The 71,426-nt window shown below is 41.2% G+C and overlaps 6 protein-coding genes across 6 annotated transcripts; 3 read left to right on the plus strand and 3 right to left on the minus strand.

The window, feature by feature from the left end:
• Positions 1-3,509: 3,509 nt before the first annotated feature.
• Positions 3,510-4,442, plus strand: LOC115525544 (olfactory receptor 4B1-like). The gene has a single exon (XM_030332779.1). The coding sequence runs from the start codon at positions 3,513-3,515 to the stop codon at positions 4,440-4,442; it is 930 nt and encodes a 309-aa protein (XP_030188639.1). The 5' UTR covers positions 3,510-3,512.
• A 17,391-nt stretch (positions 4,443-21,833) lies between these two features.
• LOC115525483 (olfactory receptor 140) lies at positions 21,834-22,742 on the plus strand. Its single transcript, XM_030332689.1, has one exon. The coding sequence runs from the start codon at positions 21,834-21,836 to the stop codon at positions 22,740-22,742; it is 909 nt and encodes a 302-aa protein (XP_030188549.1).
• Positions 22,743-33,095: 10,353 nt separating this feature from the next.
• Positions 33,096-34,004, plus strand: LOC115525197 (olfactory receptor 4C3). Its single transcript, XM_030332255.1, has one exon. The coding sequence runs from the start codon at positions 33,096-33,098 to the stop codon at positions 34,002-34,004; it is 909 nt and encodes a 302-aa protein (XP_030188115.1).
• Positions 34,005-41,021: 7,017 nt separating this feature from the next.
• LOC115525196 (olfactory receptor 4C45-like) lies at positions 41,022-41,951 on the minus strand. The gene has a single exon (XM_030332254.1). The coding sequence runs from the start codon at positions 41,949-41,951 to the stop codon at positions 41,022-41,024; it is 930 nt and encodes a 309-aa protein (XP_030188114.1).
• A 13,530-nt stretch (positions 41,952-55,481) lies between these two features.
• Positions 55,482-56,411, minus strand: LOC115525579 (olfactory receptor 4C45-like). The gene has a single exon (XM_030332815.1). It carries the CDS (start codon positions 56,409-56,411, stop codon positions 55,482-55,484), a length of 930 nt encoding a protein of 309 aa, XP_030188675.1.
• A 9,442-nt stretch (positions 56,412-65,853) lies between these two features.
• LOC115525383 (olfactory receptor 4C5-like) lies at positions 65,854-66,846 on the minus strand. The gene has a single exon (XM_030332558.1). It carries the CDS (start codon positions 66,781-66,783, stop codon positions 65,854-65,856), a length of 930 nt encoding a protein of 309 aa, XP_030188418.1. The 5' UTR covers positions 66,784-66,846.
• Between the last annotated feature and the right edge of the window lie 4,580 nt (positions 66,847-71,426).

Consider the following 71,426-nt stretch of genomic DNA (forward strand, 5'->3'; position numbering starts at 1 on the left):
TGGGAGTGTGTGCTTGGGATGGAAGTTTCACTAGGTCATCTGAGATCAGTCACATTGGCACATCAAGCTCTTTCTTACATTGAATTCTGGGCATTGTCTGCATTCTATTCTTCTGTGGTCCAGAATCCAGGAGGTCACGTGATGTAGAGTCTGCATGCTCTTATGCTGATTTAGGCTTTTACATGTTCATCACATTTTCTTTCCATGTGTCTTGGTAAGGCAGTATTGTGGGAGAGAGGAGGTATTTCTTATCAGCTCTGTGGGAGAGATGGTGGGAATGGCTGGTGGCAGGGAGCAGAGAGAGGAATTAATGCAGAAAAGACAGAAATGACTGAAATGAAAAGGTGGTTTTCAGAGAGAAAGACTATCAAGTATTTTATCTCCTTGGGATAACACCTGGAAAAACTTGACCTAACATGATTTTTTTCTTGCCTCTAGTGATCTCTCAGATTGGTCCCATTATATTTTCCTTAGTTTCAGGAATGGATAAGAAAACAAACAGTTAAGTTCATGCCTAGATAAAAGGTATATGTTTGTGTAGGCCAACAAAAATACACCTTAGACCTCTCATGAAAGAACATATTTAATTTTATTTTTCTTTTTTTTAATTTTTTTAAATTTTTTAATTTTTTAATTTTTTTCAATATATGAAGTTTATTGTCAAATTGGTTTCCATACAACACCCAGTGCTCATCCCAAAAGGTGCCCTCCTCAATACCCATCACCCAAACTCCCCTCCCTCCCACCTCCCATCAACCCTCAGTTTAGAACATATTTAATTTTAACTCTTCACTTCTGTGTTATGTACTTAGAAATTGTATAGGGCAGTGATTGTAGACCTCTGGATCTATGGTGAGGCTACTTGGATTGGAATCCTGACTCCACCACTGTGGAGCTTCTGGCCAGGTAATTCATTTCTCTTTGATTCTGTTTTCTCCTATGTATAAAAGGGGGTGATATTAACCCCCAAATCATGGGTTTATTGTGAGAGTCAAATCCATAATGTATCTAGAACATTTGTAAAGTATATGGCACAAGTACTATTGTAGAGCTCAACATCATTATTAATGAAAAATGCAGTTAATAAAAAAGATTTAAGAATATTAAACAGATATATTTGATTATTATGATGGTATATTTCTTAGTAGAACATACAGTCCCCAAAGCTGTAATTATAAAGCAACCTGTTAATGTCTATAAAAGAAGTATGATAACAAACCATAGGAGCACAAAGGAGAGAATATATTATTCCTGGTGGAGTGATAGTCTTTGTGCAGTTAGAAAGAAGGAACACTAAACACAGAGAAGGGAGAAAGGCACCTTGGAATAGGAAATAGGTGTGTAACAGTCATTTGGGAATGACATGGGTGCAAAAATAGGCAATGACCAGTTCAAGCAGGACCTGGACTTTATGCTAAGAATGTTATAATTTAGGCTGTGGGCAATAGGGAGATATTGGCAGATTTTGGGTAGAGAAGTAACATGACCAGATTTACACTGAAGGATAATCACCAAAGTATTTTCCAACGCTCAGGGACAAGAAGGTGCAGATGGGTTGGAGTATTAAATGCAAGCTTTGTTCAACACACCAGACCGGGACTGAGTTGGAAGGTGGGTCGTGTTGGAAGGACAAGGAGAGGGCATATCTGGAAAAGGAGGCTCTGTTGCGAGAATAAGCAGGGTGGGCTATGGGACAGGGAGAGAACCTGAAAGAGGCGAGTTGAAGTTTAGGGGGTAAGAGGATGATTGCTGAGGTGGCTCAGTGTGTGAAAATCTTTAAAAGTGAATCGTAGGAGTTCAGGTTTTCCTCCAGCTATTCCCACACAGGGGAGGATCCGAGGAAAGAAAGATCTAGGAGACAGTTTTCTGGCTGCAGTGTGTGGGAGGGATGGCAAGAGCATCTGGAGATGAAGAGGTATTGGTAATCTGGGCATCTGCTGAGAGAGTATGAGAAGGGGTGGCGGGAAGAATGGAGAGAAAGGGCACACGGGGGGATGGTTTAATGAGAAATTAAAGGGGTGTGATGATGACTGGTGTGGGCATGAGGGAAGGCATGGGTCAAATATCTCAGAGCTATAGCCTGGGCATCTTGGACAGTTTTATGAGCATTTGATTATTAGTGAGTCTTAAAATCTTTCCATATGTATACTGATATTTTTACTTATTCTTTTGTGAATCTCTACCTTTTGCCCATTTTCTATTGCGATACAGGTATATTTCTTAGAGAAGTTCATTTTCATGTTGGGTTATTAAGCCTACAATTTTTATTGCTCTAGAACATGAATTGCTTTATTATTTTAAGGTTCAATGATTTTTATTTAGTTTTAAACTTCAACATGTATGCTTATATGAGGAATTCTGACACACAGTACTGTGTTCTGATCTGTCCATATCACTGACTTTTGTTTTCTCTGTGGATTCTGGCACTTGATGTCCAGGTGTGTTTTTAGTTCTTAAGTATATTTCTTAAAAATTTCAGTATGAAATCAGGGTTATGGGGGAAAAGAGTGGAGATTAAATTTAGAACAGAGAATCAAGGTATCGTGATTTTTCACCCATGTTTTTCATGGGTCGTATGTGGTGGAAAAAATTCCTAACATGGCACCTTAATCTAGAGACTATTTTAAATCACATGACATTGTTAGCTTGAGGCGAATATCAGATCTGTATTTATTCTGTATAGTCTAGTGTGTTTATACATATATTAGAGGTGCTCGGTAATTATCTGTGCCAGGGGAGTAGCTCATAGAGACATCTTAACTCTTGTAAACTTTGCTGCTAACTATCAACACGGAGCCAGAATAGGCAGGCTGGCTAGCCATAACAATGCTCCCAGAGGGCAATCTCTTTGAATTCAGGATATCTCAGTAGTTTGAGCAGTGGGGAAATAGGTGTGAAAGTCATATGAAATGATGGAGACAAACTAGTAAGTTGAATTCTGTCCAGGATTTGAGCATTTGTCATACAACAGTCATCGAAGCTGAAGACTGGCAGAAGATTCTGACCTCTGAATGAAGGACAGTATACTCAGGACCTTCTGGAAAGGGAAGAATTATCTACGGGAAGATGTTTCTCAAGGCAGAAATTAAGGAAACAAGGAATTCAGGAGTAGAAGTGTCTCATGAGGATTCCCCAACAGAAGAGAGCTATTCAAATGCAATGAAGATAATAAAGGCTATGAAGTTGGATGGCTCCCCAAATTCAGAATCTCTTGTAGCGAACTAGATAGAATACTTGGCTGAAGTCTGAAAGCCTGGCTCTGAGGCCCAGAATTCACCGCTTTCTGTGTGATCCTGGGTAAATAACCATCTCCCTGAGCCATAATTTTCTAATATACGAGCTGTCATTAGATTGCCTATATTTAATGCTGAATGAGTACATATGGGCTAAATGAATGGGCAAAGTGGTTTATACTGTCTAACGTGCTATAAATGAGGTGAACTGATTGCAATCAGTGTCTGTTTTATTGCAGGTCTCTCATTACCTGTGCCCAGAACACCTGATTAGATTCCATGGCGAGTACAAATAACGTGACCGAGTTAATTATCGTCGGTCTTTTCCAGGATCCAGAAGTGCAGAGAGCATGCTTTGTGATGTTTCTTCCTGTGTACCTGGCGACAGTGGTGGGCAATGGTCTCATTGTTCTGACAGTCAATGTCAGTAAGAGTCTGCGTTCCCCCATGTACTTCTTCCTTAGCTACTTGTCCCTGGTGGAGATCACTTACTCCTCCACTGTTGTCCCTAAATTCATCACAGACTTACTTGCCAAGATTAAAACCATCTCCCTGGAGGGCTGTGTGGCTCAGATATTCTTCTTCCACTTCTTTGGAGTTACTGAGATCTTCCTGCTGACGGTAATGGCCTATGACCGCTTTGTGGCCATTTGCAAACCTCTTCGCTACACCACCATCATGAGCCAGTTTGTGTGTCGCCTTCTGGTGGCTGTTTCCTGGCTCGGGGGCATAATTCACTCCATGGTCCAGATCCTTGTTACTGTCCAACTGCCGTTCTGTGGTCCCAATGTGATTGACCACTACTTCTGTGACCTCCATCCCTTATTCAAGCTTGCCTGCACTGACACTTCTGTGGAGGGGGTTATTGTGTTGGCCAACAGTGGATTAATCTCCGTCTTCTCCTTCCTCATCTTGGTGTCCTCCTATATTGTCATCCTGTACAACCTGAGGAACCATTCTGCAGAGGGGAGGCGCAAAGCCCTCTCCACCTGTGCCTCTCACATCACAGTGGTCCTCTTGTTCTTTGGACCTGCCATCTTCCTCTACATGCGACCCTCCTCCACCTTCACTGAGGACAAACTGGTGGCCGTGTTCTACACAGTTGTCACCCCCATGCTGAACCCCATCATCTACACACTCAGAAATGCAGAGGTGAAAAATGCCATGAGGAAGCTGTGGGAGAAGACAGTGAACTCAGAAGTGGGATAAAAATGAAAAAATGAAAAAAAATTCTTAAGAACAGGACTATATATGCATTCTGTTTTTGGTCAAATGTAAATAATAGAACAAAAGTTAACTTATTCATATATATTTTTTTGTGGTAGATAAATGAGCCCCTTATACTCCATGTTATCAGTTGTAGCTCTTTCATTGCTGTCTGTATTTCGGAGAATTTTCAAATTGAGTTGCATCTCTTCTCCTGTTGTCCATAGTGCAAAGTGCACAGATTTCAGGAGGGATCATCTAGACTGGAATTTCCATTTGGAATTCCCACCCCATCATCTTCTGCCTGTACAACCTTGGGTTCATGCATTTTGCCTTTTGGTGTTAGCATATGGTGTGTGGAAAGCCTGTGGACTTGGAGAATGAAGTTTATGTTTTGCTTTCCTACTGATGTGGTCTTGTGGGAGTCACAGGAAAGCATTTTTACTTCATTTGGTGTCCCTACCCCATTAATTTAATTCCAATGCCTAGAATTCCATAATAGGAGCTTTATTTCATGACAGTAGGGCATTGCTAGAATGGCAGTATCTCTTGGAGGTGAACTACAAATGCTTATATTTGTCATATCTTCTTGATGGATTGATTCCTTTATCCCTATACAATCTTTTGTCCTTTGTTACCATTTTTGGTTTTTTTTATTTTTTTATTTTTTATTTTTTATTTTTTTAATTTTTTTTTCAGCGTTTATTTATTTTTGGGACAGAGAGAGACAGAGCATGAACGGGGGAGGAGCAGAGAGAGAGGGAGACACAGAATCGGAAACAGGCTCCAGGCTCTGAGCCATCAGCCCAGAGCCTGACGCGGGGCTCGAACTCCCGGACAGCGAGATCGTGACCTGGCTGAAGTCGGACGCTTAACCGACTGCGCCACCCAGGCGCCCCTGTTACCATTTTTGGATTAAAATCTTTTCTGTCTGATATAAGTATAGCTACCCCTGCTTTCTTTTGTTTTGGAATTTCTTTTCTGTTGATTTACTTTGAGCCCATATTTGCCCCTAAATCCGAAATGTGTCTCCTGTAGGCATAGTTGGGTCTTCTTTTTTCTTATTCTAATCAGTCACTATGTCCTTTTTGATTGAATTTAATCCATTAACATTTAGAGTGAATTATTGATATAATTTATAGTTTATCTTGTTAATTGCTTTCGGTCTGTTTTGAATTTCCATTGTTTCTTCTGTTTCTGCCTACCTTTTTTTTTTTTATATGTTTATTTATTTTGAGAGAGAGAGAGAGAGAGAGAGAGAGAGAGAGAGAGAGAGAATGAGAGGGGGAAAGGGCAGAGAGAGGGGAGAGAGAGAAGGGGCTTGATGTCACAAACTGAGATCAGGACTGGAGCCAAAATCAAGAGTCAGATTCTTAAACGACTGAACCAACTAGGTGCCCCCGCTTCTGCCTACCTTTGTAAAAGGTAATTTTCTGTGGTGGTATGCCTTTGAGAATCGACTCTGCGTTTCTGCTTTGTTGTTACTATGAGGCTTACATAAAATATCTTAGAGATAAAACAATCTATTTCAAGTTGATAGCAACTTCAATTGCATATAAGATATCCACCCTTTACTCCTCTATTTTGTGTTTTTGATATCACAATTTACTTCTTTTTATATTGTGTATTCATTAACAAATTACTGTATATATTGTTATTTTAATACTCTTTCCTTCAACTGTTATAGTTAAGTGATTTTCACACCATTGTATTATAGAATTAGCTTTTGAAATCTGACCTTATATTTCACCTTACTATTGTGTTGTATAATTTGGTATGTTTTTGTGTCACTAATTTATATCTGTTCATTTCAGCTTGATAGTTCCTTTGAACATTTCTTGCAAGGCAAGTATTTGGGAAATATTTTGGAAAAGTCTGCCTTTATTTGTGAATGACAACTTTGTCAGATGGAATATCCTTTGTTTTTGTTTTTTTTTTTTAAATTTGAATATTTGAATGTGTCCTGTTGCATTCTCCTGGTCTGTAGGGTTTCTTTGGAGAAATCTGCTGGTGGCTTAATGGACATTCCTTTGTAGGTTATAATGTTTTTCTTCCTCTGGCTGCTTTTAGGATTCTCTTTATCTTTGGTTTGATGTTTTCATATAATGTGTCTTAGAGAAACTCTTTTTACATTGAATTAATAGGGGTGATCTGTTAGCTTCTTGTACTTGGATATTCAGGTGTCCCCAGGTTGGAGAAGTCACTTTTCTGTCTACAAAATATTCAGAAAATAAAGTTAAGAATCAAGGCAACAAGCTAGGTTCATTCATTTAATCTTTATGAGGCATGCTGTGGAATTATTTTCAAAAAGAAGAGCTTACTTATTTTGTACTAGATGGCTACTCCCCTTATACTTTAGCCTCTGTGCTGTTACAGGACACCCACAGTGATCCCTTGGTTTTGAAATAGATGTAGTAGCAGACCGAGGATTCAGGGATCAAATAAAAACTCATATTAACATCTGAGTTCCAAGCCCTGAACAAGGTGCAATATAGGTCATAAACCTGTGGGTAATCTAATCCTTGGTGACAAAGTGCCGGAGCCAAGATCTCAAGTCACCAAGGAGTGTCTGGCATGAGCTTCTTTCCCCGGCAGCCCAGTTTGGCCGACTCTGGAAACATCCTCTCCCCGCCTGGGCTTCTGAGCTCTGCTCAGGCTGTCTGCGCAGAAACTACATCCCAGGGAGTTGGAGAACTGAGTTGGACCACGTTATTGTTCATTTTCTCGCTGCTGTATCGTTTTAGATCTTGCTCCTCAGGTTTGCTCTGCTTGTGTTATGAACAGGAATCTCCTCTCTCTGCGTGACCCCCACTCCCATTCTGGAAGCCGGCCATGGGTGGGCAGCAGGGGAGGAGCTGGTGGGTGAGAGGAGAGTGATGCAGGTGTTGGGAGGAAGCCCTGGAGCCTGGTCTAGTCCAAGCTCCGCCCAAAGGGCCGTGTGATTCTGGGTCCAGATTCCTCTTCTGTGGAAGGAGGATTCCACGAGCTTCCTTCCGAATCAAACAGCTGATGGTGGCTCAGTGAGGGAGCTAGCAGGAGAGGCCCGACTTGATGCCTCTGGTGAGGGCTATTGTTGGAGGAAAAGTGGGAGAAAAGGATGCTGAAAAAGGCTGGTCAGAGCAATATTATTTGTCAGAATCCACAGAAGGAGGAGTTCCATGGCAGAAAGGTATAATGAGAACTCATGAGGTGGGGCAGATATATTGTGGAGATTTAAAAAGTGTTCACTGAAGTTGTTTATCGGGGCCACTGTGTTTAGTATTTCTTTTTCTTGTTTTAAAGTTTCTTTATTTATTTTTGAAAGAGAGAGAACAAGTGGGGGAGGAGCAGAGAGAGGGGGAGAGAATCCCAAGCAGGCTTCATGTTGTCAGCACAGAGCCCAACGTGGGGCTCAAACTCACAAACCGTGAGATTGTGACCTGAGCCAAAGCCAAGAGTTGGACACTTAACTGACTGAGCCACCCAGGCACCCCCCTGTTTAGAATTTCTTAACCATAAAGCCTGGAAAGGTGTGGTTACTTGATGTTTGAGAACACATACTTATCTTTCAGAGTCCCTTCCTTGGCCCTGCCAGTTAAAGAGTCAGAATTAAAGTCACCCTGCAGGTGACATGTTACTGCACTGTGAATGGTTTACTGGTCTGATGACCTCTTTATGCAATTACCTCTCGAATGTTTTCCATTTTGATTCAGAGTTTCATTTTTTTAAGTTTTTTTATTTAAATCCCAGGCAGTTAACATAGTGTTAAATTGGTTTCAGGTGTACAATGTCGTGATGCAACACTTTGATACATCAACCAGTGCTCTTCACCAATGCCCTCCTTAATCCCCTTCGCCTATTTTGCCCATCCCTCCACCCACCTCCCCTCTGGTAAACATCAGTGTATTCTCTACAGTTAAGAGTCTGTTCCTTGGTTTGTCTCTCTCTCTTTTTTCCCTTTGCTCGTTTGTTTTATTTCTTAAACTACACATATGAGTGAAATAATATGGCATTTGTCTCTGAGTGACTTATTTTGCTTAGGATTATACTCTCCAGCCCCACTCACATCATTGCAAATAGCAAGACTTTGTTGTTCTTTATGGTTGAGTAATATTCCATTGTATAATATCCCACATCTTCTTATCCATTCATCAATCGATGGATAACTTGGACCGTTTATATAATTTGGCTGTGGTAGATAATGCTGGTATAAATATTGGGGTGCATGTATCCCTTTGAATTAGTATTCGTATGTCCTTTGGGTAAATACTTAGTGTAGTTGCTGGATCGTTGGGTAGTTCTATTTTTTTTTTTTTTTTGTCTCAGACTTCTCACCTTTTATTTTTGATTTTTTAATTTAATTTTATATTTTTTAAAATTTACATCCAAATTAGTTAGCATATAGTGCAACAATGATTTCAGGAGTAGATTCCTTAATTCCCCTTACCCATTTAGCCCATCCCCCTCCCACAACCCCTCCAGTAACCCTCTGTTTGCTCTCCATATTTATAAGTCTCTTATGTTTTGTCCCCCTCCCTGTTTTTGTATTCTTTTTGTTTCCCTTCCCTTATGTTCATCTGTTTTGTCTCTTAAGGTCCTTATATGAGTGAAGTCATTATGACTTTTGTCTTTCTCTGACTGACTAATTTCACTTAGCATAATACCTTCCAGTTCCACCCACGTCATTGCAAATAGCAAGATTTCATTTTTGATTGCCGAGTAATACTCCATTGTATATATATATACCACACTTTCTTTATCCATTCATTCATTGATGGACATTTGGGTTCTTTCCATACTTTGGCTATTGTTGATAGTGCTGCTATAAACATGGGGGTGGGTAGTTCTATTTTTAACCTTTTTGAGGAACCTCTGTACTATTTTCCAGAGTGGCTATGCCATGAAGTTAATAATTATAAATGGCCCATTATTGTTAGTATTTTTTGCTCCTGTTTATGAAATACTGTCTTAGGTCAAGGTCAGGAAGATATTAATGGATATTTTATTTCAAATGTGTAATGTGCCTTTTTCATTTAAATCCTTATTCCACTTAAAATTGATTGTTAGGGATTATGTGACGAAAGGCTTCAATTTTATTTATTTTTTCTTATATGGAACACCAAGTGTTCTATCATCATATCTATATCAAATTTCTATATTCATATGAATCTGTTTGGGGCCAATCCTATACTCTCTTAATTATTGTAGTTTACGTCTAGATATATGGTAGGGCACGTTTCTCAATTTTTTTTTTTTAAAGAATATCTTGTCTGTTTTGAGTCCTTTTATCTTCTAGACAGTTTTAAATCTAAATTGTTAAATTCCACAAAATAACTTACTGGGATTTTGTTTGTATTGTTCTATAGATCATGTTGGGAAGAACTTACGCTGTATGGGATCATGTCATTATTTTCACTGGTATGAGATAAGCCTGATTTGGTTATGTGTTACTGTAAACCAAGTCCTCTGAAAAATATAAAGATACAGAGTTCTGTGACTGACAAGTGACTTATGAAACTTTTATTCCCAGGGAAACTGTTAAGGGAGTAGAGGAAGCAGAACAGAGGAGTAAAATATAAATAGAATTCAGGTGAATTCTAGCAGAGGGTCACTTCAGACTGATTTTGCAGAACTCTGGAGTGTAAGTTATGCCTAGAGTTTGATTAGAAGCAAGTGAGTGGAGTTTTGATATCCAGACTATTAATATATATTTTTAAGTTTATTTATTTATTTTGAGAAGGGGAGAGAGAGAGGGAGAAAGAGAGAGGAAGAGAGAGAGAGCACACATGCAGGCAGGGAAGGGGCAGAGAGAGAGAGAGAGAGAGAGAGAGAGAGAGAGAGAGAGAATCCCAAGCAGGCTTTCCATTGTCGGCACAGAGCCCGACACAGGGCTCGAACTGTGAGACTATGACCCGAACCAAAATCAAGAATCATATGCTCAACCAACTGAGCCACCCAGGCACCCCGATACTCCCAGATTCTTTAGACATTAGCTAAGGGCTTCTCTGGGTTTGGGTTGGGTATAAATTCCCAGACACTTTAATACAGGGAAAATGGACTCTAGTAGCCCAAGGGCAGCATGTGCTAGCTGTTGACAGTAAAGACAAATGAAGTTCATGGGTTAAAAAAAAAAAAAAAAAAAGAGAAAGCGATATGGACAGGGATATGGGCAGACCTTTACATTCTTTGTCATGCTCTCCTTTATTTTGGTGCTCTTTATTTTTATTATTGTTTTTAACTTTGGTGGTTTTTAAAGTGTTAGAGACCACCGGCTCCTTTGATTAAACTTATTCTAGGAAACATGGTTTTGTTGCTATTGTAAATAGGGTCCTTAAGAATTGCATCTTCTAGGCACCTGGGGGGTGGGGGGGTTAGTCGCTAAGCGTCTGACTCTTGATTTCAGCTCAGGTTATGATCTCATGGTTTGTGAGATAGAAGACCGAGTTGGGTTCTGAGCTGACAGCGTGAAGCCTGCTTGGCATTCTCTCACTCCTTCTCTCTGCCCCTTTCCCACTCACTCTTTCTCTCTCAAAATAAATAAAAAACGTTAAAAAAATCTTTAAAAAAAGAATTGCATCTTCCAAATTATGTCATATAGAAATGCGATGATTTTTTTGTTTTTAATACCAAAACTTTATTATTGCTAATGATTTTTCTGTAAACACTTTAGGGTTTTCTAGTAGACAATAACATCATATGGGAACGCTACTGGTGTTCTATCTTCCTCTCTATTTTTTGGAAAACATCTCTGGGTAAGAATTATAGCACAATGTCAGATATAAACAGTGATGATAAGATTCTTGTTTTTAATTTTAAAGGGACTATTTCTAAATTTCCCCATTACGAATGATGCTTGATATAGATATGGACCATATGTGGCTTCCACGTAGTGTAATGTTTTCAAGATTCATTTACATTGTAGCTTGTATCATTACTTCATTTCTTTCTATGGACCAATAATACAGGGTTACTGGAGGAGTTGTGGGTGGAGTTGGTGTTCCCTTGGCTACCCCGGTTCTAGGGTATGAGGTATATGGTAGGTAGGCAGTTAAAACTTCACAGCCCTATCTTACAGCAAAACAACTGCCTCATTCCTCACCAAGCTTTTCCCTGGCGATCATTGGGTTTTTACTAAGTTCCAGGGTTCTGCAAAACCAGTTTTTACCATCTCATTAGTTGTTCCTGGTGGTAGGGGGATTGAGCCCTAGAGTTCCCTGCTCTGCTATTTTCAGTGATACTACTCTTGTAATCATCATAATTCTCTAATTCAATATTATCTCCATTTTACCAGTGTGTACGCTGAGGCACAGAGAGGTTAAGTTACTGGCTCAAGATCATAGAACTATAGGGGCACTTGGGTTGCTCAGCTGGGTAAGTGTCTGACTCTTGTTTTCAGCTCAGGTCATGATATCACAGTCATGAGATCAAGCCCCATGTCAGCTCTCACATTGTGCATGGAGCCTACTTAAGAGTCTCTCTATCCCTCTCCCTTTGCCCCTCTCCTGCTCTTGTGTGTTGGTTCTCTCTCTCTCTCAAAAAAAAAAAAAGATCATAAAGCCATAAATAGTGGAGTCTGGGTCTAGAGGATGAAATTTCTATACTAATGCTAGTAGTTTCTTGATAAATATTTATGACTACAATATAGCAGGATATGGACATTAAACTTTTTGTGTGATAATGATTTTGACTCTGGTTTTTATTTGATCATGAAGGTCTACTGAGATTCAGAAGCTTCTTGAGTAGAGTAATATACAAATTTTGAAGGGAAAAGGGGAAGAAAAAAGGCCAAAAAATGAGGAGGTATGATTCAGACAATGTAATGTGTTTATCAGATCATTTAATTTTTTTCTCTTGGGCACACAGACTACATTTCCTAGCCCCCTTACATCCATGTGGGGTCTTATAAATAATGGGTAGAAGATGTATCCCTGTTTAGGCTTGATTCATAAAATGTCCTCAGTGATCCTTAATCTCTGTGTGGTCATTGGCTAGGTGGGTGTAGATGACCTAGAAGATGGTCCTGAAGTTTCAGGAGACTGGAGGCATCACAAAATGGGAATGGGCCTGTATGCGGGGTTCATGGCTTGGTGGAGAGTTGCATGTGAGACATTCCTGATTGGGCCAATCTGTATTGGATTCAGTGTGAATGACTTTTACTGGGATTATGCCACTGAGATTTGGGGCTGTTCTGTGTTATTAAAGCATTACTAACCCGTGCTAATTAATACAGAGAACTAATAGATAGGGTTCCTAATGAATTTATTCAAGAAGATGAGGGATGGAAGAGGTAGGGATGGGGCCCCTACAGGGGGGCTGGATGAATGGACCATTCTCAGGAGCACATTCTCAGGGGCCAGCCGTCCTGGGTAGAGCCCTTGCCATGCTGTACCTCAACCTCAGGATTGCACTGATCGCCATCCTTCTAACATTGTGGATACCTCCCCACAATGCCCCCAGCCACCTGGAGCCCAGAGGATGTACTCTGCCCACAAATACTGCGTTAGGGGTGGAAGAACATCACGACTTGACTTGGGGGGGGGGGGGTTTCTGAACTTAGGAAACTTGAGATCCCTAAGCTGGGTGAGTGGTTAGTGGAGCAGCTGCACATTATAGAATAAATGAATGTAAAATGCTGCTAATCACATCTGCTCTGTCTTCTACACGGCATTCTGATGAACGGAGATGGTAATGGATGAGAAAGTCCTCTGTAAAATGGAATGCACGAATAAGAGCAACCACAATTCTTCCTATTAACGGTCTTCAACTCTAGGCTGCCCCTGAGTTATGTTGTTGGATTACTGAGAAAGCTTCCTGATCCCACATCATATTCTCAAAATGAATTGTTACATCTCCTAGCTTGACTATGCCATGAGGTAAGGAGATATGTTGTGTGTGTGTGTGTGTTTTCTATTTAATTTTCCTGAATCCTAAGTCCCGCCATGCATAGTGTTCAGCTCAGTGGTGTTGGTTCTCTTGGATGGAAGAACGGACAGATGGAGAAGGCCAGAGAGGTGAAGTGGTTTGACAAGCCTGTAGATTTTTTGAGCTGGATCCTACCTCTTGATTTCCATCATTTCCCACCACCCGTCCCTTTCATCGACTTCTCTGAGCTGCTATTTTCTTTCTGTGAAAATGATGCACTAGATCTATATAAACTTTTCATCCTCCTTACCAGATTTTATATTTCATGATTTCAAGAAAAATTTAATGGGTTTCCTAGAGTTTCCTTCTCACAGTTCTCTTATGCACCCTCTGGGTGATGAATGACCAGTGGGAGGAGGAAATAGACAAACGCATGAAGCAGGTGACACCATGCGCTAGCACACTAGAGTTTAGATCCAAACCTCACAGAGCTTCATTTAAGAGTTGGGATGCCGAAAACACTGTGGAGGGATGGGGGCCACTGGGTGCTGTGGGGGAAGGTTAGGGTAGGTGAAGGGAAAACTTTAGATTTTTGGAATCGCACTAAAAAAAAAATGACACCTGAGTCTTTCAGCGTACTAAGAACAATGGCAGAATCCATCTTAGGCTTTTTAAGAAAAACATTTTCCTAATCATTTGATTTTTATAAGGCAAGGTTCTGAGTCTCTGGAGAGGAGGCGATTTAGGCAGAGGAGAGAATGAAGTGGCTTTACTTAGTAATGTAAATGAATACAGAACAATAAAAGGGTGACTCTCATGAGTGAAGAGTTGTAGCGATGCTGAGTTTTGCTCTCTCCAGTGGGCTTGGGACAGACATCTGGGGCTCTGAGTAGGGGGGAGGAGAAGACCTGGCAAATGGATGGACCTGAGTGGAAGCAGGACCCCAGGAGATGGAGGCAAGATGGTCCAGAGACTCCCTGGCAGGCATTTGTGAGTTGGTGGCCGCTGGGAGCGTGGGTACCTGCTATTACAATTTAGGATTTTCCTTATAGCTGTAATTCCTTTATGACATCCTCAGTTTCTGTAATTCAGCCAAGTGTCAGGATGCAGAAGAGAAGGAAGGGAGGCACTGCAGTGGCACAGGAGTGGTGATGAGGTGGCTAGATGCACGTGGTTAGGGAATAGTGACCTTGGCAATGATAATGATGGTGGCAATAACAGTAGTAGTGATACCAATACCTACACAGCACATGCTTGCATACTACGTGCCAGGCATTGTTCTAAGCATTTATAAGTGAACTCATTTTATCCTCGTCTTGGCCTTATGAGGTAGGCACTCTTTTTTTCCATCTTTCCTGAGAGATTATTGACACATGACATATGTAAGTTTAAGGTGTACCACGTACAGTATGTGATGATTTGATATATGTATATGTTGAGAAGTGATTACCCCAATAAGATTAATTAACACCTCCATGCCCTCACATAATTACCATTTTTTTGGTGTGTGTATGGTGATAACACTTAAGATTTACTCTCTTGGCAACTTTGAAGTATATAATACAGTACTGTTAATCATAGTCACCGTGCTGTACATTGCATGCCCAGCTGGACACTATTATTAGCTCCATTTTACAGAAGAGAAAACTGAGGTAGAGAAGACTTAGGGTTAAGTAATTTTCCCAAAGGGAAAAACCTGAGGCAGAGAACTTGAGAGGAGTGACTTCCTGCTGGCACCCAAGATAGTGTGGTAACCTATTTGTCCTTGGTTACCTGTGGTAGCCAAGTATGTCCTTGGAAGGCTTGAAAATCTGGATCCAGAGTTTCAACGTTTGTGACAAACTTTGTCCACTTCTCTGTATTTCCCCACCTTGGCTCTGGGCCATGTCAGTAGACCTGGTTAGCCTCTGAGACAGGGTCTCACAGGACTATGGTGTTTAAACTCCTGGTCCAGTGCCAGCTACTTCCAGCTGGCTGGGAGTAGAGAGTTGGTTTCTTTCAGGAGCCAACTCTCCAGCTCAGACACTCAGGGAAGTCAGCTGCAACTTGTTCCAGTTTTCAGGGCAAGAAGGACGATAGGATTTAAGTGTTCCCAATATGGTTGGGACGTAGAGTTTTTGATTTCATCCAAAAGACCTGACATCAGGGCATTAGAGGATCATCTAGGGGATGGAGCAGCCATCTCACCCTGTCACCCTCCTCCCCACTCTGACCCCAGAGAGCCATCAGGGACTTAGGACCCACTGTAGGTGAGTTCAGTGCTATGGTGGTTGCAAAATGTGGCATGTCGGGATCTGCTCTTACAGGTGGAATCCAAAATTTCAACAGGCATTTCAGAAATTTTAAATCCTTAAAAATTTTTAATTTTAAAGGACATTGCTGACCTTTTTCTAGAGGAAAGGTCCAAGCAAAATAATAAATTGTACATTATTCAAGTACTTCACCTTGGCTGTACAAGTAAGTTTTCTCAGTGTTGATTTATTTTCTGATAAATTCAAATTTTCTATTGTTTTCTATGTAAAGAGACAATGAAATAACCCACTTGATTTTTGGTAATGCTCCTAATTTCATCCTTCTGTTTTCTGAATTTGGATGAAACTTTCCAAAATCCTACTTATTCTTGGTATTTGGGTCTGAATTGAGAACAAAAGCCTTACAAATAATAACAACTTATGTTTTTTCCCTGGAGCTTTATAGTGTCCACAGTCTGTTCATTTACTTTCTTATCTGACTTCTCAACACCCTTCAGATGAAGTATTGACATCACTGTTTTAGAAATGAAGAAACTGAGGCTCAACGTGGCTGAGTGGAGGAGCTGAGACCTCCACGGTTTGTTTGATGGCAATTTCAGACTCTCAGGATCCAGTAGCGTTAAGAACATGCCATCAGACCCAGACCCAGAATGTCTCAATCTTGTGTCATGAGTCCCCCACCCATTTAGAATTGCAATAAATTTTTTTTTAAATATAATTTATTGTCAAATTGGCTTCCATAGAACACCCAGTGCTCATCCCAACAAGTGCCCTCCTCAATGCCCATCACCCATTTTCCCCTCTCGCGATAAATTTATTTTACGCGATTTCTTCACCTGTCTTCTGCCAACCCTTTTTATTCATAAGGCTATAAGACTGATAACATGGAGTGTTCTCAAGCTCTTTCCTAGAAGACTCAGCTTCTTTTTAATAAAAAATATATTTTCAGTCACCCTTATCCGTGAGGATCAATGGGTTTGCCTGGCAATTGTACGGCACTTTCTTCTGAGATTCTGCAGCCTTCTGCAAAAGTAACTCTTTTGATTTCATGTGACTTTCTCTGCTCACAAATCTCACAATTATGGTTGGGGAATGGAAGCATCAGCACTGGCCAGTGTGTTGAAATTTACAAGCCCTATGGGGTGCCTGGGTGGCGCAGTCGGTTAAGCGTCCGACTTCAGCCAGGTCACGATCTCACGGTCCGTGAGTTCGAGCCCCGCGTCAGGCTCTGGGCTGATGGCTCAGAGCCTGGAGCCTGTTTCCGATTCTGTGTCTCCCTCTCTCTCTGCCCCTCCACCGTTCATGCTCTGTCTCTCTCTGTCCCGAAATTTACAAGCCCTAATCAATAATTTAGATGTCAGGACTGGAGCTTAGATATCTAGAAGGACATTGCTGAACTTGAAATACAGGGATCCAAGGTCAGGAAGGCTGGGCTGGGGTGGGGAAAGTCATGGAGCAGAGGCATATCAGTGGCGGGGCAGGATGGGGTGGATGGTGGGGTGGCCTGAGCGCTACCAGCAAGGGGCCATGAGGTCGTGGGTGGCAAGGGGCCCAGGTGAACGTTAAGCTTATCTGCGCAGTGTGAGACTGACAGTGTGTGGTGTGAGGGAACTGTAGGTAGCATTGTGACAACTGAGGGTGGTTTCCACCCCAAATTACATTCAAGTTAGTGTGGGGCTCTTCTTCATGTTCGTAGAATTCCTTGGGCAAATTTATCTGGATACCATACACTCTGTGAGAATGGGGACCATGCTTGCTTCATTTGCTTCCTCAGCCACCAGCCTAATATACCTGACGTAACACTTCTTGATTGAATGAATGAGTGCGTGGACCCTTAAGCCTGCTGTGAATCCAGGGACCTGAGGATGTACTCCAAATTTATATGGCTCACAAATAATTTGAATGTAAGAGTTCCTTCATGGGATAGTAGCTCGTCTTTGAAGGTGCATGCAGAATGTTTAGACTCCTTTCAGACTTGTCACTGCTGAGATAACTAATCTTGGAGATGCACAGGCCAGAATCAGTGGGTTGGTGGGCAGGACCTTAAAGGAGTGATCTGGACCACAGAGGTCCCTGAGTAGCATTTCTGTGGGGATAGCTGGGGAAAAAGTGAACATGGATTTTATTCTTCTAGATAACACACAGAAGAGGAAATGAAGTGTAAAGAGGTTAAAAACCAGCTCGAGTTCACATCATTAGGAAGTGTCAGATTATGGGGAGGTTGTAAAGGGAGAGCAGCGGCTCACAGATGGCAAGGGAAAAGTTACGTTTGCTAACAGGCTCAGCCAGTTACAGCTGACAGCACTGTTCCTCACCTCCAGCTCTCCTCACTTGACAGGGGAGAATACTACGGCTCAGGAAGATGATGTGAATTTCCAAAAGTCTCACAGTTACCTTATGGAAGAGTCAGCACTAGAACCCAGACTTCCCGACTCCTGTTGTGCTACTTAGGAGAGAAAGCAGCTAGAAACTCTCAGGAGGTTTGACTAATGTTCATAGAATGGTGCAATGAACAGTGTGTAGGTTTGAGGTCAGGCCTGGCTGTGGTCAAATTCTATTTTCTACCACCCACAGCCCTAGGATAGTATGTAGGAAAAGAAAATTCACTGACATTTAATTTTATGTGCTCACATTCTGTTCTACCACTTATAGCCCTGGGATAGTATGTAGAAGAAAATTCATTGATACTTAATTTTATCATCTATGAAGTTATTTTTCTGCCTCATGTAATGATGAAACAGTATGGTACATAATAAAGCACTGAGTTTTACATTCAAAGGGACCAATTATATGAACATAAAATTTTCTCTACCAGTTCCAACAACTTCTTTGACAAGAACCCTCAAGAGCTGGCATCTAAGAGACTGAGATTGAGAAACACTGATCGTCCACAAGTGACTTCTCAGTTCCCTCTAAATTACTCTTTATAGCTTTAACAATTTCTGAAAGGGAGAAGTATATTGGATAGTAAAACATGGGAAGTTGTTCAACATTAGCCGTGGTCAAACAAATATAAATTTTAAAAAGTCAGATAAAATTTAGCCAAAAATAAATCCTGATATCCATTACTAGCTAGGGTGAAAGAGGTAACCTCCATTTTGGTGTTAGTTATGTAAATTGGGGACTGTCTTTTTGGTGAGAGATATCAAAAGTCTTTATAATATCTATACCTCACTGTTTAGTATATACATCTGAGAAATTATCCTAGGGACCTTGAGATGACTTAGTGCATGATTAAGTTTTCTGTGGTATTAGAAAAAAAAATGGACTTGTTATTAGATACATCTACTTGACAGAATAATAGGCAATCATTAAAAACAGTGCATTATAATGATATGGGAAATATTTAAGTTATATTGATCAGGATAATATATAAACATATGGTGTGATATGTGTTATGGTGTGATAATATATAAACATCTATAGATGGAAGAAAGGATAAAAGAAAAATACATTAGAAAGTTAGTAAGTTTTTCTTTTTGGATGGTAATACTCAATAATTTTTTGTCCTCCTTTAAATATTTTCTAAACTCTGTCTCATCACCATAGGTTATGTTTGTAATTACTTTCCCCTCCTTTTCCTAAGAAGATCTGCTGATACCCAGCTTAGGCAAAACCCTGGAGCTAGCAACTTTGTCTTTCCTTCTGTTCCTTTTGTCTGCTCTGCATCTGAGTAATCTGGGTTTTGAAGGACACAATGGTATAGGAGAGAAGGACAGACTGGGGAGTTAGAAGACTCCCACAGACTGGGATCTGTTTTCAGTCTCCCACAACCTAACTTCTGTGAGTTGGGTTTGCTCTTTAATACCTCTAGGTGAAAATGTTAGCATCTGAAAGTCAAAGACCTTTGCACCAGCTTATATAAAAAACCCCATCCTTAATAGCTTTTTAGCAAGAAAAAAGGTACTCTATAGTTCATAAATGGATAAAATTCCTTATTTGGCTTTTGAACTCAGGTCACTTAGGATTGTGGGAATTTTCCAAATCAGAGAAGAGATTATGAAACATTTTTTTTTTCCCCTGCAGGAACTTTCTTTAATCCTATCTAGGCATTCAACATACGCATCATTCAGAGCAGCAGAAGGAGGACCAGATGATGCAGAAGGATGGACCAGATGATATGTTATAAGAATACTATTGGTTCTGTCAATTTACCATGTTAGAATGTAAGTAATTCTGATAAGAAGCTATCGCCTCCTTAGATCCAGGTATTGTAAGTTTCCTATATTATTTGGTTTTATTTTTTTATTCATTCAACACATAGTCATTGACTACTGTTCTAGGTCTGGCAATAATGACAATAAACACAAAGAATCTTCTTTCAAGATACTCTAAGTGTAGGGTGGGAAGGTGGAGGGAGACCAATACAACATAGTGTGTGCAAAGAGCTAGGGTAGAGATGCAATCTGGGTGCTGTAGGAATACAGTGAAAGTCCTTATAATCTAGCCTGGGTTGGGGGAAGAGGCCATCTTCCTTGTGGAGATAATAGCTGAGCCTATTTTCGGAGGATGTATGGGAGTAAGCCAGGAAAATTGGGAAAGATTGGAGGAATAGCATGTGGATGACAATGAGGTGTTAGTGAGCATGACTTGATCAGGGGATTGAGAGTAGTTTCATAGGTTAAAGCACATGGTAGTGGACAGGGATGGATAACATGGTAGGGCAGTAAGATCCAGGGACTTGTAATGAGACTAAAATGCTTAGATTTTTATCTTGAAGGTAAAAAGGAGTCATTGGAGGATATGATTGAATGATTGAATTTTATGTGCAATACTAGATGCAGTGTGGATGATTGAGCAGGTGTCTGCATGAGATATGAGGCAGGAGAGAGGGATGACCTTGTTGGAGCAACCATCAGATTATTTTGCTAATTGATCTCAGTCTAGTGTTGAGAACTATGGTTGGGGCATGATAGGTCCTCAAAATGTTTCTGGAATAAATAAATGAATGAATGAATGAATGAATGAATGAATGAATAGATGAATGTCAAGGTGTTGCAGACTCTGAGTCTGGAGTTCTCTCTTGTCCAGCAAGAGAGCAGATGTAGAATTGAGAGAGAGGCTAATGTCGCGGAGTGGACAAGAACCCCGAGTAAGGGTCCTTGCTCTGTTTTTATTAGTGTCAGAAGGCTTACACACGTGATGGATGTGCAGAAAAAGACAATGAATCCGTGAACATTAACTCGTGTGTTAGAGAAAGGAGGTTTCGAAGATACCTGGTGTTAGGGATGTGGGTCAATACAAAACAAAATCCTGGCTCTGGGCAGATGGCTGTTTAAAGCAGGCACTAAGCACTGCCTATGGTTATCTTATCTTGCCTCAGGGATAAGACAGATAGAGCATGCTACCTCAGGGTCAACAAGGCACCTTTCTTTTGCTAATTAGCTCCCCTCTGGGCAGCTTCTCCCTGCTGTGGTCTATAGCCCTGTTTACCTGTTTACCTATATTGGTCCTTCCCTCCTGTGACAGCAGCTTTCTGCTTCTGTGCTATGTTGGCGGTGCTTCCGCCCAGTTTTCCTAATCTTGGATGCTTTCATCTCGTGGCTTCCTAATCCTATGCCTTTGTTCTAAACTGGGGGTGCTTTCGCCCTGTTTACCTAATCTTGGATGCTTTCATCCTAAACCTTGTTAACCCATGGGTGCAAGCTCAGGAAATTCCTAAACTTATTCCCCCCAGTAAAGAACAAGACTTGATAAGGTGTGGTGACTGATTTTGCAATTATGAGGTGGACTAGTGAAGGGAGAAGTCAAGGATGACTCACTCCCGTGTTTGTAGCGGGTGGCGGAGGAAATGCGGAAGGGGGAGCAAGAGCTGAGTTGGGCTTGAGATGAGGAAGTCAGTGCCCATGTGCATTGAGGAGTATAAATGGGAGTTGGAAGTGTAGCTCCAAAAAAGCAACTGTAAAAAAAAAAAAAAAAATTAGAGGAATTATTTTCCCAGAAGTGGTTATTTTCAGTGAACTAAAATTTATATTATCCTTTTATCACAAAAAAACTTCCATGAAGATATTTTCAGTCAGAAAACAGAATTCATACTTATCGGTTAAAATGCAAGAGAGGTAATATTTCAGGAGTTGTTTATTTTATCTGCTATTTAACTTTGTACTCTGTCAAAATTATTAATTAGAAATGCAGAAAATGATTTTCATTATTAACAGGTTCGTTCTTTGGGATTCAGGATTTGGGATAATGCTATTCCACAAACACTGATTTCCCCCAACTTGAAAACATTTCTTGAAAGAGGTAGTAATACATTTTTCTTGGGAAATCTCTTTTCACCCAAGTCCTTGCTCATGGATTCATGGATAGTCCACGAAACATCACGGAATTTTTCATGCTGGGACTCTCGCAAAACTCTGAAGTGCAGAGAGTTTTGTTTGTGTTCTTTTTGATTGTCTACCTTGTCTCTGTTGGGGGCAACCTACTTATCATGATCACCATTATCTTCAGTCCCACCTTGGGCTCCCCTATGTACTTTTTCCTCTCATGTTTGTCCTTTATTGATACTTGCTATTCCTCATGTATGACCCCCAAACTCATTGCAGACTCCTTGTATGAGGGGAGAACCATCTCTTTTGAGGGCTGTCTGATTCAATTCTTTGTTGCCCATTTACTGGGAGGAACTGAAATCATTCTGCTCACGGTCATGGCCTATGACCGCTACGTGGCCATCTGCAAGCCTCTGCACTACACGACCACCATGACCAAGCATCTCTGTGCCCTGCTGGTGGGGGTGGCTTGGCTGGGGGGCTTCCTGCATTCACTGGTTCAGCTCCTCCTGGTCCTTCAGCTGCCCTTCTGTGGGCCTAACGTGATCAATCACTTTGTCTGCGACTTGTACCCCTTGCTGGAGCTCGCCTGCACCGACACATATGTCATTGGCGTCCTGGTGGTGGCCAACAGTGGTGTGATCTGCCTGTTGAACTTCCTCATGCTGGCTGCCTCCTACGTTGTCATCCTGCGTTCCTTGAGGTGCCACGGTGCCGAGGGGAGGCGCAAAGCCCTCTCCACCTGTGGGGCCCACTTCACTGTTGTTGCCCTGTTCTTTGTGCCTTGTATATTTATTTACATGCGGCCATCGTCTACTTTGTCCATGGACAAAATAGTGGCTGTGTTTTATTGTATTTTGACACCCATGTTCAACCCCCTGATTTATACACTGAGAAACGCAGAGGTGAAAAATGCCATGAAAAACCTGTGGAAAAAATGAGCAATTGTGGATAGAAGATACAGGTACCGTAAGGAAAGAAATAACGAGTCATTCTCAGTAAAAGTTCATATTTTCATGATGAGAGCTGAGAGACTATTAAAAATTTCCAGAATAAAACTGATTTGAATGTTTGAAATTATGTCTAGTCTATCCATGTCCTGTGATACTGGCCAGACAAATTATTATACACAACTTCAATTTCTTTTAAACAGTTTACACTGCATTGCAGAACATGGAAACACCAACTCTCCCTCACCTTTGTCTGAGATGGAGCCTTCATCAGCCTGGGCTAGTAAGAGTCTGTGATGAGTAGGACCCCTTGTTAGAGTGAAAAGTATGACCCCTGGTCCTCCAACTCTGCACATCAGAACATTGATCAGAGTAGTTACTGATGGTTCACCTATGCCTGATTCTATCTACAATTTTTTTTTGAAATTTTACTGAAATGGAGTTTAATGTGATTTTATTCCATTTAAAAACATTCTGCCGTTTTTAAAAATATTTATTTTGAGAGAGAGAGAGAGAGAGAGTTAGAACTTGAGTGGGGGAAGGGCAGAGAGAGAGGGAGACAGAAAATCCCAAGCAGGCTCTGTGCTCAAACCCATGAACCATGAGATCATGACCTGACCTGAAATCAAGAGTTGGACGCTTAACCAACTGAGCCACCCATGTTCCCCCTCCCATTTTGATACACTTACAAAATTGCCAGGAGTCCACAGCAGAAAAAAGGTCAAGACCAGCTTTATCTGGCATGTTCCAGACAGAGGCTGCTCCACTGGGTGGGTCCTGGACAGAAGACCACAAGGCACAGACTGACTCTGGGGGACACTGGGAGGGGCTGAGCAGTCTTCAGTTGCCCCTGAGATGGACATTGTCCTCACAGTCTAATCTATATTCTCTATCTGCCGTGTGGATTCTTAGACAGTGGTCCAAATCTTTTATGCCATAAGTAGTTTTGAAGCGGCATCTTGGATAGCAGCAGTTGAATGTCCTTTCTCTGAGAGTCCCTGTTTGCTTCTTTGGCTCTGAGGGAAGAGCCAAAGCAGGGGCCTTCTGGGCATCATTGGGGTCCATGAAGGGATGAGTTGGTTTTGGAACAATACCAGAAATAATCTATAGCTTGGGACTATGAGAATGCAGCAAATACAATTAGGAATTACTGAATTCAAATCCTGGAAGTGCACAGAATAGGTTTATACTAAAATGAACGTAACTATAGTATGTTGTGAAATTATGCAATAAATATCTAAATGTTGTGTACATGTGACCACACACACACACACATGCGCACGCACAAATAATTGAGCATTGGTTTGGTGCATCAGCTTAGAAGTAGGATCTCATATTCTCATAAGAAGTTGACATGGTTTTATTTTTAAAAATGAAGAAAATGTATTCACAGGGGCTGATTTACTTAGCCAAGAGTGAGCTGGAATTTAAATCCGTATCATTCTGCTTTCAAGTATGATCTTGCCAAAATGCACAGTGCTTTACTATCTACTGATCTTCCTCTGCATGTTTTATTTTGTGTTTCCTGCTTGTGAGTTTCTTGTTATCAACGTCCTTATTGTCAATCTCTGATATGAACTTACCCAGATTTATTTAAAATCTGAAGTCACTATCCAGTATATCATCCGGGAGGCTTTGATTCTCTCTAATACACACGGTAAAGTGCTTTCTCCTGGTCACTCGTTACTGTGGGATGGCTTTGCTTTCCATTTGTATGTCTTAGAACTTGAACCTTTTGGGTCCTCTGGTCAGGTGACCCCCATATTCTGTTTGAGGGCTGCATTTTATTGATAACTTATTGCCACCTACATTGGGTACATGTGGGAAGAGCTCCAAGAGAACCTCTTCTCTTGTTGGTCAGACAAGTGGGCTAGAGAGTGAAGGGGTGGATACTTTCCTTTTCTTTTTCCGTCTTCTTCTTTTTTGTTTTTTTTTTGTCTTCTGTTTTTTACTCTTCTAGACCCCAGACAATCCAATGGCAGAGAAGCAGTAACAAGGGTAATAATGGTGGTGTGACAGGTGCCTTAAACTCTCAGGGAGTGAAACTTTTTATTTGGCCATTGAAGCTGTGATCTCAGGTGCCCGGAACAAAGCCTTTTTATTCTCTCTGTCCTCCTGAATCTTGGCCATTGACACAGACTCCGTTGTGGGAAGTATGTAGCACAGAGGAAAAAAAAAAAAAAAAAAACTAAAGCCAAATTTCCAGGGCCAAAGGCACCAGGGAGATCAAGGAGAGGAAGGGCCCAAGATAGTCCTCTCATTAAGTTGTGTATGAATTCCAGGGCTCTCCGCCTTGAAGCTGCAAACTCGTGGATCTGAACTCAAGCAGCATACCAAGGTCTTTGAGACCAGCATTACAGGACAGACCACTACTCGAGTCCCAGACTGGCCACTGGGTGGCGTATATGTGGGACAGAGCTGAAGAACACTGCAACGGATTTGGTAACTGAACTGACATTGGAACCACAGCCCACAGAAGATGGGTTAGAAATTGGGACCTGAAACTAGCAAGGTTAACTGCCTGCTAAAATTAAAAAATCCAACATTCTCAATTTAAAAAAGATAGAGTATCATTACATGATATTCAAAATATCCAGGATACAAGCTGAATTTGCCCAGTATATGGAGAAGCAGAAATCTCAACCTGCCAAGGGAAAAATACGACCAGCAGAGGCAATGATACAGATGTTGGAATTTTCAAAGACTTTAACCATTATAATCATGACCTATAAGTAAGGGCAGGCATACTGGAAACAGATGGAAAGATAGAAAGTGTCAGCAAAGAAATGGATATTATAAAAAAGAATGAAATTGAAAATGGAGAACCAAAAGATTCAGTGGCCAGAATAAAACAAATCTCTGGCTGGGCTCAGTGGCACAGAAGAAATATAAAAGAAAGGTGAACTTGAAGGAAATTGACAGAAATTATCTAGTCTGAACCACAGAGAGAAAAAAAAAGATAAAAAATATTGGATAGAGTCTCAGGGCTTGTGAGACAATACCAAAATGTCTAACATCCATATTATTAGAGTCTCAGAAAAAGAGGAGAGACAATATGGTTTAGAAATACATTTAAAAAAATTTGGTGACATATATAAACTGATAGGTTCAGGAAGCTCAGCAAGTCTGAAACTGGACGACCTTAAAGAAAACCACCTGAGGGATGCCTGGGTGGCTTAGTCGGCTAAGCCGACTAACACAGCTTAGAAGTAGGATCTCATATTCTCTCATATTCTCATAAGAAGTTGAGCTTGTGTTCATGAGTTTGAGTCCCGCGTCGGGCTCTATGCTGACAGCTCAGAGCCTAGAGCCTACTTCGGATTCTGTGTCTCCCTCTCTCTCTCTGCCCCTCCCCCGCGTATTCTCTCTCTCTCTCTCTCTCTCTCTCTCTCTCTGAAAAATATTAAAACAAAATGAAATCCACCTGAGACACATCATAATCAAACAAAAAACCAAGACAAAGAAAATCTTTACATTATAAAGTGGAATACCTATGTAACCGTGAAGCAGTTCAGAAGTAGATTTTTAACTCTCCAGGATCCCTCATGTCTCTTTCCAATCCTACCTCTTTCTCTCCCTTGAAGGTCAACACTAATGTGACTTTTATGATAAAACTTCTTTTTTTTTAAAAATTTTTAAATGTTTATTTATTTTTGAGACAGAGACAGAGCATGAATGGGGGACGGTCAGAGAGAGAGGGAGACACGGAATCCGAAGCAGGCTCCAGGCTCTGAGCTGTCAGCACAGAGCCTGACGTGGGGCCCGAACTCACGGACCATGAGATCATGACCTGAGCCGAAGTCGGACGCTTAACCGACTGAGCCACCCAGGCGCCCCTTCTTTGCTTTTCTTTATACTTTTTACATTTACCACCTATGTACCCGTCTCTAGATTGGCCTATTTGACATTTTAAATCAATGCAATCATACTGAATATAATCTTTTGTGTCTAAATTCTTTGGCTCACCATTGTGTTTGTGAGACTCATGTTCTTATATCTGCCATTCACCTACTTTCATTCTGTTAGTCCATTGTATAAATATAGCAACCTTTTTTTATACATTCTGTTAATTATGGACATTTGAGTTGTTAACACTTTTATGCTGTTATCAATAGGTCTCTTGACATTCTTGGTGATGTATCTTCCGGCGTACGGCTACATAACTTTCTCTTGGGTTTATACCTAGGAATAGGGCTTCTGGGTCATAGGTTATGTGTATATGTATGTTTATCCAATGTATACTTTGGAAAACTATTATACATGTTCACCAGCAGCATACGAGAGATACTGTTCCTCCATATTGACAACAAACACTCAGTATTGACTGTCCTTTTAATTTTAGGCACGTAGGGGAAGGATTGCAGTGGTATTTTATTGTGCTTCTGTGTCCTATTTGTCAGGTGATAAAAGAGGGGAACGCTACTCCCTAAGATGTTTACTGACCACTGGATGGCTTCTTTGCAGAAGTGCTGTTCCAGTCTCATGTGCTTGCTTTTATCTTATTGATTTGTAAGAGGTCTTTATATGTTCCACATCAGTCCTAGTTCTCTGAGAAGCAGAAGCTAAGACAGAGTCGATGTGCAAGAGATTTACTGGGTGAAACACTGGTGAGGGAAAGTGGGAGGGGCCGTCCAGAATGATGCAGCTCCCGCTGCTGTGAAAGAGAGCAGAGGAAAGGAAGGAAAGAAGTTCATGGACTGCAGTGTAGCTCTAAGAGACAAGACCCAAGGAGTTCTTGACTTAAAACAAGAGTAGAGATTGGAAGCTGGGGAAGGGAGTTTTGAAGAAAGTGAGGTTTTATTAAAAATGTTTTTAATGTTTATTTTTGAGAGAGAGAGACAGAGGTTGAGCAGGGGAGGGGAAGAGAGAGAGAGAGAGACACAGAATCTGAAGCAGGCCCCAGGCTCTGAGCTGTCAGCACAGAGCCCAACGCGGGGCTTGAACCCACGAACCCTGAGATCATGACCTGAGCTGAAGTTGGACACTTAACCGACTGAGCCACCCAGGTGCCCCTTGTTTTATTTATTTAAAGTTTATTTATTTATTTTGAGAGAGGGAGAGAGTGTGTGTGCATGTGTGGCCCCCCCCCCCCCCCCCCGCCACGAACAGGGGGAGAGAGGGAGAGATAATCCCAAGCAGCCTCCACACTGTCAGCAATGAGCTTGTTGCAGGGCTCAAACTCATGAATCACGAGATCATGACCTGAGCTGAGATCAAGGGTCAGATACTTAACCCACTGAGCCACCCGGGGGGCCCCAAAGGTGAAGGTTTTAAATGGTCCTTGAGGAGAACTGGAAAAATGTGTCGATTACAGAAATAGAGTAGGCTCCCTGGGTGATGTTGATAAGCCTTTCGAAGGTGGTGACATGGATTTACAGTGGACTAAATTCTCTCTGGTTTGTGACTCTTGATAGAAACTTTCAGGAAACTGGTTGGGGGAAGGCTTAGAATAGGATTCATTCAGCCCTGGGCAATTGCTGAGCACATGCCAAGCAGGCAAGGGTGCTGGGAAGGTAAACGTTTACAAAATGTTATGGAGGAAAACTTGCCCCACACGTCAGTTACGTATTCTACACGTGCATCTCTGTCAGTATTTATCAGCGTTAAAAATATATAAAATGAACCCAACAGTTCCATTTATTTGATTTTGATTTGGTGATTCTATTTGTTTACGCCCCTGCTTTGTTTGGGAGGAGGCTTCTGCTCCATGTAAATAGAAGTTCCATGCTGCCAAGGACTGTGTCTGTCTCACTCACCAGGGTACTCCTGACATTTAGCAAAGTACTATCTTTTATTAAGAGGGCCTGGAAAAAAATCCTTATTGAATGATTGAAATGGCAGAGGTACAATTCTGGTTCACGTCATTTTGGTCTTTTGGCACACCACGCAGGAGAGGAATGGATGAAGGACAGTGATACTCTTCTCTCAGCTTTAAGGGAGGAGATGAAAGGCCCCCCTTCTGAGCACAGAAGATGCTCAGTAAATGCCGTTGATTCTTGTTGGTGTTGTTCAGCCAGCAATTTCTCTAAAGACGCTGACCCTCCAGTGTCAGTTCCTGAAATATCCTAACTCCCCTTTCCTCCTGACAATTTATAGTCTCTCTGTTCAGACGCTTGAAAGATACTGGGCACTTGTAAGAGGCACAATAGAAGCCACTTCCTTGTGAGACCGAAATTGTAGTCAGGGGACTAATTAAATGATGGTGTCAACGTTGTTCTGACCTGTGAACGAGGCACAAACTCCAGTGAGTGATCCCCATGAGGGAGAATTAGTCTCCCCTAGAGAGGCAGAAAGCACATGGCACTGACTGTCCCTGTGCTGTCACTCCCAATTCCCTTATAAAAACCCTGTCCAGTGGAAGGAAAAAGCTTTTCTCGGAGACTGTGCTGGTGAATATCCTTAGCAGAAAGCAGAGCTAATGAACCGGTTACTCTGTCTAAAGAAGGCAGACAATGGAAAGTGGTGGTTGCATTGGAAAGGGCATAGGCTGGGGTGAGGTGTGACCTGGGTTCCAGCCACACCTCTGTCACGGGTCACCCATGTGACCTTGGCTCAGTGCATCTATATCTAAGATCTCTCTGAGTCTGAACTCCACCGTCTTTAATTTTTTTTTTTTTTTCAATGTTTATTTATTTTTGGGACAGAGAGAGACAGAGCATGAACGGGGGAGGGGCAGAGAGAGAGGGAGACACAGAATCAGAAACAGGCTCCAGGCTCTGAGCCATCAGCCCAGAGCCCGACGCGGGGCTCGAACTCACAGACCGCGAGATCGTGACCTGGCTGAAGTCGGACGCTTAACCGACTGCGCCACCCAGGCGCCCCTCCACCGTCTTTAAAATAGAGAACTGGAAATGATGATTTTAAGTCCCATCAGGTTCTTAAGCAGACAAAAGGGAAATGGATGACAAAACAACTCCCAGCTTCTTGTAAATGAATGACCATCATTTGTGTTTTCACTTCGTACTATTCTAAGAAACCTTCAGGGGTGCCTGGGTGGCTCAGTTGGTTGAGTGTCTGACTTTGGCCCAGGTCATGATGTCACAGCTTGTGAGTTCAAGCCCCGCATCTGGCTCTATGCTGTCAGCTCAGAGCCCGCTTCGGATCCTCTGCCTTTCCCCCTGCCCCACCCCCCGCGTCTCAAAAATAAATAAACAACAACAACAAAAGAAACCTTCAGCTCAGATGAGTTTCGGTAATTGATAGCACTTGCTTTGTCTGTGCTTTGCCTCAGTGTATAAAACATTCTAATCTCATCCAGCAGTTTAATCACATGAAACAGTGAAATTTGGGATGATACATTGGAGCTGATCTGGATGATTCTTTAAGAACTCTTCCAGATCCACCTTTCTGTGATGTTAGGAGGTAAAAACAAAGCACAACACAACACCTGGAGACCTGTTGTTGTCCTCAGATCCAGTCAATGTAAGTTTTCTGTAATCTGTTTTTGAAAACTAAAGAAAAATGCAACTCAAAACTGTGGTGGGATAATTTTACTAAAATTCTCATTACTTTCCACACAATAATTTTGTTTCTCATGGATAACTCAAACAGGAGACTTTTTTTTTCTAGCTAGCTTTTTAACAAAGAATTTATTTTGTATTCCCACAAATTGCAGAGATGAATCAGCTTAACATTTTTATTTTTGGGCTGAATTCTGTGCTATTCATACCAATTTGCATTTTCTCTATTGTGTTCTGTATGGGGATCAGTATTAGCTCATTGTTTAAATATTTATAATATTATAATTTTGAATATAATTAGCTATATTCAATACAACTAATTTAGTTTTGAACGTATCCACCTAGGTCCTTGGGTATTTAAGCCACGTAATGAGTTTGTTGTCCATGGTGTTAATGATGGTGATTTTAGAGATGCCATTTTTGAATGTATATTGCATCCAGGCTCTGTACAAACACCCGGCGTGCCCTGTTATCATTTACTGCTCTCTGCAACCTCAAGGTATAGCAGTTCTTTTGTTTTCATTTTATTTTTATCTATTTATTAAATTTTTAAAATGTTTATTTATTTATTTTTTTAACGTTTTATTTATTTTTGAGACAGGGAGAGACAGAGCATGAACAGGGGAGGGTCAGAGAGAGGGAGACACAGAATCTGAAACAGGCTCCAGGCTCGGAGCTGTCAGCACAGAGCCCGACGCGGGGCTCGAACTCACAGACCGCGAGATCACAACCTGAGCCGAAGTCGGCCGCTCAACCGACTGAGCCATCCAGGCGCCCCTAAAATGTTTATTTTTAAGAGAGAGAGAGAGAGCGAGCGAGCGCCTGAGTGGAGGAGGGGCAGAGAGAGAGGGAGACAGTGAATCCAAAGCAAACTCCAGGCTCTGAGCTGTCAGCACAGAGCCTGACGCGGGCTTCGAACCCGCAAACTGTGAGATCATCACCTGAGCCAAAGTTGGACACTTAACTGACTGAGCTACCCAGGCGCTCCCATTTTCATTTTATAAATAAGAAGATTGAGGCTTTGAGAAGTTGTTCACAGAGGAAGGCAGAGGAAGGATTCACACCCAGATAAGCCTCCGTGACAGTGTAGTGCGGTGAAGCCCACAGCATCTGTATAGCAAGACTGCCTGGGTGCAAGTCCCAGCTCGGCCACTTCCTAGCTGAGCATGCTTCTGTGGGTTGCTCGTATGTGTTTCACTTTCTTCCTCTGCAAAAGGGGGATGAAAACAGCAGTCTACTTCAAGGGGATAATGTGAGGATTAAACGAGCTGATATACGTAAAGCACTTAGGAACGTGCTTGGCAAAAACTGCATGCGACCCAGGGATTTGCTCTTATCACCCCTGTCTGTGTTCTTGGCCATCACGTTTTACTCTGAAAAGGTCCCCATTTGACTTGTCACTTACAGAAGCAACTTTGCCTTCTTGAACTAAAACTGGGAGAGAGAAAAGGAGGGGGCAGCTTCCAGATCAACCCAGGAATCTACTCCCCAGTATTTCTTATATCTCGTATATCTGGGTGTCTCTTCCTCTGACACTTAAACGTTCTCCCTTAATTCTTATCATACTGAACATCAGGTTTCCAGCAAGTTGGAAGATTTAGCTACTTTAAGGAGGCCTATGTTTCCAGGAGAGTAATAGATTGCTGGTGGGTAGGCTTAGTGTCAGTTTTTTGTTTAAAATTTTTTATAAATGTTTATTTTTGAGAGAGAGAGAGAGAGAGAGAGAGAGAGAATAAGTGGGGGGTGAGGGGCAGAGAGAGAGGGAGACACAGAATCCGAAGCAGGCTCCAGGATCTGAGCTGTCAGCACAGAGCCCTATGCGGGGCTCAAACCCACGAACCATGAGATCATGACCTAAGGCAAAGTTGGACGCTTAACTGACTGAGCCACCCAGGTGCCCCAGGTTTTTGTTTAAAACCAGGGTAGGCATAGGCATTTTCTTACTATCACTAAGAGAAGAAAGGGTGAGTAGGAATATTCTACCTTGTAGCTGGTTAAGAGGGAGCATCTGTTCTTCCTGCCCCTGGAGCTTCCTTTAATGAATAGGCAGATACTCATTACTTAATAGAATCTTCCACAGATGCTCAACAAACTTTTACTTTAAAGGAAGTCCTTCCTACAGATGCGGAAGGACTAGTAGCTTTTAACTAGAAGGATTTCACTGAGCCCAGGGAAAACAAAACCAGAAGCATATAAAATGTGTAAAGCAAGGGGGCAAGAGTAATTGAAGTTTGGCCTCCTGGACATGATGCTGCCCACAGCACGGGTTCTGAGTGGGAGGGGGTGAGCCGGGAAAGAACCAGGAAGTCGGGGAGGTCTTCAGCTGCAGCCTATCAGCTTGTCTCAGATTTGCTTCTGTTTTACATCGGTTTGTGTTGCCATCAGAAACACTGACAGAAAGTGTAGCAAGCTTCATTGAAAAGTTCAAGAAGAAAGACTGAATTCAAAGGATGTGGACTAAACACGCAGAGTTTTCAGGAGATCCTAAATGTTCATGGTTTTCTCAGGTGCCATTGCATCTATGTGGAACCATCCTGAAAATTGTCAGAGGCATACTCTAGTGGAAAATCAAGGTCTGCCAAATGTTCAGTTTTAGCAGTAATGAAACTAATATTTAGTTGTTTTCATGTAAGAACTTAGAAATCTACTGCCCAGTGATGCAAAAGTCAACAATAGACATATGCTCATATTTTGTGGGTAACAAAGTGAATTGATACAAAAATATTGGAATGGAAAGAGTTAAGAGGGACAAAGGGAAGCGAGTGTGTCTGAAGAAAATCTGGCAGCACCTTCCCCCACCCTGTAATTAGTTCTCTTATGGTTGTGTTTTTCTCTTGACTTTATAGGCAATACCGTACCTGCATTCTCATTGTCCTTGGGCTATATGGAAATGCCACACAATATCACAGAGTTTTTCATGCTGGGACTCTCACAGAAGCCAGAGATACAGAGAGTCCTCTTTGTGGTTTTTTTGATCATCTATGTGGTCACCGTGTGTGACAACATGCTCATTGTGGTCACCATTACCTCCAGTCCCACCCTGGCTTCCCCCATGTATTTTTTCTTGGCCAATCTGTCCTTTATTGATACCTGTTATTCTTCCTCTATGGCCCCTAAACTCATTGCGGACTCCTTGTGTGAGGGGAGAGCCATCTCTTTTGAGGGTTGCATGGCTCAGCTCTTTGGGGCCCATTTCTTGGGAGGTGTTGAGATTATTCTGCTCACGGTCATGGCCTATGACCGCTACGTGGCCATCTGCGAGCCTCTGCACTACACGACCACCATGACCAAGCATCTCTGTGCCCTGCTGGTGGGGGTGGCTTGGCTGGGAGGCTTCCTGCATTCACTGGTTCAGCTCCTCCTGGTCCTTCAGCTGCCCTTCTGTGGGCCTAACGTGATCAATCACTTTGTCTGCGACCTGTACCCCTTGCTGGAGCTTGCCTGCACCGACACATATGTCACTGGCGTCCTGGTGGTGGCCAACAGTGGTGTGATCTGCCTGTTGAACTTCCTCATGCTGGCTGCCTCCTACGTTGTCATCCTGCGTTCCTTGAGGTGCCACGGTGCCGAGGGGAGGCGCAAAGCCCTCTCCACCTGTGGGGCCCACTTCACTGTTGTTGCCCTGTTCTTTGTGCCTTGTATATTTACTTATATGCGGCCATCGTCTACTTTGTCCGTGGACAAAAACATGGCAGTATTTTATGGTATTCTGACGCCTATGCTGAATCCACTCATTTACACCCTGAGAAATGAAGACGTAAAAAATGCCATGAGAAAGCTCTTCATTCAGTAAGAAACTACATGTATGTAATGAGTGGTAAAGCAGGAAGTAGAAATGACTTTATTTCTGTAAGTGTAACAAACCAAAACTCGTTCTGACTACTGAATATCACCTTATTCCGTTATGTCTATCTGTTCATCTTCATAGGCTTTTAGGGTTTAGTCTTTTTACCTGAATTACATAGTTTGGTTATAAAACAACGGTGTAAGACGTATGTGGCATGAATCATTATTATCCCTGTTTTAGAAATGAAGAAACTTTGTCTCTTGATGTGATTGGTTAATCAAGGTTATCTGGCTGTGAAGTACCTAAGCCAATACCCCAAATCGGTTGTTTTTGGTCCATCATTCAGCTCTTTCACTAGTGATCCATGGTTTATCATTCCAGTCTGTGTGATAACGGAGCTGTAGAAATGTGAGGCAAAATACAACGTAAGGCAAATAACTTCTTGCTTAGCTGTGGCTAGCAGTCTGTACGCATCCAGGCAGGCTTCTCTTCCTTCTTATCACCCTGTATGACATCCCTGGCATAGCTGCTGTTCTAGAAGACCTTTGCTCTGGAGACAGATCAACCTGAGTTTCTGTCCTATTTCCCGTGCTTACTTGTGCACGACCTTGAGAAAGTGACGAAACATCTAGCAGCCTCTGATGCCTGTCTTTAAAATAAAGATACAGACAATACATATCTAAAGTGTTACTGTGAGAATTAAATTAGAAAATCGATGTCAAATTCAGAATCCAGTTTCTGGCACATATTCCCACAACGTTTTATTTTATATGTTCCTCAACCTTTCCCTAATCTTCCATACAGAGGCTGCCTTCCTTCACTTTTCCATCTCTACTAGGTGTGAAAATAATGCTGTGCTTAGAGTAGATGACTTTGTTTTTGGCCAGTGATTATTCTTCCTAACTCCCTGCTTCAGATTCCAAGGGATGCTGGGGTTCTGGAATCTGAAATGTACATCCGTGTTTGCTCTGTTCTTTTCCTGGTTTTATGAACTCTGGCGAGACCCTTTCTCAGGCTTCATTCTTTAAGAGTGTAGGCTCTCATAATTTCCAAAAAGCTTTTGCTTCACAGTATGTAATTCACCATGTTGCAACATACCCACTTTTTATGCTTGTACCAAAAAAGAAACTAGAAGTTAATATGAAAGTTTGTCTACTACAAGTATTCACAGTTAGTATCCAAGAACTGATTGAGGAGCTCATTAGGAAATAGTTACTGCTTTACCCTCAAACCTCTATGTCTCACAAAAATAACAGTTGCCGAGTTCTTAGGGAAAATAAATGTTGCCTTCTTTCATTTTGTCACATTCTGATAGTCTAGTTAAAAAATTACGTATAATGAGGGGTGCCTGGGTGGCTCAGGCCCGGCTTCGGCTCAGGTCATGATTTCGTGGTTTGTGGGTTTGAGCCCCGCATTGGGTTCTGTGCTGACAGCACAAAGCTCAGAGCCTGTTTCAGATTCTGTGTCTCCCTCTCTCTCTGCCCCTCTCCTGCTCATGCTCTGTCTCTCTCTGTCTCTCAACAATAAATAAATGTTAAAAAAAAATTTAAAAACTAGGTATAACGAGACCTTGAATTTTATACCTATTCATTTCTGCTGTTAAGATAATAAAAGTATGATTGAGCCTGTATTCCAATTAGCTAATAAATATGAAACCATGGTGAGGGTCACTAAAAACAGCCTATTGTTTTCTCGAATTTGCCACAATTTTATCTAAAGGAGACTTTCTAGAAAAGCATACTTACTTCAGTTGAAATTTGATAAGCACCTTTTAGTACACTTACCAACTAGCATAATGAACTGATCCAAGTGCTCCCCCCACTTTTTTTAAATCCCTTGTTTTTATTGCCTGAGTCATGATTAATAATGGCCCAACCAACTTACAAGTGCTGCTTATTTTTGAAAACATTTCAACTTGCTAGAATAAATACATGAGTAAATATCACCAGAAGTTTTCTATATGATTTCAAAATTATTACTAATCTTGTTCACAAAGGTAGCGGTGTCTCCATCTTGGAGTCTATGATAAAACCTCTTTCTCCCCAAATACATATTTATTTTAAAATTCAGAATGTAGGAAAACAAAGGTGAACAATACACACATGTGCACACACACACACACACACACACACGTGCATGTGTAAATCCACCTATAAGACATTACCCAGTGAGAGTTGCCATCAGTGTTTTGCTAGATATCCTGGTTATCAGCTTTTCCTTCTCCTCCACCTCCTCCCTCCATTCTTCTATTAACTTGGTTAAGCCTCTGCCATCCTAAAGGGTACCCTCTGGGGCTAAATGATTTCTTTGTTCACTTATAAGGCATCTTAAACTTTTTGGATCCTTGGTTTCCATGAACAAGAATAAGCATTTTAATCCTTAGTGTATGCCCTTGTCAAAGTACCATGTGCGTGAAGACCACAGCACCTGACAGGTTGATAGGCATCTAATAAATGATGGTGCCCCCACCAACGGGCAGCAGAAGAAGAAAGGCTGAAGCTAGCTAGCATAAGCTTCCAAATTTTAAGTACTGTTGAAAATATCCATGTGGCGTCAAAACAGAACTGCATGTGAGATTTTATTCCACAGCTTATTGTTAGTACTGGCAAGCTACTTAAAAAAGTAGTATTTTGGGGGCGCCTGGGTGGCTCAGTCGATTGAGTGTCCGACTTTGGCTCAGGTCGTGATCTCAGAGTCTGTGAGTTCGAGCCCTGCAGTGGGCTCTGTGCTGATGGCTCAGAGCCTGGAGCCTGCTTCGGATTCTGTGTCTCCCTCTCTCTCTGCCCCTTCCCTGCTCATGTTCTGTCTCTCTCTGTCTCAAAAATAAATAAAAACATTAAGAAAAAAAAGTAGTATTTTGGGGCCCTTGGGTGGCTCAGTTGGTTGAGCGTTCACTCTTGATTTTGGCTCCAACCCTTTGTTTCCTAATTCATGAAACAGGGAAATCAGGTCATGATCTCGTGGTTTGTGAGTTCAAGCCCTGCCACGGAGCCTGCTTGGGATTCTTTTTCACTCTCTCTCTCTCTCAAAATAGACAAAATAAAAATAACAATCATAATAAAAAGTAAAAAGTAACAGGTAAAATTAATTAAAAAATAGTTTGTCACCTCTTGAACTTTCTTCCCTCAGTGAAGTTTTTCCTTTTTAATAGATGACAGCAGGATGAGTACATATTCATATCAAACATATTTACTATTTTTTATCTATTAGAGGAAAGTACTACTATATAAGGCACAAGCCACTCCTTTATGTACAGACTATTGCAGATGGAGGAAAAAATAATTGCAAAGAAATTTCCTGTTTTGTGGGAATCAAAACACTCATGCGGTTACAAATTATTGACCAGTGCTTAGCTGGTTCTTTGTGGACTCGTACATTTTCAGCCTGGTCTATCTATGAAGGCAAGTCCACTTTCAAATGAGTTCAAACAATGGAGGCCAAATGGTTTCAAGAAGAAAATTCCAAATATTAGAATAAAAATTTTAGTTTGTTGTCTGGTTATGTTAAAGAGATACAAAATGGGCTTGGTAACACACAGAGGCTGTGGGTCAGACAGGCTTAGATATGAATTCTGATTCAAGCAAATTTTATTTTTTTTTAATTTATTTTTTGTTTTTTAATTATTTTTAATGTTTTATTTTTGAGACAGAGAGAGACAGAGCGTGAGCAGGGGAGGGGCAGAGAAAGAGCGAGACACAGAATCCGAAGCAGGCTCCAGGCTCTGAGCTGTCAGCACAGAGCCCGATGTGGGGCTCGAAGTCACAAACCGCGAGATCATGACCTGAGCCGAAGTCTGACGCTCAACCGACTGAGCCACCCAGGCGCCCCGGATTCAAGCAAATTTTAGCTAATTGATCTTGAGCTATATAATTACCCTCTCCAACCCATTGCTTCCTAATTCATGAAACAGGGAAATCATTGCCGTTACTGGGCTAGAATGAGAATTGAATAACAAAATGTGAATACAAAACACTTTGCACCTAGTAAGCAGTCAAAATGGAAAAAGCTGTCACAATTATATGCTAGAATTGTTTTATTGCTGTTCACACCATCCTGTGGGTAGGATCACCATTGTGTTCAAATTATGAATTGTTTCAAACGGAGGGAAGTCCCACAATTTGAGGGCTAAAATAAATTGACGAAAGAAAGAATGGCAGAAATTTGTTGCCTCCAAAACATAAAATGAGTCCTTAGGTCAGGATGTTATTCACAGAAGGTGCTCAACAAACATAAGCTGTCATCACCATCATCCTCATGAGAATCGTCCTCCTTATTTTTACTTGTTCCTATTCCATCCCATCTTTCTTGGGAATGACAGCTAGATCTTTAAAAGAGAAGTTTGACATTTTAAACATACCTATTTCTTGCATATATTTACAAGTTGGTCACTCACAGGAAACTATGGCAAAACATCTGTTTTGTATAATTTACTATTGAAGAATAACTGAAATACAATGTTATATTAGTTTCAGGTATACAACAGGGATTCAACAGTTCTGTACATTACTCAGTGCTCACCACAGTAAGCGTGGTCATCATCTGTCACCATACAACAGTATTGCAATATTATTGATTATATTCCTATGCTGTACTTTTCATCCCCTTGACTTATTTATAACTGGAGCTTTGTACCTTTTATCCCCTGTACCTATATCACCCTTCCCCCACCCATCTCCCTTCTGGAACCTACCACTTTGTTTTCTTAAGAGGCTGCTTGTTTCTGGGCCCTTGGGTGGCTCAGTTGGTTAAGCGTCTGACTCTTGATTTCGGCTCTGGTCATGATCTCACAGTTTGTGGGTTTGAGCCCCACATCAGGCTCTGCAGTGACAGTGAGAAGCCTGCTTGGGATTCCTTGTCTCCCTCTCTTTCTGCCCCTCTCTCACTCACGCATGCTCTCTCTCAAAAATAAATAAATTTTTAAAAAAGAGTCTGCTTGTTTGTTTTGGAAAAACATTTTTTAAAGGCCTGCATATAGAGTGAGATCTGACCTGATATAAAGTTCTGAGAACATGAGAAATGTCAGCATCACACGATATTCGAATCCCTGATTGTGAAATCACCTTCTGAGGTCAAGTTTCTGAGCTCTTCCTTGGGCATCGCAAGCTCTGTACAGAGATAGGTCTGTTGGTCACTGCCGCTGGGCTCTCCCCTCTCTGTTTTTCAGAGCACAGGGTCCCTCATTAGTGAGAGCATTTGAAGTAAGTTCTGCTCAGACATCTCACAATCGCTCCAACCGGCTCCCCTATTTGTAACCGCAGAGATGTTTAAGGGCATTTTTATTCCAGAATAGGGAGTCGGTGGTGGGCTAGCTTCTAGTGTCCAGAGATCCTCACAGGTCCCATTAGTTACCTTGCTGGGATGGTAACTCACCATTATGCTGTCCCTACTCATAAGTGGATGCCATTTATGACTTATTTTGAAGTAACGTGGGGTTGGGGCTGAAGTACAGATGTTTGGTCCTCCTGTGATCATTGTTGGTGAATGAAAGTGGCGGTGTTCTTGGGCTCTGGTGAGCAACTGTAGTCCCTGGCACACTTTCTGTGCTGGTGACATCTCTGAAGGCTGTAACCGTGTCTGAGCAATTTCACTAATTTTCAGCTGACTCTTTTTTTTTTTTCAACCGAAATCATTTAATGCTTACAATTTAAGAAAGTATGTAATGTTTTTTGTCCATTTTACAGGCCAAAAAAATCAGTAGAGAGATGAAGTAACTTGCTTCCATTTACAAGGCTAATTAATGCAGCAGACAAGATGAGAAATCAAGCCTATTTGATCTAAATCTCTTAATCTTTGATTTCAAAGCATCTGACTATTTCTGAATCTCTCTTAGAATTTCATTATGTACATGTTATGAATTCTTTTCTATAATCTGGATCTGTGGTCATTGTTGTTCTGTTTTGCTACACAAAATTGGTTCATATATCACTGGTAATTTCCTGCCACAGCTGTTCAAAGTCATCGTTTCCTTTGTCCACATCTAAAAGACAACTTCAGGGGCACCTGGGTGGCTCAGTCAGTTAAGTGTCTGACTTTGGCTCAGGTCATGATCTCAGAGTTCATGGGTTTGAGCCCCGCGTCGGGCTCTGTACTGACAGCTCAGAGCCTGGATCCTACTTCAGATTCTCTATCTCCCTCTTTCTCTTCCCTTCCTTCACTTGTGCTCTCTCTCAAAAATAAATAAACATTAAAAAAACCATGACTTTAATGTACAGGTAATTTCTGCCTTAACTCTACAGACTTGATCAATTATATTTCTTTTGCACCAGCCAATTTTTCCTCCAATTGTTTCTGCAGACAATTGTATATTACAGAAAATGGTGGCAATGTAATTTCTAAAAAAGTACCTTTGTGTGCCAGTATTCTCTTCTTGGGATTGTGCTAAGTAAAGAGATTTTCATCGCTGTGATGAGAGAACATCTCTGAACCTCTTAAATTTACTACGATAAGAAAAAGTATACTTGGATGAAAGTACTTGAAGACTCCCTGCTGTTGAATACTTCTTTTCACATGCAGTTTCTTTTTGTCTTTTAAACTAAAACTTCATTCTAGCTGTAGCACTGGGTGTAAAGAGTGTTCAGGACTATAGACACTGATCTGTTTCACACCTCCAATCAGGGCAACATTATGACTTCTGTGGCCTGTTCGTAATTTTGTCCTCATGAGCCCTCCTCCTCCATTAACAATATTAAAAATTATATTTTATAACTGCATTGATATAAAGATGACTATAGTCCAAGTTGGATTTGGATTCCATTCATTGTTTCCTTATTTTAAAAGAAATTGAACATTTCAAGGGCTCCTAAAATTATTGTAGGCCCTAGGCACCATGCCTACTGTGTCTTAATGGGTATGTCGACCCTGCCCACGACATACGTGCTCCTGTAGAAATCTGATCCAGGCAGCAAAATTGACTGCCCCGAGTTTGATCAGGGAAATAAATCTCTATTTATTTATTTAAGAAAGGGAATAAATGTCTAAAAATCACCACTAGATATTTTTAGGTAAAGACTCTAATCACAAGCTTCATTTATCACTGTTTTTCATTATTTGCCCCCAGAGTTTCTTCATGACATTTTTCACTTCTGCATTTCTGAGGGTGTAGATTAAAGGGTTCAGCATGGGAGAGACTATCGTACAAAACACAGTCACAGCTTTGTCAGAGGGGAAGGAGGTCATGGGTCTCAGGTACAGGAATGTACAAGGTACAAAGAATAAGATGACAACGGTGACATGAGAGGCGCAGGTAGACAGGGCTTTGCGACGCCCTTCAGAGCTATGAGTCCTCAGTGAGTGCAGGATGACAACATAAGAAGCAAGCAGCATAGAAAAGATGAGCAAACACAGTGATCCACTGTTGGCAGCAATCAGGGGCCCCAAAGTGCGAGTGTCTGTACAGGCTAGCTCCAGGAGAGGTATTAAATCACACATAAAATGGTCAATAACATTGGGGCCACAGAACGGTAACTGGACCATGAACAAAATCTGGATTCCTCCATGAAGAAAGCCTAAAATCCCAGCCATTCCCACGAAGAAACCACAGACAGGTCGTCTCATGATGGTCATGTAATGCAAGGGCTTACAGATGGCTACATAGCGGTCATAGGCCATGACAATTAACAAGATGATCTCAGCTCCAGCGAAGAAATGTTCTGCAAAGAGCTGAGTCATGCAGCCATTGAAGGAGATGGTGTTCTTCTCAGAGATCAGGTCATAGATCATTTTGGGAGCTATGGAAGAAGAGTAGAAACCATCTATAATAGACAAGTAGGACAGGAAAAAGTACATGGGAGAACCCAGGGCTGGGCTGATGAAGATGGTGACGGAGATGAGCAGGTTACCTGCCAGTGTGATCAAGTAGGTGATTAACAACACAGCAAATAAGAATTTCTGCAGTTCTGGATTCTGGGTCAAGCCCAGCAAAATGAATTCTGTTACATTGCTCATCCTTTCCATGGATTCAGCTTGGGTTGTGAGCACATGGTCCATCAGGAGAGATCACAGAATTTCTGAGTAATATTTTCAATTCAACACTAAAAGTTCCCATCACCTCTGTAGTCCTGGCCTCTGGGATTGATGGAACCACAGCTTCCACTCACCTCTGCCACTTTGGAGACAGTTATAAAGAAGATTAGAAAGGGGTTAGATTTCTCTTATTCATATAAATTGAATATTAACAATATGTTACAAACACCAGAATAAAAGCAAAGTGTTAATATGTATGTTGACTTATGATGGCCTTCCAAACTCTCTTTCTGTCTCTAAACCCTCACAGGTGGCTTTCTTTTGTTGTTTTTGGGACAAAGTTTGTCAATAACAATGATTTTGAAGTTATATTTGTCCACTGTCACGAATGTTTATAGGTATATGGACACAATATTCTTTAAAAAGTCAACTGTATATCAGATTGGAAAGTGCCAAGCCTTACTGTATCTATACCAGCAGTGTTCTTTGAGGTATGATTCCTTTCTGCGAAATGAATGCACGTACACACAGAGAGCTGCAGATGGGGTTTTCCCTCTTCAAAATGCCAAGGAACTGTCTTCATAACAGCTCATTGAGCAGCATTTCCTCAGTAGCCCTGGATGTTGTGTCTGGCTCCAAATGGCTATTACACAGTCACTCTTCCCACATCTTTGGATATAAACATACAATTGGTACAAAGTTCCCTTAAAAGTTCTCAGTATTTCTTAAATGGATTTTCTGTGTAACTGGTCTTTCATTACATAAAAAATGAGGCTCTGGATTAGATATATAATACCACTCACATTTTACAAATGGAATTAGATGAGTCATAAAGTTTCCCTGGATTTCCTATTGATGAGACGGAAATGTTAAGGTCGTCTAAGGTAATACAGTTTTTTTCTTTTGGCATAAGTTTAATCAATTAAGATAAATTTGAAATTTTCACTGCTAATTGGTGGAAAAAGTGGAATTTTTACAAGAATATATTCTTTTTTTTAAAAAATTGTCTGTACATGGATTTTCACAAGTGATTACATGTTACAAAAGATCACAGGATATCTTATTCCTTCTCCCCCTCTTTTTCTCCTTTCTCAAATCCCTGCCAAGAAACATAACAACATATTTTTCCTCAAAACTATCTGGACACAGAAATCAGCATCATGATCATTCAGCTTCAATAAAGGTGAGGAAGGATATCTTTATCTTTAGTTTTTACAGAACGCTGTCTCTTTAGTTGTTTCTTCTCTACCCAGGGCTCCTATAGGTGGTAACTATGTGCTTAATCATTCTTAATTTAATTCACACATTCTAACTTCAATGTGGCAACATGGAAGTCATGAAAAGGGGAAACAATTTCAAATAATCACATATAAAACCTACCGAAGCAATCTATTTCTACATACACGTTGACCACAATGTTGTTACAGTGACCTTAGGAGTTCTCAAAAGCGCCTCGTCTGGCAGCATCACAGATCGTGTTTTCTACTGCCATTTTCATGTCATCAAGCTCAAATTCATTTTTAGAGAATAAGATTACCTTCAATTCAAAGAATCTAATTGTAAAACCTATTCAGTGAAAATAATTTGGCTTAATAGTTAATTGCTTAAAATTTGGGGAAAAAGATTTAGTTATTACTGACCTGGATCTAGTTGAGTGTGAATTCCAGTTTTTAGATTGAAGTCAGTCATTGTTTTCTTCCGCTGGGGGCATAGCCCCCCAGCTGCAAATACACTCTATAAATTAACAAGTGGGACACTGGAATTCTCTCTCTAGACAGCTCTTCCAGTCTTGGACATTTTCATTTATTTTCGTTCCCATTATCCATCTGAATTTACTCAGAAAATGAGCTGTTTGAGTTAGGAAACTGCAGTGGCTCTAGATTTAATTTCTATTCACGTTCTTGGCCTCTTGTGGAGGTATAAACACATCTCCAAAACACATACATTTTTCAGATCTCAGAACTATATTCAGTCTATATTAAAAACAATGGGAACAATGAAAAATTCTTCAAATCAGAAAAAGCGAGTGTATGAAACTATAAAATGTATAAGTGCATCAGATCCAGTTGATTGGATGTTGTTTTTTTTTCCCAAAATCCTGCCAAATTTATGTTTCCCAAGAAGTCCATGAACAGTGTGGTGAGAATTCTTTCTATTCCTGATTTAAGCTCTCCTTTTAACCCTAAGTGTGGGAACAGTGTCTCCCATATAGACCTTAAGTCTATTAGTTAACGTGCTTGGCTGTTGTCATTTACTTAAATCTCCTGTAATTCTTCATGGACTCTAGAGAAATATTTAAATAGACATTCACAGAGGGCAGGATTTGGTAAGGCATTGACCTCTCAAGTCCTCAGAGGATTCGTAATTGTTCCTGTTGGAATTTTTGCTGGAAGCAAAGCATCCACAAACATCATTAGAGGCCAGTTTATTTTTGTATCTTTGTTTTATTTTATGTTTTCTCCAACTTTTTGTTTAAATTCTAGTCAGTTAACATACAGTGCAGTATTGGCTTCAGGAGTAGAATCCAGTGATTTAAATTTATTTATTTAATCTATTTATTTAAGAAACGGAATAAATGTCTATAAATCACCACTAGATATTTTTAGGTAAAGACTCTAATCACAAACTTCATTTATCACTGTTTTTCATTATTTGCCCCCAGAGTTTCTTCATGACATTTTTCACCTCTGCATTTCTGAGGGTGTAGATTAAAGGGTTCAGCATGGGAGAGACTATCGTACAAAACACAGTCACAGAACATGGTTGAGCGTTCACTCTTGATTTTGGCTCCAACCCTTTGTTTCCTAATTCATGAAACAGGGAAATCAGGCCATGATCTCGTGGTTTGTGAGTTCAAGCCCTGCCACGGAGCCTGCCTGGGATTCTCTTTCACTCTCTCTCTCTCTCTCCCTTCCCCTGTTCTTGCACGCACACACTCTCTCTCTCTCAAAATAAACAAAATAAAAATAACAATCATAATAAAAAGTAAAAAGTAACAGGTAAAATTAATTAAAAAATAGTTTGTCACCTCTTGAACTTTCTTCCCTCAGTGAAGTTTTTCCTTTTTAATAGATGACAGCAGGATGAGTACATATTCATATCAAACATATTTACTATTTTTTATCTATTAGAGGAAAGTACTACTATATAAGGCACAAGCCACTCCTTTATGTACAGACTCTTGCAGATGGAGGAAAATATAATTGCAAAGAAATTTCCTGTTTTGTGGGAATCAAAACACTCATGTGGTTACAAATTATTGACCAGTGCTTAGCTGGTTCTTTGTGGACTCGTACATTTTCAGCCTGGTCTATCTATGAAGGCAAGTTCACTTTCAAATGAGTTCAAACAATGGAGGCCAAATGGTTTCAAGAAGAAAATTCCAAATATTAGAATAAAAATTTTAGTTTGTTGTCTGGTTATGTTAAAGAGATACAAAATGGGCTTGGTAACACACAGAGGCTGTGGGTCAGACAGGCTTAGATATGAATTCTGATTCAAGCAAATTTTATTTTTTTTTAATTTATTTTTTGTTTTTTAATTATTTTTAATGTTTTATTTTTGAGACAGAGAGAGACAGAGCATGAGCAGGGGAGGGGCAGAGAAAGAGCGAGACACAGAATCCGAAGCAGGCTCCAGGCTCTGAGCTGTCAGCACAGAGCCCGATGTGGGGCTCGAAGTCACAAACCGCGAGATCATGACCTGAGCCGAAGTCTGACGCTCAACCGACTGAGCCACCCAGGCGCCCCGGATTCAAGCAAATTTTAGCTAATTGATCTTGAGCTATATAATTACCCTCTCCAACCCATTGCTTCCTAATTCATGAAGCAGGGAAATCATTGCCGTTACTGGGCTAGAGTGAGAATTGAATAACAAAATGTGAATACAAAACACTTTGCACCTAGTAAGCAGTCAAAATGGAAAAAGCTGTCACAATTATATGCTAGAATTGTTTTATTGCTGTTCACACCATCCTGTGGGTAGGATCACCATTGTGTTCAAATTATGAAATGTTTCAAACAGAGGGAAGTCCCACAATTTGAGGGCTAAAATAAATTAACAAAAGAAAGTATGGCAGAAATTTGTTGCCTCCAAAACATAAAATGAGTCCTTAGGTCAGGATGTTATTCACAGAAGGTGCTCAACAAACATAAGCTGTCATCACCATCATCCTCATGAGAATCGTCTTCCTTATTTTTACTTGTTCCTATTCCATCCCATCTTTCTTGGGAATGACAGCTAGATCTTTAAAAGAGAAGTTTGACATTTTAAACATACCTATTTCTTGCATATATTTACAAGTTTGTCGCTCACAGGAAACTATGGCAAAACATCTGTTTTTTATAATTTACTATTGAAGAATGTTATGCCCAGAATTTGTGATTCCCCAAAGACCACCAGGGAGCCGAGTCCGATGCAAAAGCAAAAGAGCCTTTATTCGAGCTAGCTCGAGCTCAGTCCCCTACCTGCACTGACGCAGCGGTGAGATACCAGGGAGAGAGAGCGAGTTTCAAAAGCACAAAGGTTTTATAGGGGTCTAGGGGCAGCCGATTGGCTGGGGAAGGGTCGTGGCCTCGGCCGATTGGCTGGGGAAGGTTCGTCGCCTTGGCCGATTGGCTGGGGAAAGGTCAGAGTCCTGTTACGAAGGTCGCTGGGCGTGTTTTGATCAGGAATTTGAACGGGTGAGCGGGAGGTTACTCAAGGGGAGGAGTCGCGGTCTGAGGTTTCTGCGATTTTCCTGGAAAAGGGGTCATGTCTGGGACATAGTCACTCAAGGTGGAGAACACAGAACAAGATGGAGTCGGCCGGCGTAGGCCCGCCCTTTCATTCCCCCCTTGTCATGTAGCTTCCGGACCCAATCATGGGACCGGCTGCATTTATGGTGACAAGGGGAACAGAGTTTGGAGGTTTACGCTAAGTTCTGGGAAGCATGTGTCCCTGGGGTGGCTCTGGGAGCTCTGATTAAGTATTGTCCCCGAGCTGGTGTCTCTGATCTGCCAGGTGATGTTTTGGGGGGCGTGGGGACTCCCAGCAGCATGAGCAATGACAAGCAGAGTTAACAGAGTTACCAATATTAGGTGGGTCGAATGCGCTGGAGCTTGAGCTTGAGTGGGTTGTGTTGGTCCCGACTGATGGCCCATCGCGTGACAAAGTCCTTCCAGATCGAGGAGGGGTCTGCTGTCCGATCGTGGGTGTGATGGACCCAGGTCGCGATGCCGTCTACTTTGAGAGCGGTGGGGGTTGTCAGCACCACGATGTAGGGTCCCTTCCAGCGCGGCTCGAGGGTCTCTCGGTGGTGCCTCTTGACATAGACCCAGTCTCCCGGCCTGTACTGATGAGGTGTCGGGGTTGGGCCAGCCTCGTAGATGGCACGGAGGCGTGGCCAAATGTCCTCGTGCGCCCTCTGGAGCCCTCTCAAGGAAAGAAAAAGTTCTTGATCTTTAAACTCAGCAATAAGTTCAGCTCGAAGGCTGGGAATAACAGGGGGTGGCCTGCCAAACATGATCTCGTAGGGAGTGAAACCCAGAGTGTAAGGAGTGTTTCTAACCTGGTAAAGGGCGTACGGTAGGAGAGTCACCCAGTCCCCGCCAGTCTCCATGGTTAATTTGGTAAGGGTCTCTTTTAGGGTTCTATTCATTCTTTCTACCTGTCCTGAGCTCTGGGGCCTATAAGCACAATGTAATTTCCAGTTTGCCCCCACCGCCTTGGCTACTGCCTGTGTTACCTGCGAGATAAAAGCTGGTCCATTGTCTGATCCTACCATGGCAGGAAAACCATACCTGGGTAAGATGTCTTCTAGTAGCTTCTTAGCCACCGTCTGAGCCATTTCATGCTTGGTTGGGTATGCCTCCACCCAGCCAGAGAAGGTGTCTGTAAATACTAAAAGATATTTATAACCATACTTTCCTGGTTTGACTTCAGTGAGGTCTACTTTCCATTGGGCTCCTGGTCTGGTGCCTCTCAGCCTGGTTCCTTTTTTATTTGATGTGGCTCTCGCGTTGGTGAGTTGGCAGGTCTTGCAGGCAGATACAACTTGCTCTATTTTGGTGTCCTGTTGGTGAATCTTGATTCCGGCATGTCGGATTAAGTCTTTTAATTTTCGGGCCCCCATGTGAGTAGACCGATGCATGTGCTCTGATACTGAGACTCTGAGCCGGTCTGGCAGCACGAGCTCCTTGTTAGATGTATACCACCACCCCTTTATCTCCTGGGCCATGGGGAGTTTCTTGATCCGCTGTAACTCCTCCTGGGAGTATTTGGGCTGGTCTGGTAAAACTGAGTCTCCCGGGTCTGGTAGTTGTATGGTCATGGTGGGGACTGGAGTAAGGGCTACTGCCTTGGCTGCCTGGTCAGCCTTTCGATTACCTCTAGCTACCAGGTTATCAGTTTTCTGGTGCCCTTGGCAGTGGATAATGGCCAGCTTGACAGGAAGCCATAAGGCCGTAAGCAGGTCAAGTATCTCCTGCTTATTTTTTATAGTCTGTCCTTCTGCTGTCAGTAACCCCCTCTCCTGATAAATTGCCCCATGAATATGAGCTGTGGCAAACACATAACGGCTGTGTGTGTAGATGTTAAGCCGTTTTCCAGCTCCCAGTGTCAGCGCCTTGGTGAGGGCGACGAGCTCTGCTTGCTGGGCTGACGTTCCGGAGGGTAGAGCCTGCACCCATACGGTGTCCGTTTCGGTGACCACCGCTGCACCCGCATACCTGTGTCCGTCTTGCACAATGCTGCTGCCATCAGTGAACCAAGTAGCCTCGGCATCGGGGAGGGGCCGGTCGGTCAGGTCCGTCCGGAATCCATGTACTTGTTCTAGGATTCCCGCACAGTCATGTAGTGGAGCACCTAGGTCGGGTCGGGCAGCAGGGTTGCAGGATTGAGGGCTGCACTGGGGTGGAACCACACTCGTGGAGGGTTGAGTAGGAGGCTCTGGTAATGAGTCATACGTGTATTGCTCATCCATCTATCTGGAGGCTGTTTCAGGACCCCTTCAATGGCGTGTGGGGTCGTGATCCAGATCTCCTGTCCTAGGGTCAGTTTGTCTGCGTCCTTGACAAGGAGTGCTGTCGCCACAATAATTCTTAGGCATGGCGGCTAGCCGGCAGCCACTGGGTCTAGTTTCTTAGATAGGTAAGCCACTGGGCAGTTCCAGGGGCCTAAGGCTTGAGTTAGAACCCCTTTTGCTATTCCCTTATGTTCGTCTACAAAGAGGTGGAAGGGTTTCGTAATGTCTGGCAGACCCAGGGCTGGGGCACTTAAGAGGGCCTCTTTTAACTGATTAAAGGCAATTTCTTCTTTTTCAGTCCATTTAAATGTTTTCCCCTCTTTGGTAGCTTCATATAGGGGCTTGGCAATCTCAGCAAAACCTGGAACCCAGTGGCGGCAGTAGCCGGCTGATCCTAGGAATTCCCTCACTTCTCTTCGGGAGGTGAGAGTAGGGATCTTTAGGACAGTTTCTTTTCTGGCATCTGATAACCGCCGCTGTCCGCCCTCCAGGATGTATCCTAGGTAACTTACCCTCTCCCTGCATATCTGAGCCTTTTTCGCAGATGCCCGGTACCCTAAGGCTCCCAGGGTAGCCAGCAGGTCCTGGGTCCCTCGCTCGCAGTCCTCGGCCATGTTGGCAGCAATCAGGATGTCATCTATGTACTGTAGGAGGGTGAGGCCAGGGTGCTCCCTTCTGTACTCACCCAGGTCCTCGTGTAGTGCCTCGTCGAAGATGGTGGGTGAATTTTTGAATCCCTGAGGTAGCCGTGTCCAGGTGATTTGCCCACTGTAGCCCTCCTCCGGATCATGCCACTCGAAGGCAAACAGGGGTTGGCTCTGGGGTGCCAGCGGCAGACTGAAGAAGGCATCCTTTAAATCTAGTACAGTATACCAGACCCTGGAGGGCGCCAAGGAGCTCAAAAGAGTATATGGGTTGGGAACAGTTGGGTGTATGTCCGCGACCCTCTTATTTACTTCCCGGAGGTCTTGTACCGGTCGGTAGTCACTTGTGTGAGGCTTTTTAACCGGCAGTGGGGGGGTGTTTCAGGCAGACTGGCAAGGAACTAGTACCCCTAGGCTTCGTAGTCTCCGGATGTGTGGCTGGATCCCCTTCCGGGCCTCCTGAGACATGGGGTATTGTTTGATCCTTACCGGACTCTCTCCCGGCTTGAGCTCTACCAGGACTGGGGTCCTGTGAGCGGCTAGTCCCATCCCCCCCGTCTCTGCCCAAACCGAGGGGAATTTTTGTAGCCATCTGTCTATATTATCCTCTCTCGGGAGCGCCTCCTGGTGGAGGAGGTATTCATCCTCCAGTTTCATGGTCAGTACCTGGATGGGGTGGCCCTTGCCATCAGTGACCTGAGACCCCCCTTGTCTGAAAGTTATCTGAGCTCCAATCTTGGTCAGTAAGTCCCGTCCTAACAGCGGGTAGGGGCATTCTGGTATTACCATAAAGGAGTGGGATACCCAGCCCATTCCCAAATCTACTGTTCTTCGGGTAGTCCATGAATACTGGCTCATACCAGTTGCCCCTTGTACCCAGGACTTCTTGCTGGCTAGTTTTCCTTGTGGGGTGCGGAGGACCGAATGTTGTGCTCCGGTGTCGACAAGGATGTCAATAGGGGTCCCCTCCACTTTAAGAGTTACCCTGGGTTCGGGGAGAGGGTCCGAACCCCGACTTCCCTAATCACTTAGTTCGTCTAGCTCTAGCATTTTTACTCGATCAGTGTTGCTTCCCTTCCCGCCGGCCCTTTTTGGACAATCTCGGGCCCAATGCCCTATCTCCTTGCAGTATGCACACTGATCTTTCTGCAGCCTCTGCTTCCCCCCCTTGGTGGTTCCTTTACCTTTTCTTGCGTCGTCTGCCAGCTGCTGGAGACAGCGGTCTCGTTCCTCGGGGAAGTCAGCAGTGGTAGCTAGTAGTATTCTGGCCAGGTCTCGAGTCTGCTTACTGCTGGCAGCCGCCATGGCGCGAGCCTGCTTGTCCTCAGGAGGCTCCCAGTTATTATATACCTTTTAGGCTACCACCAGTAAGTCCTGCAGACTTTTTTCTCCTAGTCTATCTATTTTCTGTAATTTTCTCCTAATGTCTATGGCCGCTTGGTTTACAAAGGCCATGATAACAGCTGCCTTGCTTTCCGGAGCCTCTGCATCCATGGGGGTATAGGTACGGAACGCCTCCATGATCCGTTCTAAAAAGGCAGCCGGAGATTCATCTTTTCCCTGTTGTACATTTCCTACCTTGGCCAAATTGGTTGGCTTTCTAGCAGCCATTCGGAGACCCCCCATTAGAGTCTGGCAGTAGACCCGGAGCCTCTCCTTACCTTCTGCCGTGTTGAAATCCCACTGGGGCCGAGTTAAGGGGAAGGAGGCATCTATCTGAGCCTGGTTGGTGGTGGGATTCCCGTCTGCGTCCGGAACTAGTTTTCGGGCCTCATTGAGGATTCTTTCTCTTTCTTCAGTCGTGAACAGGACCTGCAAAAGCTGCTGGCAATCGTCCCACGTGGGCTGATGGTAAAAAGAACAGAGTCTAATAAATCAATAAGCCCTGCAGGTTTCTCGGAAAACTTAGGATTCTGAGCTTTCCAATTGTAGAGGTCACTAGTGGCGAAAGGCCAATAGTGATGGGGCTGATTCCCCTCCGTGTCTGGGGGTCCGGCGGCTCACAGGGGCAGAATAGTGGAGTCGGTGGCGGAGGCGGATTGCTCCCTCTGAGCCCTTTGTCTGGTAAAGGGCGGGCTTCCCACTGGAGCGTTTCTGCCTCCCGCTCTCGGAACAGCGTCTGCCTCCCCCAGAGGGGGAGGATGGTGTTCTTCTGGCATCCTAGAGGGGTTATACGGGGGAGGAAAAATTAATTCTTCTTCAGTACCGCCCTGTAAGACAGGGTAGAGGGGTGCTGAAGGCTGGATAAGACTTTTCTTCTTCTTTGTCCCCTCAAAGCAAGAATGGGCTTTGGTTCCGGAGGGAGCGGGGCTAGGAAGGGCTTAAGCCAAGAGGGTGGGTAGAGGCGTAGTCTGAGTCTGTCCCGTAACGTCCGTCCAGTAAGTCCACAGAGCAAATCAGAGAAACACAAAAATACACAAACAGAGGGCCCCTAGAAAGTCTTCCAACTCCATGGAAGCAAAACTGAAAGCTAGCTTTGAGGGGTTCCATGTCCCTCCAAAACCGATGAGGGGATTCCACGTCCCTCCAAAACCCAAAGCTAGACGACGGCCTCACGCCGACCAGCGGGAGCGACCTGCCTCGTCTCAGACCTTTGAGGGGATTCCACGTCCCTCTGAAACAGATGAGGGGATTCCACGTCCCTCCAGAAGGGAGAATCGGAACATCTTCCGAAACTCCCGGCCCGTGGTCCTCCAGTGCGTCCACTTAGACCATGTCGGGCACTACCAGAATTGCAGAAATGAGCTCACACAGAAAAGACAGAACAAACGGACAGACACTAACCGTGGCCAGTCAGGCTCTCCGGGTCAGGGGTCCCTCGGGGGTCTTGGGGATCCCGGACGAGCCCCCAAATGTTATGCCCAGAATTCGTGATCCCCAAAGACCACCAGGGAGCCGAGTACGATGCAAAAGCAAAAGAGTCTTTATTCGAGCTAGCTTGAGCTCAGTCCCCTACCTGCACTGACGCAGTGGTGAGGTATCAGGGAGAGAGAGCGAGTTTCAAAAGCAGAAAGGTTTTATAGGGGTCTAGGGGCAGCCATTGGCTGGGGAAGGGTCGTGGCCTCGGCCAATTGGCTGGGGAAAGGTCAGGGTCCTGTTACGCAGGTCGCTGGGCGTGTTTTGATCAGGAAGTTTGAACGGGTGAGCGGGAGGTTACTCAAGGGGAGGAGACGCGGTCTGAGGTTTCTGCGATTTTCCCGGGAAAGGGGTCATGTCGGGGACATAGTCACTCAAGGTGGAGAACACAGAACAAGATGGAGTCGGCCGGAGTAGGCCCGCGCTTTCAAAGAATAACTGAAATACAATGTTATATTAGTTTCAGGTATACAACAGGGATTCAACAGTTCTGTACATTACTCAGTGCTCACCACAGTCAGCATGGTTACCATCTGTCACCATACAACAGTATTGCAATATTATTGATTATATTCCTATGCTGTACTTTTCATCCCCTTGACTTATTTATAACTGGAGCTTTGTACCTTTTATCTCCTGTGCCAATATCACCCTTCCCCCACCCATCTCCCTTCTGGAAACTACCACTTTGCTTTCTTAAGAGGCTGCTTGTTTCTGGGCACTTGGGTGGCTCAGTTGGTTAAGCGTCTGACTCTTGATTTTGGCTCTGGTCATGATCTCACAGTTTGTGGGTTTGAGCCCCACATCAGGCTCTGCAGTGACAGTGAGGAGCCTGCTTGGGATTCCTTGTCTCCCTCTCTTTCTGCCCCTCTCTCACTCACGCATGCTCTCTCTCAAAAATAAATAAATTTTTAAAAAAGAGTCTGCTTGTTTGTTTTGGAAAAACATTTTCTAAAGGCCTGCATATAGAGTGAGATCTGACCTGATATAAAGTTCTGAGAACATGAGAAATGTCAGCATCACACGATATTCGAATCCCTGATTGTGAAATCACCTTCTGAGGTCAAGTTTCTGAGCTCTTCCTTGGGCATCGCAAGCTCTGTACAGAGATAGGTCTGTTGGTCACTGCCGCTGGGCTCTCCCTTCTCCGTTTTTCAGAGCACAGGGTCCCTCATTAGTGAGAGCATTTGAAATAAGTTCTGCTCAGGCATCTCACAATCGCTCCAACCGGCTCCCCTATTTGTAACCGCAGAGATGTTTAAGGGCATTTTTATTCCAGAATAGGGAGTCGGTGGTGGGCTAGCTTCTAGTGTCCAGAGATCCTCACACGTCCCGTTAGTTTCCTTGCTGGGATGGTAACTCACCATTATGCTGTCCTTACTCATAAGTGGATGCCATTTATGACTTATTTTGGAGTAACGTGGGGCTGGGGCTGAAGTACAGATGTTGGTCCTCCTGTGATCATGGTTGGTGAATGAAAGTGGCGGTGTTCTTGGGCTCTGGTGAGCAACTGTAGTCCCTGGCACACTTTCTGTGCTGGTGACATCTCTGAAGGCTGTAACCGTGTCTGAGCAATTTCACTAATTTTCAGCTGACTCTTTTTTTTTTTTTTTTCAACCGAAATCATTTAATGCTTACAATTTAAGAAAGTATGTAATGTTTTTTGTCCATTTTACAGGCCAAAAAAATCAGTAGAGAGATGAAGTAACTTGCTTCCATTTACAAGGCTAATTAACGCAGCAGACAAGATGAGAAATCAAGCCTGTTTGATCTAAAGCTCTTAATCTTTGATTTCAAAGCATCTGACTATTTCTGAATCTCTCTCTTAGAATTTCATTATGTACATGTTATGAATTCTTTTCTATAATCTGGATCTGTCGTCATTGTTGTTCTGTTTTGCTACACAAAATTGGTTCATATATCACTGGTAATTTCCTGCCACAGCTGTTCAAAGTCATCGTTTCCTTTGTCCACATCTAAAAGACAACTTTAGGGGCACCTGGGTGGCTCAGTCAGTTAAGTGTCTGACTTTGGCTCAGGTCATGATCTCAGAGTTCATGGGTTTGAGCCCCGCATCGGGCTCTGCACTGACAGCTCAGAGCCTGGATCCTACTTCAGATTCTGTATCTCCCTCTTTCTCTTCCCTTCCTTCACTTGTGCTCTCTCTCAAAAATAAACATTAAAAAAACCATGACTTTAATGTACAGGTAATTTCTGCCTTAACTCTACAGACTTGATCAATTATATCTCTTTTGCACCAGCCAATTCTTCCTCCAATTGTTTCTGCAGACAATTGTATATTACAGAAAATGGTGGCAATGTAATTTCTAAAAAAGTACCTTTGTGTGCCAGTATTCTCTTCTTGGGATTGTGCTAAGTAAAGAGATTTTCATCACTGTGACGAGAGAACATCTCTGAACCTCTTAAATTTACTACGATAAGAAAAAGTATACTTGGATGAAAGTACTTGAAGACTCCCTGCTGTTGAATACTTTTTTTCACATGCAGTTTCTTTTTGTCTTTTAAACTAAAACTTCATTCTAGCTGTAGCACTGGGTGTAAAGAGTGTTCAGGACTATTGACACTGATCTGTTTCACACCTCCAATCAGGCTAACATTATGACTTCTGTGGCCTGCTGGTAATTTTGTCCTCATGAGCCCTCCTCCTCCATTAACAATATTAAAAATTATATTTTATAACTGCATTGATATAAAGATGACTATAGTCCAAGTTGGATTTGGATTCCATTCATTGTTTCCTTATTTTAAAAGAAATTGAACATTTCAAGGGCTCCTAAAATTATTGTAGGCCCTAGGCACCATGCCTACTGTGTCTTAATGGGTATGTCGACCCTGCCCAGGACATACATGCTCCTGAAGAAATCTGATCCAGGCAGCAAAATTGACTGCCCCGAGTTTGATCAGGGAAATAAATCTCTATTTATTTATTTAAGAAAGGGAATAAATGTCTAAAAATCACCACTAGATATTTTTAGGTAAAGACTCTAATCACAAACTTCATTTATCACTGTTTTTCATTATTTGCCCCCAGAGTTTCCTCATGACATTTTTCACTTCTGCATTTCTGAGGGTGTAGATTAAAGGGTTCAGCATGGGAGAGACTATCGTACAAAACACAGTCACAGCTTTGTCAGAGGGGAAGGAGGTCACGGGTCTCAGGTACAGGAATGAACAAGGTACAAAGAAAAAAATGACAACGGTGACATGAGAGGCGCAGGTAGACAGGGCTTTGCGACGCCCTTCAGAGCTATGAGTCCTCAGTGAGTGCAGGATGACAACATAAGAAGCAAGCAGCATAGAAAAGATGAGCAAACACAGTGATCCACTGTTGGCAGAAATCAGGGGCCCCAAAGTGCGAGTGTCTGTACAGGCTAGCTCCAGGAGAGGTATTAAATCACACATAAAATGGTCAATAACATTGGGGCCACAGAACGGTAACTGGGCCATGAACAAAATCTGGATTCCTCCATGAAGAAAGCCTAAAATCCCAGCCATTCCCACGAAGAAACCACAGACAGGTCGTCTCATGATGGTCATGTAATGCAAGGGCTTACAGATGGCTACATAGCGGTCATAGGCCATGACAATTAACAAGACGATCTCAGCTCCACCGAAGAAATGTTCTGCAAAGAGCTGAGTCATGCAGCCATTGAAGGAGATGGTGTTCTTCTCAGAGATCAGGTCATAGATCATTTTGGGTGCTATGGAAGAAGAGTAGAAACCATCTATTATAGACAAGTAGGACAGGAAAAAGTACATGGGAGAACCCAGGGCTGGGCTGATGAAGATGGTGACGGAGATGAGCAGGTTACCTGCCAGTGTGATCAAGTAGGTGATTAACAACACAGCAAATAAGAATTTCTGCAGTTCTGGATTCTGGGTCAAGCCCAGCAAAATGAATTCTGTTACATTGCTCATCCTTTCCATGGATTCAGCTTGGGTTGTGAGCACATGGTCCACCTGGAGAGATCACAGAATTTCTGAGTAATATTTTCAATTCAACACTAAAAGTTCCCATCACCTCTGTAGTCCTGGCCTCTGGGATTGATGGAACCACAGCTTCCACTCACCTCTGCCACTTTGGAGACAGTTATAAAGAAGATTAGAAAGGGGTTAGATTTCTCTTATTCATATAAATTGAATATTAACAATATGTTACAAACACCAGAATAAAAGCAAAGTGTTAATATGTATGTTGACTTATGATGGACTTCCAAACTCTCTTTCTGGCCCCAAACCCTCACAGGTGGCTTTCTTTCGCTGTTTTTGGGACAAAGTTTGTCAATAACAATGATTTTGAAGTTATATTTGCCCACTGGCACGAATATTTATAGGTATATGGACACAATATTCTTTAAAAAGTCAACTGTATATCAGATAGGAAAGTGCCAAGCCTTACTGTATCTATACCAGCAGTGTTCTTTGAGGTATGATTCCTTTCTGCAAAATGAATGCACGTACACACAGAGAGCTGCAGATGGGGTTTTCCCTCTTCAAAATGCCAAGGAACTGTCTTCATAACAGCTCATTGAGCAGCATTTCCTCAGTAGCCCTGGATGTTGTGTCTGGCTCCAAATGGCTATTACACAGTCACTCTTCCCACATCTTTGGATATAAATATACAATTGGTACAAAGTTCCCTTAAAAGTTCTCAATATTTCTTAAATGGATTTTCTGTGTAACTGGTCTTTCATTACATAAAAAATGAGGCTCTGGATTAGATATATAATACCACTCACATTTTACAAATGGAATTAGATGAGTCATAAAGTTTCCCTGGATTTCCTATTGATGAGACGGAAATGTTAAGGTCGTCTAAGATAATACAGTTTTTTTCTTTTGGCATAAGTTTAATCAATTAAGATAAATTTGAAATTTTCACTGCTAATTGGTGGAAAAAGTGGAATTTTTACAAGAATATATTCTTTTTTTTTAAAAATTGTCTGTACATGGATTTTCACAAGTGATTACATGTTACAAAAGATCACAGGATATCTTATTCCTTCTCCCCCTCTTTTTCTCTTTTCTCAAATCCCTGCCAAGAAACATAACAACATATTTTTCCTCAAAACTATCTGGACACAGAAATCAGCATCATGATCATTCAGCTTCAATAAAGGTGAGGAAGGATATCTTTATCTTTAGTTTTTACAGAACGCTGTCTCTTTAGTTGTTTCTTCTCTACCCAGGGCTCCTATAGGTGGTAACTATGTGCTTAATCATTCTTAATTTAATTCACAAATTCTAACTTCAATGTGGCAACATGGAAGTCATGAAAAGGGGAAACAATTTCAAATAATCACATATAAAACCTACCGAAGCAATCTATTTCTACATACACGTTGACCACAATGTTGTTACAGTGACCTTAGGAGTTCTCAAAAGCGCCTCGTCTGGCAGCATCACAGATCGTGTTTTCTACTGCCATTTTCATGTCATCAAGCTCAAATTCATTTTTAGAGAATAAGATTACCTTCAATTCAAAGAATCTAATTGTAAAACCTATTCAGTGAAAATAATTTGGCTTAATTAACTCTCAAAATTTGGGGAAAAAGATTTAGTTATTACTGACCTGGATCTAGTTGAGTGTGAATTCCAGTTTTTAGATTGAAGTCAGTCATTGTTTTCTTCCGCTGGGGGCATAGCCCCCCAGCTGCAAATACACTCTATAAACTAACAAGTGGGACACTGGAATTCTCTCTCTAGACAGCTCTTCCAGTCTTGGACCTTTTCATTTATTTTCGTTCCCATTATCCATCTGAATTTACTCAGAAAATGAGCTGTTTGAGTTAGGAAACTGCAGTGGCTCTAGATTTAATTTCTATTCACGTTCTTGGCCTCTTGTGGAGGTATAAACACATCTCCAAAACACATACATTTTTCAGATCTCAGAACTGTATTCAGTCTATATTAAAAACAATGGGAACAATGAAAAATTCTTCAAATCAGAGAAAGCGAGTGTATGAAACTATAAAATGTATAAGTGCATCAGATCCAGTTGAGTGGATGTTGTTTTTTTTTTTCCCAAATCCTGCCAAATTTATGTTTCCCAAGAAGTCCATGAACAGTGTGGTGAGAATTCTTTCTATTCCTGATTTAAGCTCTCCTTTTAACCCTAAGTGTGGGAACAGTGTCTCCCATATAGACCTTAAGTCTGTTAGTTAATGTGCTTGGCTGTTGTCATTTACTTAAATCTCCTGTAATTCTTCATGGACTCTAGAGAAATATTTAAATAGACATTCACAGAGGGCAGGATTTGGTAAGGCATTGACCTCTCAAGTCCTCAGAGGATTCGTAATTGTTCCTGTTGGAATTTTTGCTGGAAGCAAAGCATCCACAAACATCATTAGAGGCCAGTTTATTTTTGTATCTTTGTTTTATTTTATGTTTTCTCCAACTTTTTGTTTAAATTCTAGTCAGTTAACATACAGTGCAGTATTGGTTTCAGGAGTAGAATCCAGTGATCTATCACATATAACACCCAGTGCTCATCATAACAAGTGCCCTCCTTACTACACATCGCCCATCAAGCCCATCCTCCACCCACCTCCCTCCAGCAAGTCTCAGTTTGTTCTTTTATTTTCGATCTTTAAGGGTGTCTGTTTGTTTACCTCTCTTCCCGCCACCACCATATGTTCATCTGTTTCTTAAATTCCACATATGAGTGAAATCATATGGTATCTTTCTTTCTCTGACTTATTAATTTTGCTCAGCATAATACACTCTAGTTCCCCTACACCACTGCAAATGGCAAGGTTTCATTCTTTTTGATGGCTGAGTAATACTCCATTATATATATATATATATGTGTGTGTGTGTGTGTGTGTGTGTGTGTGTGTGTGTGTGTGTATTTGTGTGTGTTTATATATATATATTTGTGTGTGGGGCACCTGGGTGGCTCAGTCGGTTAAGCAGCCGACTTCGGCTCAGGTCATGATCTCTCGGTCCGTGAGTTCGAGCCCCGCGTTGGGCTCTGTGCTGACAGCTCAGAGCCTGGAGCCTGTTTCAGATTCTGTGTCCCTCTCTCTCTGCCCCTTCCCCGTTCATGCTCTGTCTCTCTGTCTCAAAAATAAATAAATGTTAAAAAAATATATATATATATTTGTGTGTGTGTATGTGTATATATATATTTATGTGTATAAATATTTATATATTTATATATATACACACACATATATGTATATATATATATGGTGTATATTTATGCCATATCTTCTTTATCCATTCATCAGTTGTTGGACATTTGGACATCCAAATGGATGGACAACCTTGCTATTGTTGATAATGCTGCTATAACCATAGTGTTTCTGGCTGTAGTTTAGGACGAGAGTGATAAGGTAATTTGGAAAGCTTCATGATAAAACTTTGTTGTTCATTTTGATATTGGTGAGACTGGCACAGGATAGTGGATGGTTTTAGGCACAGGTCGGAGTTCAGAGAATGGATTTCTCTCTGAAAACCTGACTGTTCTAACTAATATGGTTGTCCTAACAATGGAAATAACAATTTTCAAGGTTATGTGTCATGTTACCCTGGGAAACTGTGCCATTTTTAATTCTCAGTTACCAAAGATTGGGTAAAGATTGTCATGATGAGTTCAGGGGAATATAGCTTTTCTCTCTACCCCACACAGAAGGAATTGTGGAGATTTACAGTAAAGTATATTGCCTCCACATGGTAGCCATTGAAAAAATCACACTTAGCCAAACATTATGTATAAAGACATTCAGAAGTAAAGGTTAGAAACACTATAAAAAGGAGGCTCCACTCTAATCTCTCCCTCAGCTTCTGAGGTGTTGAAGAGTTGGCTGAAATCCTGCACAGAATCACCTTTTAAAAAAATCAACCTTTACCTTCAAAGCAAGCTGATATGCTCCTGAAGTCCAGAACCAAAAAGGGAAGCAGTGCCTTTAGCTCTGTCCTCAGCGGCTACTTTTGTTCCTTTTTTTCCTGCCAACCTCAATCACAGTCTGTCCCTCTCCCTTGTTTTTTTTTTTTTTTAATTGTGGTAAAATATACATAATATAAAAGTTGCCATTTTAACCATTTTCAAATGTACAGTTCAGTGGCAGTAAGTACATTCACACTGTTGTGCAAACATCGCCATCAACCATCTCCAGAACTTTTTCATCTTCCCACACTAAAAATCCATCTCCATTGATCAATCACTGCTCATTTCTTCCTTCCCTCAGCCCCTGGAAAAACGCTGTCTGCTTTCTGCTTCTATGAGTTGAACTATTTTAGATATTTCATGTAAATGGAATTAGGCAGTGTTCTATCACTGGTTTAGTTTACTTAGACTAATAACCTCAAGTTTCATCCTCAAGTTTCATTTGTCACAAATGACAGAATTTTGTTCCTTTTTAAGGCTGAAGAGTATTCTATGCAGTATATCTATACTACATTTCTTTTTTTTAAAGCATTGCCTCTGTTGATGGACATTTAGGTTGTTTCCACATCTTAGCTATTGTGAACAATGCTGAAATGGACGTTGGGGTGCAAATAATTTCTTGAGATCCTGATTTCAGTATTTTTGGATAAATACCCAGAAGTGGATTGTTGGATTATATGGTATTCTATTTTTAATTTTGTGAGAAACCTCCATACTGTTTTCCATAGTGACTCTGGCAATTTATATTCCTGTCAGCGAACAGAGGTTTTCTTTTCTTCATATCCTTGCCAATACTTGTTATCTCTTGTCTTTTTGACAATAGCCATTTTAACAGGTGTGAAATGATATATCATTGTGATTTTGATTTGCTTTTCCCTGATGGTTAGTAATGTTGAGCATCTTTTCATTTGCTTATTGGCCATTTTTACAAATTCTTTGTGGTAATGTATATTCAAGTTCTTTGCGTTTTAAAAAATTGGGATATTTTTGCTATTGAGTTGTACAAATTCTTTGTATATATTTGACATTAACCCCTTATTAAATATATGGTTTGCAAATATTTTTTCCCTTACGTGGGTTGCCTTTTTACTTTTTTGTTCCCTTTGTTGTACAGAAGATTTTTAGTCTGCTGTGGTCCCATTTGTCTATTTTTTGCCTTTGTTGTCTGTTCTTTTGGTGTCATACCCAAGAAATCATTGCCCATCCCATGTTACAAAGATTTTCTGCTGTGTTTTCTTCTAAGAGTTTTATAGTTTTCGGTCTTTTAAGTCCATTTTGAGTTGACTTTTGTGAACGTGTAAGATAAAGATTCAATTTCATTCTTTTGAAAGTGGTTATCCAGTTTCCCCAGCACCATTTATTAGGAAAACTATTCTTCCCCCATTGTGTATTCTTGGCACCCATGTCGAAGATCAGTTGACCATGTGTATATGCATGGGTTTATTTGTAGGTTCTCTATTCTATTCCATTGGTCTATATGTCTTTATGCCAGTACCATACTATTTTAATTACTATAGCTTTGTAATATAGTTTGTAATCAGGAAGTGTTGTGCTTCTGGCTTTGTTCTTCTTCTTTCTTTGTCTACTGTGGTTCCATGTGAATTTTAAGATTGTTTTCTCTATTTCTGTGAAAAATTCCATTGGGATTTTGATAGAGATTGCACCAATGCTTGATTGCTTTGGGTAGCATGGCATTTTGATGACCCTGAATCTTATAATCTATGAACACAGGATGTCTTTCCGTTTATTTGCCTTTTTTTTTTTGTTTTTACTTTCTTTCGTAAATGTTTTGTGGTTTTCAGTTTACAAATTTTAATCTTTTTAGTTAAGTTTATTCCCAAGTATTTTATTCTTTTTGATACACTTGTAAATGGAACTTTTTTTTTTTTAGTGTCCTTTTTGGTAATTCCTTCTTAGTTTATAGAAACAACTGATTTTTGTATGTTGATTTCATATTCTGAGACTTTACTGAGTTTGTTAAATAGTTCTAACAGTTTTTGAGTGTGTGTGTGTGTGTGTGTGTGTGTAATATTTAGGCTTTTCTACATATAAAATCATGTCATCTAAGATTAGAAATAATTTTACTTCTTCCTTTCCAATTTGGATACCTTCTATTTCTTTTTCTTTCCTAATTGCTCTGGCTAGGACTTTCAGTATTATGTTGAATAAAATTGGTGAGAGGGAGTCCTTTTTTGTTTCCAGTGTTAGAGAAAAATCTTTTAGTTGTTCACTTGTTGAAGAAAGAAGTTGTTCACTTGTTGAGTATGATGTTTCTTGTGGGCTTGTCATATATAGCCTTTATTATGTTGAGATAATTTCTTTTTAATCTTGGTTTATTGAGACTTTTATAATAAAAGGGGATTAATTTTGTCAGATGCTTTTTTTTTTGCATCTGTTAACATGATCATATAATTTTTATCCTTCATTCTGTTAATGTGCTGTGTGTCATTGATTGATTCTTGCACGCTGAATCATTCTTGCATTCCAGGAATAAATCCCATTTGGTTATAGTATATGGTTTCTTTAATGTGCTTTTGAATTCAGTTTGCTAGTATTTGTTTAAGATTTTTGCATTTATGTTCATCAGGGATATTGCCTATAGTTTTTTTTCTTGTGGTATCTTTGGCTTTGGTAACAGAGTAAATCTGGCTTTATAAAACAAGTATAGACATGTTTTTGGGGGGCCTGGGTGGCTCAGTCAGTTAAGTGTCCAACTCTTGATTTTGGCTCAGGTCATGATCTCATGATTTGTGGGTTTGAGCCCCACTTAAGGCTCTGCACTCAGTGCAGAGCTTGTTTGGGATCCAGTCTCTCTCTCTGTCTCTCTCTCTGCCCTCCCCTGCTTGTGTGTGCATGTGCACTCTCTCTCTCTCAAAATAAATAAATAAATGTAAAAATTAGAAGTGTTTTTTCCTTTTCAAATTTTTGGAAGTATTTCAGGATTGGCATTTATTCTTCTTTAAATGTTGATTGTAGATTTCATCAGTGAAGCCCTCTGTTTTGGGGCTTTTTTTTTCCTTAGGAGGTTTCTAATTATGGATTTGTTTTCCTTGCTCATTATTTGTCTGCTCAATTTACCTATTTATTTATGCTTTAGATTTGGTAGATTGTATGTTCCCAGAATTTATATATTTCTTCTAGGTTATCCAATTTATTACTGTATAACTATTTGTATGAGACTTTTATAATTCTTTTATTTCTGTGACATGAGTTTTAATGTACCTTCTTTCATTTCAGATTTTATTTATTTGAATTTTTTCTCAGTCTGGCTAAAGTTTGTCAATTTTGTTTTGCTTTAAAAAAACAAATCTTAGTTTCATTGATTTTTTTCTATTGTTTTTCTAGTCTTTATTTCATTTATTTCTGCTGTAATCTTATTTATTCCTTCCTTTGCTAATTTTGGGCTCAGTTATTCTTCTTTTTCTCATTTCTTGAAGTATAATGTTAAATTGCTTATTTGAGATCTTTTTAAATGTAGGTGTTCATTGCTATAAAGTTCCCTTTTAGTGTTGCTTTTGCTGCATCCCATAGGTTTTGGTGTATAGTTAAAAATTTTTGTTTGTTTTGAAATGTTTCTGAATCCCCTTTTGGTTTCTTCTTTGACCCATTGGTGATACATAAATATGTTGTTTAATTTCCATGTATTTGCAAATTTTCCAGTTTTCTTTCTGCTTTTGATATCTAGTGTTACTTCATTGTGTTCAGAAAAGACACTTTGTATGATTTCAATATTCTTAAGTTTTTCAAGACTTGTTTTGTGACCTAATATATGATCTAGGCTGCATAATCTTCCATGTGCCCTTGAGAAGAATGTATATTCTACTGCTATTGGATGCAATGTTCTATATGTCAGTTAGATCTATTTGGTTAATAGTGATGTTCATATCCACTGTGTTCTTATTGATTTTCTGTCTATATGTTCTATCCATCATTGAAAGTGGAATATTGAGGTCTCTTACTATTATTTTATTGTCTATTTCTGTCTTTAGATCTGTCGATATTTTCTTAATACATTTAAGTCCTCTGATGTGGGGTGAAATCTATCTATCTATATATAGATATATATTTCTAATTATTATATCTTCCTGGTAAATTGACCCTTTATCATTATATAAAGTCCTTCCTTACGAGTTTGTGTTTTAAAGTCTATTTTGTCTGACATAAGTATAGTCCCTGCCCTCTTTAGGTTGACATTTGAATGGAATATCTTTTTCCATCACTTCACTTTGAACCTATGTGGTCCTTAAATCTTAAGTGAGTCTCTTGTAGACAGCATATAGCTGGATTAAAAAAAAAAAAACATTTAATCACTCTATGTCTTTTGATTGGGGAGTTTAACCCATTTACATATAAAGTAATTATTTATAGGTAAGGACTTATTCTTGCCATCGTGTTTTGTGTCTTATAGTTCTTTCCCTCTTTTTCTTTTTTACTGCCTTCCTTTGTATTTTGTTGATTTTTTGATGTTGATGCTTTGATGATTTTCTCTTTTCTTTCACAGGGCTTCTGTCCTGGGCCAGAGCTGGGTCTCCTTTTATTTGAATTCTTTCTCTTAGGATGGCACTGTGTCTGTATCTCAAATTACTTCCCATTGCACTGGTCTGCAGTTAGCCTGAAGGTTGCCATTCAAATTTGAATGTACAGACTTTCTGTCTTAATCCAATTATTCAGTTATTATTAACTCCTTTTTGTACCAGATACTTATGTTCCTATCAGCTAAGGCATAAATCCATATAATAATAGCTACTGCAGAAGTGAAGTGATGTATAGTACGTCTTTGACCGAAAAAAATGCTCCACCTTCTGCCTGGGAATCATGTGCGAAATTGCTCTATCTGTAGATATTCTGCTGTACCTCGCAGAATTTTATCCCTTTTTGTCTTTAGGCAGAGAAAATAATTTATTCTAAGAGGAGCCCAGATCATAATGTAAATGGTACTTCTGGAATTGCACAACAGGGCAGCATTAATTTGGGGATGAGTCCTGCCTTGATAACTCTCTTGTTCCTCAAAACCTGTTCATTTCTGGTTGATCTTTATTTCTTATGATAACGAATCTACTTTGGCTACGTGGTTGGGATTGAAACTATGCATTTTCAGCAAAATTATTCACCATTAGGCTTTTTGTTTAAATATTTTAATTGTCCTGTTGGCTATATAATCTGTACCCAAAGCTTTACAGAGAATTGTTCCACTGAATACATAAACTCCGAGATTTTCTATACATTGTGACATTTTTATGTTGTTCAGCAGTGTCCGTTTGATCAATAATTTGTTAATGCAGAGAGGTTTCTAAATGGAGGAGACTTTCGTCATTTAATTCAATATCGCTGTTTTATGAAAGAAGAACCATTAAAGATTAGAGAAAACAAGGAGAGCAAAATATACTTAAGCTCGTATATTTTGATTTCAAGACCATTATCCTTTCTATTAGTCATACTTGTTCTTAATATATGAATAAATTTTGTTTTTTCCCTTCTCTAGTCACATGAATTGTTACCCAAGGTTACCGTATGGCTCCAGAGTTTCCTCATGGCGTTTTTTACCTCCGAATTTCTGAGGGTGTAGATTAAGGGGTTTAACATAGGTGTTATCATAGTATAAAACACAGCCGCGGTTTTGTCAATGGGGAAGGTGATCATGGGCCGCAGGTACACAAATATACAGGGTACAAAGAACAGGACGACTACAGTAACATGGGAGGCACAGGTGGAGAGAGCCTTACGCTGTCCTTCAGGGCTGTGGGTTCTCAGGGAGTAAAGGATGAGGAGGTAGGAGGTGGTAAGAATAGAAAAAATGAGCAGACACATCAGCCCGCTGTTGGCGGCAACAAGAAGTCCAAAGATGTGGGTGTCAGAGCAGGAGAGTTTCAGCAGAGGGAAAAGGTCACAGATGAAATGGTCAATGACGTTGGGGCCACAGAAGGGCAGCCAGACTATAAAAAGAATTTGAATCAGAGCGTGAAGAAATCCCCCGGCCCAGGCCGTGGCCACCAGGAGGCCACACGCTCGCCTGTTCATTGTGATCGTGTAGTGCAGGGGCTTGCAGATGGCCACGTAGCGGTCATAAGCCATGACCGTGAGCAGGATGATCTCGACTCCCCCAAAGAAATGCTCTGCAAAGAGCTGAGTCATGCACCCACCGAAGGAGATAGTTTTCTTTTCGGCGAGTAAGTCAAATATCATTTTGGGAGCCATGGCAGAAGAGCAGCAGCTGTCTATGAAGGCCAAGAAAGACAGAAAAAAATACATGGGGGAGCCCAGGGCTCGGCTGGTGGTGATTGTCACGACAATGAGTAGGTTGCCTGCCATGGTGAGAAAGTAGATGACTATAAACACAGCGAACAAGAGTTTCTGTGCGTCTGGGTTCTGTGTCAGGCCAAGCAGGATGAATTCCGTCACGTTGTTCATTCGCCCCCGTGAATCTACGTCGGCGTCTGGATGATTGATCTGTCTGTAAATAGCACAGGGACTGCAATTGTGGCAGATACATTTTGACCAAGCAAATCATTTCTTTCAGGAGTGTTTTCCGTCAGACTGATGGAAACCCCAAGCAGAGGAACTCAGATTTAAAGTTGGACCTTATTGCCAGTTACCTAAGGAACTCGTAGCCTCTTCACCCTCTCACATCCACAAACACACAGACACTTGAGCCCACACATTCACGGATACACTCGTCCACTTTCACAAGTACGCTTTTATGACTGCAGGCCCCTTCCTGTAATTGTAGGCGGCGGATATTCCCTGAACGACTGCCATAGTATTTTCTCCCACAGAAAAACAGGAATGAAAGGAGGGCCTGTGAGGAGCAGGAGGCTTGAATTCATGAGAGGCTGCTGCCCTGTGTCTTTTCTCTTGTCACCTGTGCTGATGAGGCTAAGGGGCAGTTTCTGTTTGGTATTTTTTTAAAAAAATTTTTTTAACGTTTATTTATTTTTGAGACAGAGCATGAACAGGGGAGGGGCAGAGAGAGAGGGAGACACAGAATCTGAAACGGGCTCCAGGCTCTGAGCCGTCAGCACAGAGCCCGACGCGGGGCTCGAACTCAAGGATCGTGAGATCATGACCTGAGCCGAAGTCGGCCGCTTAACCGACTGCGCCACCCAGGCGCCCCTGTTTGGTATTTTTAACTTGTTTCAGGTCGACTAGAAAACATCAGGCAAATTCAATCTGAAATTAAGAATGATGTAGTGACATCTCAGAAAAAAAAAAAAAAAACTGAACTCAGTCAATGTTTGAGGCTTCAGTAAGATTTGTGGCAGTTAGATTTGTGAGCTTATATTACTTTGAAACTGAATTGTCTAAGAATATCATCAAACTGGAAAAAGGAAGAATATCCTGAAGGGGATGAAACAGCCAGCCTGATGCAATGCAAAATTCTCCAGATTTATTTGAAACTTTGGAATTCACTGGAGAATTTATGTTTAGTTTTCAAGGATATTTTGCATATAAAACCTCTGTTTAAAGAAGACTATGAAAAATTCTCTGGATGCATTCAGAGAACATATTTTAAAGGTGAGGAAGCAAAAGCGCCATAATTTGTTGGGCAGAGTACGTTTGTTATAGTCACGTAGACTAGTTCTTTGTTCTGCTTTCACGGATTAGCTGCCATGTAATGATATGTACACACCATAGTCTTACTGCGTCTAAACGTTCTCATATATGAAATAGGAAAAATAATGAATAACATAGAGGAATTGAAAAATATCATTATTATATAGACCAAAGTTTTATCCCAAAGGTAAAACACACAGCTTTCCACACAATCCAAATTCTTGAAAGGAGAATAAAAATCATTATTCTTATCCTTGAAAGATTTGATTGTTATAATATTAAGAAAGAACATAAACGAAGAGAAAAATGAATTGAATATTCAAAAAGTTAAAAAATAACCAATTAATTCAGAAAAAGTTGAATGTAGCAATCAGTAAATCAGGCAATAGAAAAATATTAGACTTGATAAATACATTAAAAAGTTATTAAAGAGTCTCTTATGATTTGCTTCTATCTCTCTCTTCTTAAAAATTTTTTAATGTTTATTTATTTTTGAGAGATAGAAAGAGAGTGGGGTAGGGACAGAGAGAGAGGGAGACACAGAATACGAAGCAGGCTCCAGGCTCTGAGCTGTCAGCACAGAGCCCGACATGGGGCTTGAACTTATGAACTGAGAGATCATGACCTGAGCCGAAGTCAGTCACTTAACCAAATGGGCCACCCAGGCACCCCATCTCTCTTAAATACAGAGAACAAAATGAAGGTTGCTGGAAGGGAGGGGGTGGGGGATGGGCTAAATGGGTGATGGGCATTAAGGAGGGCACTTGTTGGGATGAGCACTGGATGTTATATGTAAGTGATGAATCACTAAATTCTACTCCTGAAATCATTACTACACTATATGTTAACTAACTTGGATTTAAATAGAATTTAAAAATTTTTAAAAAAAGGAAAAAAATTTTTAGTATTTCAAAAATATAAATATAACGGAGCACAAATATAACTGATGATGGGATAAGCTTAATAAGAAGCAAGTATGGTCAAATTGCAAAAGAACATTATTTTTAAAGAATATTTAAAAGAATATAGTTCATAAAATATTTTTCAACAACTGGATAAGTATTTTTCAAAATACAATAAGTCTCTTCATGCCATCACTGAAAAGAAAAAACAAGAAAGAAAAGAAGAAAAAAAAAGAATAGAGTGTTTTAAAGCCTTCAAATAAAATATAGATTTGTTTGAAAACAGAAAAACAAACAAATACATACCTAATCTCTGGATGGGAAAGAGCGTGTTAAGCAAAATGCAGTGGTATGAGATACAGGACAAAACTAATTGATTCAATTCCATAAAGATCCGGAACACATTGGAAAAATACTTGCAACAAGTATAACAAGTAACCATCATATAATGAAATGGTTTTTACAGAAAGGTGTACTCCTAGGATTATAAAAATAAGGGCGAAACTAATAAAAAGAAACCTCTCAGGAAAAAACATTAGACATCTAAAACAATGCTCTGTTGGACAAGCCATCAAAGAAATACCATTTAAAAACGGAAATATTTTCAACTGGAAAATTGGAAAAGATTTATGACTGCTATATTACCCAGTGCTGATGGCTGTGTGGTGATCTGAAATATTCTGGAAAGAAGTTTGACTTTATAGGATAAGGGTTTTATAACTGGTCATGTCCCTTGGTCCAGTACGCCTTAGGCTTGGGAATCTACTCTAGTTAAAAAATATGGACAAACATGCATACATTGTTGTATTCCACAATTTTTATGATAATGAATAATTAAAAATCTAAATGTATACAAGAGGAACAATGACAGGAATTATATTTATGAAATATCAGGTGGGCAGTGAAGTTATTTGCCAGAAGAATTAATAGTTTGGAAAGCGGGGCGCCTGGCTGGCTCAGTCGGTTAAATGTCCTACTCTTGATTTCAGCTCAGGTCATGATCTCACGGTTCGTGAGCTCGGGCCCCACAACAGAGTTTGCACTGATGGTGTGAAGTCTGCTTGGGATTCTTTCTCCCTCTCTCTCTGCCCCTCCCTCTCTCTCTCTGTCTCTTTCCAAAATAAATAAATAAACTTAAAAAGGAAAAAAAAAATAACATGGAAAGATTCTTCCAGTATGAGTGGAAAACACAAGATATAAAACAGTTTACATATTATGATCAAAATTGTCCAAAATGGCATATGTACATAGAAAAGTATCTGAAAAAAAGTACACTATAAAGACTAACAGTGCTTACTTGAATTACAAGTAAAGGGGAATTCTTGTGTTTAAAAAATGTTTTTTGATTGAAGTTTTCTACAAAGAGAAAAGATTACCTTTGTAATTAGTGAAATAAATTAGTAGAAGAAATATTTTCTTATATCAAATATCATTTTCTTATATATTTTCTTATACTATTATATTATGGGTGCATAAATCTTAAGTGACTGCTTTTCTTAATAGACTAAATATGGTCATCGCTCACAAAAATTTGTGATAGTAGATATACATATTTAAATCTAACTCACCTTAAATTGGAGACCCTCGTATCACCTTGAGAACAAAACACTAATAAAGAAATCACCGATTGTACCTACCTGTCTGAATGCAGTAGAGAAAGAAGTAACAGATTCATTCCAGAACAGGTATCTTATTTGAGAGCACATTTGGCGTGGATGTAGCAATCACCCATTCCTAGCGGCTGCTTTGCAAGTTCATCCATTTTTCACTTAGTGACTTGCAAATGATTGCTGAGAGACATCCTAAATAATTCTTGGTTCACGGGCTGGGTTTAGTTTTGCTTCCTAGGGTCACACTTCCCTGTGAATGTAACACACAAGCATCCCAGCTCAGATAACAGATTTCTTCCTTAGCTTCCAAAGTGTTAGGCTTCATAAGAAATTGATGGGGAAAAAAACCCTAACCGTTGGAGGACATGTCTCTCCAAGCCACACATTTGCCAGTATTTTTTGGTGACAGGATGAGGTATATTATAAAAGCCACTTGATCTGAGATCTACACTGATTTAGAGCCCTGAAGATAGCAAACTATGTTAAAGCAGAAAAATTAGGGATTGAAAGTACCATACAATCAGCAAAAATGGAAAAATGCTTTGGAGTAGCAGGCAAGTTAGCTAAAGTTAGCTCTTTTAAGCCTTTCTTTTAGGAAGCCCGTGCTTAGCCCAGAGATATTTCCTTTGGTCCTTGGGCATCTGGATCCAACTGTGTTGGAAAATCAGAACCAAACAGCTTCTGTCATGTGTGGCTGGTTACTGTTATGTGGTCTTCCTGGGTCCATCTACATCAATATTTTCATGTGTGGTTTCAAGGGAGTATTTAAATGGTCATTACTCAGGTGCAAGGAGTTAAGGAGGCTCTGACCTCTCAGCTCCCAGAGGACTAGAATTAGCAGCTTCAACCAAGATGGCAGCCAGACCAATTTGTCATTTCTCTCTTGTGGCCAAGGCATCTGTGACCAAGGAGGTGGGAGAGAGACAGCTGGGTTGGGTTAGGAGTCCCTCTGTGACTGTGTTTAGGAAGTGATCTTAGGATCTGGGAT

The sequence above is a fragment of the Lynx canadensis genome, chromosome D1 (genome assembly GCF_007474595.2).
Source record: "Lynx canadensis isolate LIC74 chromosome D1, mLynCan4.pri.v2, whole genome shotgun sequence".
NCBI classification, from domain to species: Eukaryota; Metazoa; Chordata; class Mammalia; order Carnivora; family Felidae; genus Lynx; species Lynx canadensis.

What these genes read in the sequence shown, in the direction of transcription:
- LOC115525197 (XM_030332255.1), top strand. Translation starts at nt 33,096, where the DNA reads ATGGAAATGCCACACAATATCACAGAGTTTTTCATGCTGGGACTCTCA.
- LOC115525544 (XM_030332779.1), top strand. Translation starts at nt 3,513, where the DNA reads ATGGCGAGTACAAATAACGTGACCGAGTTAATTATCGTCGGTCTTTTC.
- LOC115525196 (XM_030332254.1), bottom strand. Translation starts at nt 41,951, where the DNA reads ATGGAAAGGATGAGCAATGTAACAGAATTCATTTTGCTGGGCTTGACC.
- LOC115525579 (XM_030332815.1), bottom strand. Translation starts at nt 56,411, where the DNA reads ATGGAAAGGATGAGCAATGTAACAGAATTCATTTTGCTGGGCTTGACC.
- LOC115525483 (XM_030332689.1), top strand. Translation starts at nt 21,834, where the DNA reads ATGGATAGTCCACGAAACATCACGGAATTTTTCATGCTGGGACTCTCG.
- LOC115525383 (XM_030332558.1), bottom strand. Translation starts at nt 66,783, where the DNA reads ATGAACAACGTGACGGAATTCATCCTGCTTGGCCTGACACAGAACCCA.